General features: G+C 34.0%; 5 protein-coding genes across 7 annotated transcripts; all 5 read left to right on the top strand.

Annotated features, from left to right (window-relative positions):
* The first annotated feature begins 35,962 nt into the window (after positions 1 to 35,962).
* LOC114186484 lies at positions 35,963 to 39,903 on the top strand. Of its 2 annotated transcripts, none has more exons than XM_028074444.1 (4): positions 35,963 to 36,190; positions 38,017 to 38,238; positions 38,332 to 38,448; positions 39,587 to 39,903. In XM_028074444.1, the coding sequence occupies exons 2-4, from the start codon at positions 38,038 to 38,040 to the stop codon at positions 39,635 to 39,637; spliced, it is 369 nt and encodes a 122-aa protein (XP_027930245.1). In that variant the 5' UTR covers positions 35,963 to 36,190; positions 38,017 to 38,037; the 3' UTR covers positions 39,638 to 39,903. The 2 variants fall into 2 exon arrangements, with proteins under 2 accessions (XP_027930245.1, XP_027930246.1); XM_028074445.1 differs by lacking the exon at positions 35,963 to 36,190 and adding an exon at positions 37,610 to 37,900.
* On the top strand, positions 36,197 to 37,856 carry LOC114186468 (pentatricopeptide repeat-containing protein At3g04130, mitochondrial). Its single transcript, XM_028074443.1, has one exon. The coding sequence runs from the start codon at positions 36,303 to 36,305 to the stop codon at positions 37,788 to 37,790; it is 1,488 nt and encodes a 495-aa protein (XP_027930244.1). The 5' UTR covers positions 36,197 to 36,302; the 3' UTR covers positions 37,791 to 37,856.
* Positions 39,904 to 45,036: 5,133 nt separating the features above from the next.
* LOC114162887 lies at positions 45,037 to 47,305 on the top strand. The gene is made up of 2 exons (XM_028046881.1): positions 45,037 to 46,908; positions 47,145 to 47,305. Exons 1-2 carry the CDS (start codon positions 45,927 to 45,929, stop codon positions 47,180 to 47,182), a joined length of 1,020 nt encoding a protein of 339 aa, XP_027902682.1. The 5' UTR covers positions 45,037 to 45,926; the 3' UTR covers positions 47,183 to 47,305.
* An 8,517-nt stretch (positions 47,306 to 55,822) lies between these two features.
* On the top strand, positions 55,823 to 60,276 carry LOC114194586 (triacylglycerol lipase 2). Of its 2 annotated transcripts, none has more exons than XM_028085035.1 (9): positions 55,823 to 56,198; positions 56,289 to 56,405; positions 58,594 to 58,734; positions 58,810 to 58,920; positions 58,995 to 59,138; positions 59,213 to 59,253; positions 59,338 to 59,417; positions 59,509 to 59,604; positions 59,681 to 60,017. In XM_028085035.1, exons 1-9 carry the CDS (start codon positions 56,019 to 56,021, stop codon positions 59,731 to 59,733), a joined length of 963 nt encoding a protein of 320 aa, XP_027940836.1. In that variant the 5' UTR covers positions 55,823 to 56,018; the 3' UTR covers positions 59,734 to 60,017. The 2 variants fall into 2 exon arrangements, with proteins under 2 accessions (XP_027940836.1, XP_027940758.1); XM_028084957.1 differs by having other exon boundaries at positions 55,840 to 56,198; positions 59,703 to 60,276.
* A 2,986-nt stretch (positions 60,277 to 63,262) lies between these two features.
* Positions 63,263 to 64,044, top strand: LOC114194808 (mavicyanin). The gene is made up of 2 exons (XM_028085220.1): positions 63,263 to 63,479; positions 63,572 to 64,044. The coding sequence occupies exons 1-2, from the start codon at positions 63,317 to 63,319 to the stop codon at positions 63,898 to 63,900; spliced, it is 492 nt and encodes a 163-aa protein (XP_027941021.1). The 5' UTR covers positions 63,263 to 63,316; the 3' UTR covers positions 63,901 to 64,044.
* The last annotated feature ends 8,045 nt before the right edge of the window (positions 64,045 to 72,089 follow it).

Here is a 72,089-nt window from a genome sequence, read left to right as displayed (position 1 = left end):
GACTAACCATTCATATAGACCAAATTTTGTTTTGAAAGCAGTTTTCCACTCATCACCTTTTTAATACGAATTTGGTGATAATCACTTTTGAGGTCTATTTTTGAAAAGATTTGAGCTCCATGTAATTCATCCAACATATCATCTAGTCTTAGGATTGGATGCCTATATTTTATGGTGATGGTGTTGATAGCCCGACAATCACAACATATGTGCCACTTTCCATCTTTCTTGGGCACCAACAAAACAGGCACAACACAAGAACTTAGACTTTTTGGAACCCATGTAACATCCCGGTAGGATATTATTAAAATAAAATAAATTATAACAAAATAAACAGGCAGGATGAAATACCTCATTTATTAAATAGTCCATTTCCCTAAACGTGGGAAATTTCAAAACTTTAAAACATTAAGAATCCAAATATTCTAAAACTATACAAACTGTAATCAAATTCCATGTAAAATTAAACGAAAAATAGTTATAAAAATCCCCTCGTGCATTGAGCCCACTCTCCGCCACTAAGCGTCTCTTGGCTCACCTGTACCATCATCTGCTCCCGGATAATAAATTACCCGATCATCGCCACACACAAACAGATAGGGTGAGCTATGCACATAAATATAATCAAATATGAAATTAAATCCCCAACCCATTCATAAATAATCATTTGTTTAATTTATAAAAACACCCACATTCCCACACTCATAATCCCTATGAGTTCATGCATGTGTTCTAACTCTGGGATTTCATGTGCTTCCACGATCCTCCTCGCTCGTGGTTCAGCCTACAAGCCTATCCCGCTTGTAGTCCTGCTTCACGGACTCCCTCGTCCATCATCCGAACTCCTCGCTCGGATCCGAACTGTATACACGCCTTTCCTACTATGAACTCCCTCGCTCATATCATTCTCAAGTTGAGCATGAAATGAACTCCCATGTTCACTCATCCCAACAAGAGTACCTCCGGTGAGCTCAATAGTTCATGTTCCGCATGCGGTCCACCCATCACGAACTCCTTGTTCGTGACTCAATCCAAGCATATGCCAAATCCTATGGACTTAGTCTTTCAAGCCCAAACACCACAAAACACGTATATACTTCCCATAACTAGGGAAACACCAAGCAAAACAGCTCAAACAGTGCACACACAAGCATGGATTCACCACATTCTCGCCTAAGCCAAAGGTTTACGCCCAAGCTAGTCCATCAGCCTCGCTTAAGCCAACTCACCTCGCCTGAGCAAGCGTGAAACAATGGTTATACCACTTCATCTCGCTTAGGCAAGCTCTTCTCGCCTGAACGAGACCTTAAGTCGCTCAACACCCAAAGCTCCTCGCTTAGACGAGGATTCAACAAGAACAAAACACTAAGTCTCGTCACGACCTCGCTTAGGCGAGTCATTCTCGCCTAAGCGAGCATGCCTGTCGCTCAACACCCCAAAACCTCTCGCCTGGGTGAGAAGTCGTGCTCAAAACGTCCAGGTTTCCTTGCGACCTCGCTTGGGAGAGTGTCTCTCGCCTGAGCGAGAGACCAACTCGCTCAACCCTGCCCCTGGTCGCCTAGGCGAGAAACGCGAACCAGAACCAAAAACGAGACTCTGCAACTCTCACTTAGGCGGAATTGACTCGCTTGGACGAGACTTGTAGGGTTTCGAGTCTATTCACGTACACAATTCGCCCAACCTTGCCTAATTCGCACAACAATTTATATCATTCAATTGAGAGACAATGCACAATCGTATAACATAACTTGGGCACAATTTGGTTCCCGAAAATCCAAGTTGAACCACAAACCATATGTACAGTGTAGAAAAACACTCACATTCATACAAATAATTGAGAATTCTGTTAAAGCAATTGTCACAACACCCAAACCCCTAATCTCCATCATACATAGCCCGAATTTCATGGCATAAACCCATCAAAATCATATACATGTAACAACAGTACGAAAAATAGGATTTCAATTCTCCTAACCTGGAATTCTTGATTAAAAATTAAGGAAGGATAAAGTTCCTTTGTTCACCCAGCCTTGCCTTAAACTTCCTCCAAACTCAGCCTCTTGTGCATCCAAATCACCATTCACCCTCTCTAATTTCGTTATGCTCTCAACAGTAGAATCACTAAACTGCAGAAACCCTTCCTCTATCCTAGAATTGGCCTTTTATAAGTGTCCTAATTATGAGTTAATGCTAAAACGAAGAATAGGCTTTATGGTGGGTTTAATTCCTATTCAAGGATAATTATTCAATGGTTTTTCAGCCCCTTTTGACTATCCCTTCTGCTAGGTTTTTCTTTGCCTCTTCACATTCAAACCACAACCAATATTTAGCAAAAAGAAGTCAGATTTGGGTTCACCAAGGTTTGAACCCATACCATTCCAAATACAAAGCCAAAGCACAACCAACCAACCAATTTACATTTTGTGATACATTCCCATCAGTATAGGGTTACATTACCACTTCCATGCTCATACATATTATTAAAATTAATAATAAAACAACAACACATAATTGGCATACATGGGAGTCAAACCCAAGTCCTTTCACAAAATTAAGTACTCTTAACCACTTGAGCTAGTACTTTTTCACGCCACATCAAACAATATTTAATGCCATAAAGGCTCTTCCTACCCACATTTATTAATTAATTATTTATTTATTTAATTAATTACTTTTTCACGGGTCTTACAACCCATCTCTTGTCTAGCAACTCATTCACTTGAGTTTCTATCTCCTTGGTCTCAATTGGGTTTGTCCTATAGGCGGGTGTATTAGGAAGACTTGCCCCTGAGACAAAATTAATTTGGTGCTCAATCCCTCTAAAACATGGGAGACCAGGGGGGCCATCCTTTGGAAAAATATCTTTAAATTCATGAAGGAGAGCACGAATGGAAGGAGGTATATCCTTAAGCAAAGAGTTGCATTCTATGTTGTTTTATGTTTAACTCTTGGTAAGAAAGTTTTCTTTCTAGCATGGTGACCTATCAATATTTCAACATCCAACATGTTCATGTAGAACCCACAACATAGTAATCTTGTCCCATTACATAACCCATATTTAAGGTCTATGTTTCGTAACAACATTAATGGGGATCCTTTTTTAACCTTTAAGTTTTGTGGTGGCAAACCTCCTAGAGAAATAGTGTGCAAGTACTCTTGTTTGTATAAATGATATGTGTCTCCTTCAATTTCATCAAATGACAACAAATTATGTTCTTCTCTTAGAAATAGATCGATAATTATGTCATTAAGTTTTTCTACATTTTCATTTTTGAGAGTTAGTATGGCTCATTCAGCCATATAAGGTGCATCTTATGTATGAAATTGTAACTGAGGAAAGGTTTGGTGTATGAGGTATTGTATTGAGGTTTCTCCTTCCCATAATATTTCTAGTTCTCTGGCTATTTTTACCATGTCATCAACATGTGTTGGTTCAAACCATTTCTGATGCGCATGAGATATTCAACAAAACTGTGATTTTGTAATGATCTCATGTTTAGTTGTAAATGTAATATCTTTGTGTTACTCCATAAATGAGAGTTAATAATACAGGCATAAAACATTTGTGCTTTTGTACCTTTTTGAACAACTGACAGTACTTGACGAAAATCTCCTCCTAATATGATCACTTTCCCCACAAATGGAGCATAAGAATCTAGAATTTCCTTTAATGACCGATCTTGTGCCTCCAAAGTATATCAGTTAATCATGGGTGCTTCATCCCAAATAATTGCCTTTGCTTTTTTTATTAGCTTTGCAAGATTTGATTGTTTACTTATAAAACAAAAGGAACCGGCCTCGACATTGATAGGTATTTTAAATCGAGAATGTGCAGTTCTACTGCTTGGTAATAATGTTGTTGCTATACCAGAGGAGGTTGTAGGTAAAATAATTTGACCCTTACTCCTACAATGTTCAATTAATGTACAGTAAACGAATGTTTTACTGGTTCCTCCTGGTTCATCCACAAAAAATGCCTGACTTTGATTATGGTTGGTTACATCTAAAATGGTATTGAAGGCAATGAGTTGGTCATGATTGAATCTATGTACATTGTCAACATCTTCATTAGGTATTTGTTTTGATAATTCTCCTTGTATAATTTTTTGTACTGAAGTAGTTTCCAATGCATCAAAAGTTAAACTTGGCAAATCAAAATCCTTGGTTGTTTTACCATGCTGAATTAAAATGTCATTTAAATCCCTCAATAACATAGGAATAAAGTTTTCACTGACAATAATGTAGGTCGAAGTATAATCTTCAAGTATAAAGGTATGAAACTGATTCCAAAGGCTTCTAACATCACTTGGTTCACAAAAAAGTAATATGGTCACAAATAGTCTTTGTAAAGCATATGGCATTTGTAAATGCTTCAACTAAGCATTCATGAATACTATTGTCACTTTCTAAAAATCCCTATTTCTTAGGTGCCCTTTTAAATGTGTGCCAACATGCTCATTTGGTGATAATAGATATTTCCAACTGGTTGGTCCTCTTATATGAGAAAGCAAAATACGCAAGAAGAATTTATCTACTTTAGAAGGAGATACAATATAAATTTGACCAATAACTTTCTTGTTTGACCTTCTTAGGTACCATTCCTTTTGTCTGTTATTCCAACAATAATGTTGTGGAATTTCTCTATACAAAAATGTTCTAGATTGTGGATCTATTTCATTGAGGGCAAAAAATTGTGTGAACATGGTTTTGGAGTTGTTATCATCATTCAACATGTCATTGATGTTTTAATGCTATATAAAATCGCACTTGATGTCGATTTGGTAAATGAATTTGTAATCTTTCAACACATGGATTCGTTCAAAAGATTTTAAAACTGAAGATTTTCCATAAAGCCTTTGGAGCACAAATCCATCTAGTATCAAGATATTGCTGGACTTCATCTATATTAGATCTTTTATGAATCTCCATTATTACTCGATCTGGTCCTTTGTAAAAATACTTATACAAACATTTAATTCTTTTGATGCTACTGTAGACCTCAACATTTATATGATAGTCATATTTTAAGAGTAACCAAGGGTTATAAGGGACCACCCATTTATTGGTTCATTAAAATGTCTTATGTATTGATGATATGAATCATTACTTTGTCGTGTTTCTTCCAAGAAATCTTTGAGAAATCTCTTTTGGCATTGATTGCGCTTCATACATGGTGATGAAGGATTGGGAGTTCCGCAAGGACCATGTATCATGTGTTTCAACACAACTTCATGCAATTGTGGTTCTTCTTCCTTATTTGGTATTTTTGCCCTGACAATGCTATCATAATCTTGTGGATCACGTAACTTATCATTATTATCTAAGATCAATAGTATATGTACATGCGGTAACCCACGTTTTTGAAATTCAGTAACATACATATAACTAATAACTTTTCTGAGGACTCCTTTATTAACAACATCTTCCTTCAATTACTCAAATTTTGGTCGAAATATTCTTATGAGCAAGTCAGGGCGATCTTGTAGTTCAGAAGAAATTTCACTCCAAGATGTATTGCATGTCATTGTAAGGAAAATATCAGGTTTTTCATTGTGAGCAACAATTGCCATACCATCTTGCTATCGTTGTGTCAAGTCTCACCGACTACCAGTAAATGACGATGGTAATATTTGTTGGTATCGCGCAACGAAAAGTTTGAGCGTGCGGACAAAAAACCAAGAGGGGGGTGAATTGGTTTTAAGTAATAAAATTAATACTTTAAAATTTTTCCAAAATTTATCAATTAAATCAATAATTAATTTCTTCAAACACAATAATGGATGAAATAAAGAGATAGAGAAGAAGATTGAACAAAAGTATTTATACTGGTTCGGATCAAAAGACCCTACGTCCAGTTGTTAATCTCTCAAAAATGAGATTAACTAAATCATTAACAAGTAACAGATTTACAATCAGATATTAAGAGTGTAAGGAAAGAAAACACCTCTCTTGAATCACACAAGAGATGAACACTTTTCTCTGAATCACACAGAGAATCTTGACCTTAGCTTTCCTAGCAACAACAGCAGCACTCAATCTCCTAGAACACCTCTTAGGAAAAGTTATCGCTCTACCCACACTAGGTTTTTCAAAGCTTCTATTAGCTTCTATTGAGAACACTCAAAGAACTCTCTTACAATCACAACACTAGCACTCTAGCTTCTCAAAAAGGTAAGTGAGAAGTAACTCTGAGGTTCCTTAAATAGAGGTCCCGAAAATTAGGTCAAAAAGTTGAACAGTTGCGCCCAACTGACCAAGATAATCGATTATCACTAGTGATAATCGATTATTCCAGTGTGGTTTATGAAAAACAAATTTTTGAGTAGATAATCGATTATCAGAGGTGATAATCGATTATTCCAGTGCTTTCTTGAAAAAATTGGTTCAACTCAAGATAATCGATTATTCTAAGTGATAATCGATTATTCTAAGTGATAATCGATTATCACTTTGATTTTTCGAGAAATACCAGAATTTTCTTGTACCATACTGATTATAATTAATCTAATTACATTTTACAAGATAGCTTTAAACACAACAACACATGGTCTTCATATTGACTTCCAGATGGCTTTCATGGCTTTTTTTTATCATCATCAAAATCCTGCTTCAGCCTTTAGACTTGTATTGCTTTTGCCAACAATCTCCCCCTTTTTGATGATGATCAAAACAATATGTTTAAAGTATCTGCAATCAAAATATCTTACAAGTAGATTTTTTAGTAGCACTGTTTGGTTTAAACGTTTAAACTTTTTCTCCCCCTGTTTTGATCATAAAAAAAAATTTAATAGAGAAGCTCCCCCTCAATGAGACAATGGTAAAGAATAGCAATAAAAAGAGACGTTTATTGAGAAATAATAGAACTGGAAAATATATTACAAAAAAAATAACTTTGATGTAGACTTTTAAAAGTCTTGACTCATGTCATCATCTTCATCATACTTATCAAATTTATGTTCTAAGTTAGAAATCCTAGAATCTAATCCTCTAATTAAGCCAGTGACTTCTTCAGGTCTGTGAGTGGAGAGAAGAAAGAATTCTTCAAGTCTCTGGTTGAGCCACCAACACCACTGGATGATCCAATATTTGTGTCAACAGGAGGAATAGGAGCAGTGAGAGGATTTTCTTCTTCTTCATTGTCCGAGGGAGGCATATCGTCCTTGTGGATGTAGGTATTACCAAAAGGAATAAATTTCATCTGCTTCAACGAGTTTTTCGCAATTTTGTTTGCCGCAGTGGTCTTATGAGACTGCTCATCAGAGATATTCACCCCTTTATATTCACAAATACGACAGATGAGCAAGGAATACGGGAGAGGATATTGAGGCAATCTCTTGGCTTTGAGCATGGTGTCAAGAATGATGATTGGCCAATAGATAGGAATGTGGTTGAGCATGGCATAGATGATCATAAGATCTGTTTCACTGCATTGTGCGTGGTTTGTACCACGTGGACATAGAATCCAAACAATGAGATAGTGAAGTAGACGCTCATCGATTTTGAGAGGTCCGGCTAGCAATTTGCGGCCTATTTCTTGATCTGGGCGTCGTATAAAGGATCTATATGTAAAAATTCTGTTGAACCCTTCAATGTCAGCCTGAGGATTGGAGATGTGCCATCATGAATGGGAAATTGTGCAACATTTTCCCAAATATCATCATCTAGAATAATGTCGACACCTTTATCCTTTGTGAACCCAACTCCATCTCTGAATTTGTAATTGAAGTAGAAGGCTCGTACCAAATCGGGGTAGTAGGTGCCTTGCATCTCTGTGAAGAATTTCACACCTTGTTCAACCAGAAAATTTTGAATTGTGAAATGGCGATTTACAAACCATTGAGACTGGATGAATTTTGGAGTGATGAGGGGTTTGTCTTTCCACAATATGATGAATTCAGATCTTCTTTCTTCATCCGAAATCCATCCTTCAATGGAAGCTATTCTAGGTGCAGTTGAGGGTTGAGAGGCACGAGATGCAGTCCTTTTGCGTGTAGGAATCTTTCTACGAGAGGGTTCAGCCATGGTTGAGGTAAAGGAGAGGGAAGCTTTTGAGAGTTTTTGAGAAAATGAGAAAATAAGAGGTCTTTGAGTGTTGATGGAGAGAAAATAGTGTTCTGGTGACAAAAATGGCTAATATTTATAGAGAAGAGTCTCCAACGGCCATATACACGCGATTTAATGCAAATATAGTCGTTGCAACGGCTAGTTTTTGAATTTAGTTGGTCCAACGACGTGTAATAATCGATTATCCTAAGATGATAATCGATTATTGGTTCATGAACTGGGCAAAATATGAATCCTGACAAGCTGATAATCGATTATCCTAAGTGATAATCGATTATCCAGGGAGTTTTTCATTTTTGGCTCAAAATGAAGGATAATCGATTATTGCCCCAAATAATCGATTATTACAGAACGCTTTTGAATTTTAAGGCTGAGAATTTTAAGGATAATCGATTATGTCCCCAAATAATCGATTATTCCATAATGTTTTGGGATTTTTTAAGAGTGTCTGATAATCGATTATTGACACTTATAATCGATTATTGACGCTATTTTTCGAATTTTTAAGGAATTTGAGTTTTTGGCAATTTAAGAGATCTCTAATATGCCTAAGTCTCTTCTTAGTTCATAAAATTTATCTTTAGCTAAAGGTTTGGTAAAGATATCAGCTAATTGATGCTTTGTGTCTACGTATTCTATCTCACAATTCCCTTTATTAATGTGATCTCTTAGGAAATGATGCCTTATTTCAATGTGCTTTGTCCTAGAGTGCATTATGGGATTTTTGGTTAAATTAATAGCACTGGTATTATCACATTTCAGAGGTATGTGATTTAGAAAGATATTATAGTCTTCTAGTTGTTGTTTCATCCAAAGAATTTGAGCACAACAGTTTCCAGCTGCTATGTATTCAGCCTCTGTAGTTGACAAAGCCACACAAGCTTGTTTCTTCGAGTGCCAAGAGACTAATGAACTACCTAAGAGGTGACAAGTACCACTGATACTTTTTCTATCTATTTTACAACCACCATAATCAGCATCTGAATAGCCTATCAAATTAGGAGATTCTCCTGAAGGATACCAAAGTCCAAAACATGCAGTTCCTTTTAAGTATTTTAAAATTCTTTTTACTGCAGTAAGATGTGATTCTTTTGGATTGGCTTGAAAACGAGCACACACACATACAGATTGCATAATATTAGGCCTACTTGCAGTAAGATACAACAAAAAACCTATCATGCCTCTAAACATAGTTTGATTTACCTCTATTCTTGATTCATCTTTGTCTAAGTAGCAGGAGGTTCCCATAGAAGTACTTGCTTCCTTAGCAGTATCCATTCCAAATTTCTTAAGTACTTCTTTACAGTACTTAGATTGAGAAATGAAAGTTCCATTTTCCATTTGCTTAATTTGAAGACCCAAAAAGAATGTCAATTCTCCCATCATTGACATTTCAAATTCTCCCTGCATTATGCTTGCAAAGCCTTGACATAGTGAACTATCAGTAGACCCAAATATTATGTCATCTACATAAATCTGAACTAGCAAAATATGCTCATTTACTCTTTTAATAAATAGAGTTAAATCAATTTTACCTCTTTCAAAATCATTTTCTAGCAAAAATGTACTTAATCGTTCATACCAAGATCTAGGTGCTTGTTTTAATCCATACAATGCTTTCTTTAATTTATAAATGTGATTAGGAAACTTATAGTCTTCAAATCCAGGTGGTTGTTCAACATACACATTTTCTTTTATAAATCCATTTAGGAAAGCACTTTTGACATCCATTTGATATAGTTTAAATTTCATGAGAGAAGCATAAGCAAGAAGTAAACGTATAGCTTCTAACCTGGCAACTGGAGCATAAGTCTCATCATAGTCTATACCTTCTTCTTGCCTGTACCCCTTTACTACAAGTTTGGCTTTGTTTTTAGTGATGTTTCCATCTTCATCCAGCTTGTTTCTGAACACCCATTTTGTTCCTATGACTTGGTGTGAATCTTCCTTAGGAATGAGTTCCCAAACTTCATTCCTTTCAAATTGATTAAGCTCTTCTTGCATTGCTATACACCATTGATCATCTTGAAGAGCATCTTCTACATGTTTGGGTTCTATCTGTGAAACAAAGGCAACAGTCATATAGAAATTTGACTTATTTCTAGTAACTACTCCCTTTGATATATCTCCAATGACATTTTCCAGAGACAATCCTCTAGGTGATTTCCAGCTTTTTTAAAGATCTTCAGGTTCAGTCAATAGGGTTCTCATTTAGGTACATCTCATCAATAGCTTCTTTAAAATATTCTTCATCACCTGCATTTGTTTTACTTGACTCAAGAGGGTTCTCCTCAAGGTCCACAATTTCATCAAAAACAACATGCACAGATACTTCCATATTCAAGGTTCTTCTATTAAAAATTCTATAGGCTTTACTAGTTAATGAATATCCTAAGAAAATAGCTTCATCAGCTTTAGAATCAAATTTACCCAAATTTTCTTTTCCGTTATTTAGAACAAAGCATTTGCATCCAAATATTTTTAAATGTGCTACATTAGGCTTTCTTCCTTAAACAATTCATAGGGGGTAATTTTTAAAATTGGTCTAATGAGCATTCTATTTAATACATAAGAAGCTGTGCTCACAGCATCAGCCCAAAAATATTTAGGCACATCATATTCGTTCAACATTGTGCGAGTTAATTCTTCTAAAGATCTATTTTTCCTTTCTACAACTCCATTTTGTTGAGGAGTTCTAAGTGCAGAAAAATTATGCATAATTATGTTTTCTTCACAAAAGTTTTCAAACAATTCATTTTGAAATTCTCCACCATCATCACTTCTTAAAACTTTAATTTTCAAATCTTTTTCATTTTGAACTGCTTTTGCAAACTTCTTAAAAGCTTTAAATGCCTCACTTTTTAGTGTGAAAAAGAAAGTCCATGTATATCTTGAGTAATCATCAACAATAACAAGAGCATAATAATTTCCTCCAAAACTTTTTGTCCTTGAAGGACCAAACAAATCCATATGCAGAAGTTCTAAAGGTTTTGATGTAGAAATCACATTTTTTGAATGAAATGAAGATTTTACTTGTTTTCCTTTTTGACATGCATTACATAGTTTATCTTTTTCAAACTTTATTTTTGGCAATCCAATTACTAATTCTTTAGAAATCAGTTTGTTTAATTGTTGCATGTTAATATGAGCAGCTCGTTTATGCCATAACCAGGGATTTTCTTCTTTAACAACCAAACAAGTTATATCACTAGATGATGCAGTATCAAGATCAATCAAGTAAATATTATTGTGTCTCATACCTTTTAAGGCTATTTCTTTGGAGTCCTTTTGATGAATAGTGCAGTAATCACTCTCAAATATTACTTTGAGTCCTTTATCACATAATTGGCTTATACTGAGAAGATTGTGTTTTAGTTCTTCCACATACAGTACATCCTTGATCTCCAAAGTACTTCCTCAACCTACATCACCTATTCCAAGTATTTTTCCTTTGTTGTTATCCCCATAAGTGACAAATCCTTGTTCCTTCTTTTTAAAGTTCTTAAACTTTTTTTTATCTCCAGTCATGTGTCTTGAACAACCACTATCAAGATACCACATTGATCTTCTGGATTTAGAAGTCATCTGCAAAATAAGGAAACAATTCATTTAGGTCCCCAACAACTTGTTTGGGTCCTTGGGGTTAGAATAAAAATATCTACTTATGAACAAGAACCCAATGATACTTCTTATTAGGAACACTAAAATGTTTGATATTGCATTTGTTTGAAGTATGACCCTTTTTCATGCAATAAAAACATGTAGCAGTACATGCATATGTATTCATAGAATGATATGTTCCTTTTTCTACCCAAACTCTATGAGTTCTTTTAGTTTTATTTTTAAAACTATAATTATGAGCATGCTTGGTCTTATTTGAGTTTTTCTTGATTTTAAACTTTTCACAATTTTTATTTTCTAAGGCATTTTCAAGATGTTTTTTCCAAAATACATATATCAAACATATAACTTTTACATGAAGCACATTCAACAGTTTCTTTTTCTTTATTTTCTAAAGTTGAAATTTTACTTTTCAAAAATGCTTCTTCTTCAAGAGATTTTTCAAATTTACTTTGTAAATCTTTAAAATCAAATTTTAATTTTTTATGAGTAGTATCCAATTTACTAGATTTAATGAGTAATTGTTGAAAGGCATCATACAAATCATCATAGTCATTTTCATGGCAAGTAGAATTTACTTCACTGTCAGAATCATCATGATTAGCCATCAAACACAGATTTGCTTCTTCATTCTCAGAATCGCTAGAATTTGATGAGCTTGAGGCATTGTCTTCCCATGCTATGTATGCCTTTTTTTTAAAGAATTTTCTGCCTTTCTTTTCTTCACTTTTCTTTGAATTTGGACAGTTAGCTTTGACGTGTCCAAATTCTCCACATCCGTAGCATTTGAAATTTGAGGATGATCCTTAATTATCCTTCTTGTTGCTCTTGAATTGATTTTTACCTTTGGCCTTCATGAATTTTATAAATTTCTTAATCATAAGACTAAGATTTTCATCGTCATCCGAATCTTCTTCTTCCTTTTGCTTTTTGCCTTTAACCACTTCAGTTTTAAAGGCTATGTTCTTCTTTCTTCCAATATCTTCTTCTTCATTTAGTCTTCCCAATTCAAGCTCATGTTCTCTCAGCTTTCCAAATAGAGTCGCCATCGTCATTGTCGCAAGATTTTGTGACTCCGTGATGGCTGTCACCTTCGGCTGCCAAGTCCTGTTCAAGGATTTAAGAACTTTTATATTTAATTCATCAGTGTCAAAAGTTTTACCTAGACCTGTGAGATGATTGACGATATGTGTGAATCGTTTCTGCACATCGTATATAGTTTCTCCTTGTTGCATCTGAAACATTTCGTATTCTTGGATCAAGGAGTTCTTGCATGCTCTTTTCACATCGTCTGTTCCTTCATGGGTTACACGCAATATTTCCCACATTTCTTGTGCACTGGTGCAGACTGAGATCTTGTAAAACTCATCTAGAGTTAAAGCAGATGAAATTATATTTCTAGCTTTTACATCATACTGAGCACGTCTATTTTCGTCTGCTGTCCATTGCGAGAATGGCTTTGATTCCTACACATCATTTACAACATTAACAGGAACAAATGGACCATTTACAACAGCATCCCAAATACCTCTATCAACAGATTCCAGAAAAATTTGCATCCTAACTTTCCAGAAGGGATAATTTTCACCAGTAAATAGAGGAGGTTTGTTGATAGACGCACCCTCAGCAAAGGTTTGATTTTGTCCAACCATTTTCGAAAAATTTGAATAACTATCAAAGCAAGCTCTAATACCAATTGTTGGTATCGCGCAGCGGAATGTTTGAGCGTGTGGACAAAAAACCAAGAGGGGGGTGAATTGGTTTTAAGTAATAAAATTAATACTTTAAAATTTTTCCAAAATTTATCAATTAAATCAATAATTAATTTCTTCAAACACAATAATGGATGAAATAAAGAGATAGAGAAGAAGATTGAACACAAGTATTTATACTGGTTCGGATCAAAAGACCCTACGTCCAGTTGTTAATCTCTCAAAAACGAGATTAACTAAATCACTAACAAGTAACAGATTTATAATCATATATTAAAAGTGTAAGGAAAGATAACACCTCTCTTGAATCACACAAGAGATGAACACTTTTCTCTGAATCACACAGAGAATCTTGACCTTAGCTTTCCTAGCAACAGCAACAACACTCAATCTCCTAGAACACCTCTCAGGAAAAGTTATCGCTCTACCCACACTAGGTTTTTCAAAGCTTCTATTGAGAACACTCGGAGAACTCTCTTACAATCACAACACTAGCACTCTAGCTTCTCAAAAAGGTAAGTGAGAAGTAACTCTGAGGTTCCTTATATAGAGGTCCCAAAAATTAGGTCAAAAAGCTGAACAGTCGTGCCCAACTGACCAAGATAATCGATTATCAGTGATAATCGATTATTCCAGTGTGGTTTATGAAAAACAAATTTTTGAGCAGATAATCGATTATGAGAGATGATAATCGATTATTCCAGTGCTTTCTTGAAAAAATTGGTTCAGCTCAGGATAATCGATTATTCTAAGTGATAATCGATTATCACTTTGATTTTTCGAGAAATACCAGAATTTTCTTGTACCATACTGATTATAACTATCTAATTACATTTTACAAGATAGATTTAAACACAACAACACATGGTCTTCATATTGACTTCCAGATGGCTTTCATGGCTTTTTTTTTATCATCATCAAAATCTTGCTTCAGCATTTAGACTTGTATTGTTTTTGCCAACAATATTGTCCTCTTTCAAACATTATCTTCAAAGACATGAAATAGTGAATGTTAATATATTTAGATGTAATAAATGTTGTTTTAAATATATTTACCTGTGTGAGTTTGTCCTTCATGCAAAGCATCTTGCAAACCTTGATAAACTTCAGCACGAATGTTGTTTTGATGATTATGAATCCATCGTAACCTCCCGGCCTCAGTCTTAACGTATTTATTTACAACATATTATTGTAAAAGTCGTCTCGCTTGTAATATTATAGATTGATCATTTGGACGAATCTACATTAAATAATCACATGTTTCTTAAAATATGTTAGTCTTCTTCATAAGTAAATTGATGAAACATAGGTAGTTATGATAGAAGTTACCTAAAGCATTAAATTGTAATATTCTCGACATGAGATACTTTGGCCATTATGATTTTTTTTGTTGATGACTAACCATATGTTCCAAAAAGAAATAATAAAGGATATTGTAAAAGGTCATAATATCCTACAATTTCTTGTATGTTTATTAAATTTCCATCATGACCTATAACTTTATTATCTCGACCACGTGTCATTGATTCTGTGTCTGCAGTACCAATAATAGTTGCTGATAGAGCCTTTTTTGTCACCTAAAAGACTCAGTCAAAACCAATTTCCCCTTAAATATGTAGTATAGGGAGAACCTTGGGAATCAATCCATTGACATGGCTAAAGTCAAATGCAATATTGGTGCTTGAATTGTGGTGGGGAAACTTATTCAAAGACAACACTTAACAACATAAAACTCAATCAACAAATGCAAGAAATGTTATGAACTATGCATGAATGGATGACATGCAATGCACAAAATGGTAGGGAATGATGAATTAGCTAATCCTAAATGCGCAAAAAAATTTTTAATGATCAAAACTAAGCTAATGCAATGGTTAAATTGGTCCAAATTCATCAAACTCGAAATCTACCCAAAATCAAGACATGTTCATGAGCAAAGTGCATGGTAACCTCAGATTGGGATCTTTTGATGATGAAATTGAAAATGTAATGATACAAAATGATTATAATTGATTTCAATTGCATTTGGAAACTGGAATCACTCGATTTGGTGCATTACACGTGAAGTTCCCAATTTCAAGAACCCTAATTCCCAAATTTGAGCAGAAACGCGATTTCGATCGATTCGACCAACTCGTGCAATGAAAATACAATTAAAAGTGTAGAAAGCTTTGTCATGATGCTATGAATGAAACCCTCAAACCAATTTGCACCAACAATCATTGAAATCATGCAATTATACGATTATGCAGAAACGCGAAAATGGGAAATGAAGCAAACCACCAAACCGACGTGAGATTCCATTTCTCACCATTCCCATTGCCAGGAAGGAATTTACTGTGTCAATGAATATACACAAAACTCTGCCACCATAAGCACCTCAATTTGACGTTCTTTAGTGATCATCATGAATAATTAACAAAGGGATAGGAAAAAACAGGTTTTGAAACACCAAAAACAATAAAGAAATTTATTTTGAATCATCAAAAGCGAGTAATTCTTTAGATATGCGCATAGAAAATTACAAACCGGAGAATTGGGCACTAACATAGTACTACCATGCCTCTTTGTAATCATAAATGAAAAGGAACAATGAAGAGTACCCTTTTTTCTTTTGTCCAATATAGATAATCTTTCATTTGATAAATAGCAACAACAAAGTCGGTGTCAAAGCAAAGACAATAACCAATGCAAAGCAACTTCACGAAAGGAAGGATGTTGTTGCAAAGAAAAGAAATTGTACAATACTGGTTACATGTTAAATTATTTTAAAAATAATAAATAGCTTATTATATTAGAAAGGGTAAAATAAGAATTTAAAAAGTGGACAAAAAAGAGGGTATCCTCTTTAATTTCCATAAAAAATTGAATTAAGATTAATAATAAATATATAATTAATTTTAAAAAATATTTGTTAAATGTAAAATTAGAAAAATAAAATATGTACACAAAATAAGTTTTTAAAATAATGGTTAAAGACAAAAGAAGTTTTTAGAATAATAGTTAAAAATAAATTATTATTAAAATAATTAATTTTTAAAATAATAATTAAGGAAAAAATTTGAATAACGAAATGTGGACACAAAAGAGGGTATCTTCTTTATATATTGTTATAGACTAGCGAAAACACAGACATTGTCACTCTTGTGTGTTCGCATTTTTAATTTTCATAGAAATTTGAGTTATAATCAATAAAAAATATATAATTGATTTTTAAAATAAGGGTTAAATATGTTTTTGGTCCCTCAAGTTTAAGTGAAATTTGGAATTAGTCCATCATCAAAACTTTTGACCAATTTAGTCCTTCATCTTTCAAAATGCGTGAATTTAGTCCTTTTAACCACATTTATCTGACGTTTCAAGCACATTTCATGATAGTATTTAAATTATTTACATTGTTTGACACATTTTTGCTTCAATGTTAACTTAAATATTATCATAAAATGCGCTTGAAACATCAGATAAATTTAACAAAATTTAGTTAAAAGGACTAAATTCATGCATTTTGAAATATGAATGACTAAATTGGTATAAAGTTTTGATGAAGGACTAATTCCAAAATTCACTGAAACTTGAAGGATCAAAAACATATTTAACCCTTAAAATAATTGTTAAATGTAAAATTAGAAAACCAAAATATGTACACAAAAAAAGTTTTGAAATAACCGTTAAGATAAAAGAGGTTAAAGATAAATTATTTATGAAATAATTAATTTTTAAAATAATAACTAAGGGTAAAACTGGAATAAAAAAATATAAAAACAAAAAAATATCTCTTTATATATCATTATAGATTATTATTATTATTATTATTATTATTATTATTATTATTATTATTATTATTATTATTATTATTATAATTACGATTACTATTATTATGATTATTATTTTTTCTTTTTTGTGTTGACTTAACATCATCATCATTATTATTATCATCATTACTCATAATATTCATATTATTATTATTATTTCTTTTTTTTACTTAACAACATCATCATCATTAATAATAATAATAATAATAATAATAATAATAATAATAATAATAATAATAATAATAATAATAATAATAATAATAATAATAATAATAATAATAGTAATAAGTAATTCCTATACATGAATTTGCGAACAACACAAGAGAGAAGTTAAAACATTTTATTTAATATAATTTTTAATTAAAATCTATAATTCAAAATTTTAATCATATAATTGGACATTACAATAAACTATTCTGTCAATTTTATAATTTAGCATAAATAAATTAATATTCAAATATTATTTTTTGGTCTTAATATTTATTGTCTAAAAAAACAATAATATGTTTAATTTCATATATCAATATATTTTAATAGTTTTGTATGTGTTTGTCAATATTTATATGTGTTTCTATTTACAGATTCTAACATTAATTTGATGTTGTTTTTATGTTTTATGGAATCATATTTCAATTATTTGCATATTTTCTACATAATCATATTATTATTTCAATTAATATTAGCATTAGTATTGATAATATTGTTATTAGTAGTAGTAATGTTGGTGTAATTATCCTTAACATTAGAATTGACATTATTATTATTATTATTATTATTATTATTATTATTATTATTATTATTATTATTATTATTATTATTATTATTATTATTATTAACAAATAATTATGATACCATATATTTACCACAACACTAACAAAAGACAAACTAAAATTTTTTATTTAATATAATATTTAACTAAAATATCTAATTTGAAATTTAATAATTATTTTTTTATTATGTCAATTTTATAATTTAGTACAAAGAAATTCTATACAAATGTTAATTTTTAATCTTAATATTTGTCATTTTAAAAACGTAATAATATCTTTGATTTCATATACTAATATCTTTTAGTAAATCTCTGTCTTAATTTGCATATACTTTTATTTATAAATTTTAACATCCACTCTAATTTCACGTTATTTTTTTTGGATAGAATCATTCATATTTTATGATATAAACTTACATTTTATTTTACATGCATTTTACTTTTATTTTCTATGAATTCATATTTTAGTTACTTACATTTTTTTTCGTTGTTAATTTACCTTCCCATCTTATTTTGATGTGCACTACATAAAGAAACATATGTTACTATTACTATTATATATAAGACATAAATATTATTATGTATAAATAAATTATTTATACAAATATATTAATAATTAAATTAAATTATTTAAGGGAAAAAAACAAAAAAAATGACATGCACGGGTCTCAAACTAGTAAGAAAATGTATTCATCATGAATTTGGGAATGAAGATTATGAGCCAAAACCAAAACAGAAAACTCTACTTATCTGTTCAACCCTAGATCCCTTTCTTGCAACTATGATGACCAAGCACTCTCGTTGAAAATCTGCCAAATTGATGCGTGCATACGAACCATTGTTATCTCTTGAATCTGTTAGTAATTTGGGATATATATATATATATATATATATATATATATATATATATATATATATATATATATATATATATATATATATATATATATAATTAAATGTGTTAGGGTCATTATATTATTAGTCAAAGTATTAAAATAATCTAATTAATTAAATATATGGCTAAAAGCATATACATGCCATGATATATTAAATGTGTACATGCCATCAATACTCTAATTTGATGAAGGCGTCAAATTAAGAATATTGAAATTAAGTAAGTAACTGTCAGAAGTTACATAAATGTTATGGTCTCCATCTGTGATCAAGTTACATATTATTTTTACTCCTTTCTCTCTCTCCTCATCAAGAGAAAAAATCTAGAAGAAAACTTTAGGTGTTCTACAGTTGGAAAATCATGTACCATATTTTTCCTCTACCTCTACTATTTCCAATCATAAGGTAAGCTTTCTCATTCAATTCTTTGAAATATTAAGAAGTGCTTAATTTATTATGAATGTGTTGCTCTTTAATGTTTTCGTAAACCAACAATTGGTCTCAAAGTGATGAAAGCGATGTTTGTTTATGTTTAAGGCCATTAATCGCATGAATCCAAATTATGGAGAATTCCCAGTATGTCTTTAATCTCTTTGGTGGGTTTCAAAGAGCATGAACTTTTGTATACAATTGATGTTTTTGGAACGATTTTTAAGAGCATCCGGAAAGTAAAACAATTGTATGTTTTTCGTGTTGCCAATTCAGTTCTAAATCGATGTATTCTATTTTAAATTTACGAACCCTAATTTGGGATAAATCCCCAATTTCGAAACTGCAAAATCCTAATAATTGCAATCAAGCTTTCTTTTTTTTCATTCTTGCTTTCTTGGTTCCGGTGCTTGTTGGTTATCCAATGATCAAGTAATGCTTCTTCTTCCCTAGGCTTGAGACGATGGAGCACACAACCCAGGCACGGTTTCGTCTTCAGAATCAAGCTGCTAGTTCGAGGGGTGAACGGTGGTGGTTTGCATTTTTATTTGTGTTGGCTGCTGCCGTGAGTGATGGTGGCTCATGTTTCTGATCTGGTTGTTGCCCATCGCGGAAAAGGCTCATTCTAGATCAATTTGGGTTATGGATTTGGTGCACTTGTTGTGCTTGGCTAGTTATGGTCGTGGTTGATTCTAGTTCTGGTCACGTATGCAGGAGTCTCTTAGCTATGAAAACTTTCGTAAAGGAGAAGAAGAAAACTAGAAAGCCTAATCTAATTGAACTTTAGGTTCAAATATAATAATTAAATCAACATATTTGAACATAAGGATTTATCTTTTGAAATATAAAAATAAATATATTTGGTTTTGTAATAAATAAATATTCAAATTTTGATTTTGTTTAACATTTTCTTTATGAGCAAATTGAATCAAGATATCGTTAAAGTGACCTCTCTTGAGGAGATAGTTCGTGAGAAATGTTAAATGTTTGTGTTTATGTATATCCATGCGATTATTAGTCGGCCCAAAGGAAGATTAATATTTGGTCGGATTATATACACATTTGTAATGGTAAACATGTGATAATTATAAAATTTTGCTTTGTTGATGATAAATCAATCCAAAGATGGGTTTGTTGTTGGACATGTTTTGTTATCAATGTTTGATCATTACAACAAGATACCCCTAGCAATTAATATTATTATCCATAGACTTGATATTAATGGGCATTAGGTGTCTTGAGATGGGCTACACCATTATTTGAATTTATTTATTTATTTATTTATTTTTAGGTTGTGAGCTTATTCGTATTTCTCTTACTCTAGATACAACTATAATTGCTTTTATATCCGCCCATCAAAATTTGGTTTCGATTCTTAATGGAACAAGTTTTAAGAACTCGAGTGAGAACATGTGAATTGTTCTTGGCTGCAATCTTGACCTTACAGTAAGGATTTAGAAATTCACTTCTTCTGCAAACTCTAGTATCTCTGAAGAGATAAAAGGATATAAGAAGTGAGATCGCTCAAATCGTGTGAGCCTTTCTTTGGTTTGCTTTCAGATCAATTTAGCTTTAGAACCAAGAAATAGTTAGTGATTAGACTTTGGTGTAACAACTAACATCAGTGTTTCAATGAAGGGTTATATAAGACCCGAGGAAAATTAAATAAATAAATATTTATTTAATAAATGTGAGGGTGGGAATTCATGAGATAATTAATGCAGAGAGAGATGACAATGAATAGTACTAGCTTTGGTTGAGAGTATTTAGTTATATGAGAGGACTTGGATTTAAGTCTCTGTATGCCATTTGTGTGGTAATTTAAGTGTTTTATTGTTTTGCATGTATGCTTGATCATATAATAGGAGGATAAAATCATAGAAAAGTATGAATTACTAAGAAACATCTAGTGACTTGATGGTTGAGCATACACTTAGTAATTGGGAGGTTGTGTGTTTGAACTTTGTCTAGAGTGAAATCATAGTATTTTTTTTTTGTCTTGGGGACGATTTTAGGACGAGATTTAATTAGACTTTAAGGACGAGATTAAGTAGCAAATTTTAATTAATTTAATTTTATTATAATTAAAATCAGTTTAAGGTTAAAAAGGGGAAGAGAACCAACATGGTGGTGTGCTACAAAATTTGAGAACCCTAAAGAATTGATCGAGGTGAGTGTGAGACGGCCGAGAGAAGGGACAAGTTGGTGCAAAGAGGAACTTCCAGTGGGAATTCCAGGTTAGGGGAAGGTGAATTTGTTTCTTTTCTCCTTTGTGGTTTGATAAATGATTCTTGTTATTCGCGAACACATCCAAAATGCTTGAATGTCTTTTGTTTTCTATCCATTGGTATTTTGTCTTAGCATTGTAGAGAAATTTTAGATTCTTTATATTTTATCATGTTGAAGTTATTATATTATTGATTCGTTTTAGTTAAAGATATATTGAAAAAATATGGGTTGTGTTATTATTATAACCGTATTCACAATTTTAATAATTTCTATTTTACATTTTGAATATTAAAATTAAGAGTTTATTGGGAATAAGTTAGTGTTATAGAGTCTAGAGGTTATGATGTTGTAAAATAGATTAGGAAATAGTTTGCGTTAGAAGAATTTTATTGATTGTTATATATGCAGTGGGTTGTCTATATAAAAAAAAATGGAATGAATATTTTTGGATGTTTTAAATTGTGAATTAATGTGTAATTGGATATTTTAAGGCAAATTTGGTTACGGGACAGTAGATTCCTTATAAGGTATATTAAATGTTTTTTTTTTTTGTATAAATTTTTTATAATTGATAAAGTTGGATGTATGTGGAATAAAGAAACAAAAAAGTTTATTAGAAGAATGAAGATTCTATTGTTTTATTTGTTCAATAAATAATTTCGTAGGATAGTCTTTAGTTTTTCTTTTCTTTTCTTTGCTTTTGGATGTTGTTTATGAAAAAACAATACTGTGATGTGATTATAGAAGGTCCAATAGAATTAGTTTTCTTTGTTGTATAATGTTTTATTTTATATGATTTTAATATATATATATATATATATATATATATATATATATATATATATATATATATATATATATATATGTGTGTGTGTGTGTGTGCGCGCGCGCTACAAGTTAGTGGGGTGATGATTATACAAAGCATATTTTGTAGAAATATTATATTATAATTGTATGAGGATTTTTGGTTTATGAAGATGATAATTTTGGATTGGATGAGAACTTGTTTGGTTAATTTGGTTATCGACACTATTTTGGAACCTTAAACTAGTAGTGCTACACTATTGGTGTGGCGAATGGCGGTGCAAGTGCATCCGCTAGGCGATAGGCCACAAAGAGAACTCTGGGACAAAACTCGAAAGTTGGTGCTGACAACATAAGGGATCCCGCACGGTGGTTTTTCGTGAAATTGGGCCTGGACTAGAATCTAGTGGGATGGCGCCTGGTAGTGCCAGGTGTTTCGCCAAGCAATCTGGAACCAAATTTCGCCTAGCGACGCGTGTGAAGCGCCAAACGGTTTCGGGTGCATAGTTGGATTGCATGAAGGATTCTACACAACTTTGGATGGAGGTCTTGAGGCGATGATTTGCTAGGGGCCCAATCACGAGTGGAGTTTGTATTGGGGTAACACGTGGTCACTTGAGGTTGTAGCTTGGTGGTTATAGAAGTCCAGTGAAGTGTGCGATATCATGGCTTGTATGGATGGGTTCCGAAAGATTTCCCTCCTCGATGTTAGTCAATGAGTTTGGTAGTCTTGGGACAAATACGGACTGGAGTTCATATTAAGGAACTCCACTTGGTGTTGCAGATTGTAGTCCGTAAAAAGATCATTCCCACGTGTGGACTACCAATGGTGGCCTGTAGTCGAAGGGATGAGTAGACACTCGTGACAGCACATATCAACTAATGTAATCATCAAAGGATGTAGAATCAAGAGGCGTCCAGAGGAAGATGTGAATGTTTGGGGTTTGAGGTTTGGGTGTATAAGAAGTGTTAGGGGTTTTAAATTATTATTATAATGTACATTATAATGCATTTTTATTCTTTTAAGCTCACCTTATCTATGTGTGTTTAGCAATGATCATGTAACTCGTTACATGAGAGTAGATGATGTTGCAGGAGGTGCCGATGAGACTTAGCATAGGAGCATGGCAGCTTGGGAATTTTTAATTCTACAGTTCTTTTTACTATTTTTGTAATCTAGATTTATTTTGGATTTGGAGATGTAAAGTTTGAGTTTAATTTATGTTTTCAACATTTTGGCTCTTACAATAAAGTTAAATTTTTCTTGTGTTTTGGGAAATTGTGTTGAATAAATGTGATTGTTATGTTTTTTGTTATTAATTTTATTTAAATAAGTAATATCCGGCCAAGATGTTACAGATTACATAAGCTACCAAAAGTAAATTGATTCTGAAAGATGGATCTATGTTGGAGACGACAAATCGGTGGAGGTGAAAGCTATAGGGGGCATTTTAGATTATTATTGTGGACCGTTTTTTATTTAGATTTTAAAGACACTTTTGTTGTGTCGTTATTTAGACGAAATTTGGTTTCAGTTTCTTGTCTGGACAAATGATGTTATTTGTGTTCGTTTGGAAACAATGAATTTAGGTTGTCTTTAAATTCAAATATAATTGGAACTGGTTCACTTTTGGATAATATATATATATATATATATATATATATATATATATATATATATATATATGTGTGTGTGTGTGTGTGTGTGTGTGTGTGTGTGTGTGTTTGTTTTCTTTAATAAAATTGTACAAGCTGACTTGTACTTTATAAAATTAAAGAAAATAAATTTTGACATATGGCCAGATTGAGCCAGAACTCACAAGACTTTTCATCTCCTCCCCAAACTAACTCCATCAAGGACAATTTTTGAAATAAGTATGAGGGAGACAAACTATAGATAGAATATTTTTTTCTTTCTTTTTTGTTTTTGTTTTCATTTAAAAAAAATTGTGATTTCTTTTTGAGAAAATTGTGAAAGTAGTAACTTTTTACTAAGTGAAATTTTAAACAATATGTCTCATAAGAAATCCACCAAAAATATTTCCATGTTTTCAATAAAAGATATTGACATTGGATTTTTAGGATTTCATTTGGTAATTGGGATGATCATAATTCTGGAAAAATAAAAGTTATGTTGATATGAGTGGATTGTTTCTATGATTTGCTAATTGAGTTGATTTGAGAATTTCTTGATTAAATCTTATGTGGAAGAGTTTTGACCTTATGAGTCTTGAGCCTTAATGTAAAGGATGGACTACCATGTGTCATTCCTATTTTTCTTGAGTGACTTGCTCATGTTTTGTTTATACTCAAATGTTTAGCTTGATTCTTTTGTTTTGCATTTTAGGTAAATATGCATGATTTGATATGACTGAGACATTTCTTGTTTATAGGTACTTGGCCAAATAAGCCAACCTTAACATTGATCCATTGGTAGCCCCTTTGAGCTTTAAACCTATTTTTCTTGTTTTTAAACCCATTGTAAATCCTTATAAAGAAAAAGATCATGTTTTTCCTTACCTTAGGAAGAAAGAAATGAGCTAGTGGATTATGTTAAGATTGGTTGAGGAATAAAGTGTGTAACTCACCCACAAATTAATAAAAATGGCAAAAGGAAAATTTGTTGATGAAACAGTGTTGAAATGAAAAAAATAATTGCTTTCTAAAAAAAAAGAGCAACAAAGCAATAAACAAAAAAGAGTTGGTTTTGAAATTATGCTCCATTATTCTTTCTATATTTTAATTTTAAAAACCCTCAAAATTCCTAAATTTTTCCTACCTTTGCCTTGGCCCCATTATAACCGGTAAAAAGTCCTCATGATCTTTGAATGCATGTTTTCTGAAAGTTTGTGAATATTAGAGTCTTGTTAAGTATTATGAGTGTTTACTTGCATGAGTATTTTGAGTGAAAACACAAGCCAAAACACTTGAGCGAATTTTGGTGAGAAAATACACATATAACTTGAGTGCTTTCTTTCATAATTGATTGTCTTGTGAATTCAAAAGATTAACTTATGTGTGAAAAATAAAATATTTTCGTTTGTTTATGCTTGGTAACTTGATTTCTAGAATATTGATTTGTCTCAAGTAAGGTTCATTCCTTTTATCTAGTGTTGATGTGAAATAAAATACCTCAGAACAAAGTTTTCAAATTACTCAATTTTGCCCAAGAGTGCAAAAGGATAAGTGTGTGGGTATGATGAGTCTGTATTTTTGCCCTTATTTAATGTTTAATTCTGGGTATTTAATTGAATTTGTGTGCTTAAAGAGCAATTTAATTGATAATTCTGATAATTAGGCTGTTTGAGCTTGTGTGATAAAAATGTCTTAAAAAGTGATTTTTAGTTGCATAAATTATTTTTGGATATTTTAACGTTTGTTGATATAGCTCAAGTTAAGATTAAGCTTATTTAAGGTAGAAAAATAAATTAATTGAAGTTACAAACCACCTTTAAATAAGGCTAAAATCAGCAAGTTCTAGAAAAATCACTTTTGCACCCTATACATTACTTATACATTCCCCTATTTCCAAATGGGCTACAAAAAACCTACTTCTACACTCTTGACTTTGTCTATTTTCACTCCTCTTTCCACTCATAAACTAAGAGGCACTTAAATCATGCCATGTGGCAATCCTCCACTTATTAAACTGACCAATAAGAGAATGACACGTGTCATGATCCAGCAACTAAAAATTCAGCCAACCAAATGGTGTCACGTCATCATCTTCATCTCTCCTATGAGAAACCCTAATTTCTCCTCTTCCACCATGGTAGTCGCCGCGTTCATGAAAACTATCGTCAGCAATCTCGCCTGTGGCGATATCATCTACACAACAGCGCCTCCACGAATCTACATTTCGAATCTATATAGCCAACCAGTCAGTGATGTCGTAGATCTCCTCGCGAAATCTCCATGGAAGCCACTACAACGTTCGCGCACCACGAGTCCCTGCAGAAAACATGATCCATTGATGACGCAACAACCATGGCAGCAACTTCGTGAAACAAGAATACACCAGCAGCCAGTGCAGCAACGTTCACGCACCCAAAATCGTGAGACCTTCATTGCATCAGCAACATCATAACAACCTCAGTGTTCCACGCAGCAAAACCAAGTCGCAACAACGACGAAGAACACGAGTGCCAATTTACACCACCGGCACAATGCAGCAACAACTGTTGAGGTTTTCATTCATCTATGTCTTTTATCTTTGAATCACATAAAAAGTAATGATTTTAAATCTATAAGCATGTTGATCATATGAGTCCAAGGGTTTTTAAATTTAATTGAGACTTTACTTTGGTTTTATTTAGAAACTTTCATGTGATTAAAAGAGTTTTTACCAATAATTGAGACTTTACTTTGGTTAAAAGTATTTACTCTGACGAAAATTAATCGAAACTTTACTTTGATTAATTAAACTTTTATTTGGTGAGGAGATAAAAGAATAGACATGATTAGGCATAGTAAAATTTGATTGAGACTGTACTTTGGTTGAAGTTACTGTGGATAATCTAAAAGTTCTCACTTTTAATTGAGATTGTACTTTGGTTAAAAGTGAGAACGCCAACAAATTAATTGAGATTTTACATTGATTAATTTGCAAATCTACAACAATAATTAATTGAGCAATAATCTTTAGATAACCGATGATGAATCTATTTTGAAAAAAGTAGTGGAATCAATCTATTTTCTTTACTATTGTTTTTATCCCTTTTTTATCTTTTCTATTTCTTTCTTGTTTATCTTAATCCTCCTATATTTTTATTATTTTATTTGAATATATTTTTTGTATAGTTTTTATAAGAACTAATTTGTTAGAAATCAATTCCGTGTTTGTTGGACGATGACTTAGGATTATTTTATCCTTTCTATTTTTCTTGATTACTATCTTAGCAATGCTAAAGTTGTTATAGTTTAGTAGTATTAATTTGATCGTGTCAACGACATCGTTATCGATGATCATCTTAGATTATGAGCCTGATTGATGAAAATAAAATTGTGCAAATAAATGTTGTTTAGTACCTTCTGATTTTTCCAAATGTCATGATTATGAAAAGGAGACTATTAAAGATAAAAGAAGTTTAAGTAATCGAGTATTTTTAAATTATTTAAGTTATTTTTATTACTTGGAAACCGTGCGGCTTATAGAATATTAATATGTTTGTTGTAAGTAATTAATTATTTTTAAATTATTTAAGTTATAAATTTCAAATGTTTTTACTCAGACATCAATTAGGAAAATAGAATATGTGTGGGGTTTGAAGATTAATAACATTTATTTCACTGTCCATTTCACCAAAATTTCACTTCCAGAACCTTCTTTTCTATAAATATCCCCTTACTTTTCCTTTACATTTGGTTTCAAATCCAAACTCTCTCAATACCTAAGCCCAAATTCTCTTGATTGGCATGGAGTTCTCTGATAGGAAAATGTTTGAAAAAATCCATAAACATTGTCTTCTGATATGATAAATTCTACATGTGAAAATAGTAGAAGTTTTGTTTGTTGTGTTTGATGTATCTCCAAACTTTTCTTTTAGTGTGTCAAAGGAAGATTCTGAAGTTTTTACCTGTTATAGGCTAGGGGCAAGGCTTTAAAAGAACTCTTTGATGACAGTTTTGACTGCAACATAAAGGCTTTTAGAGTTTTTGTTATTCTTTTTTATTATCACATAAGCACTCCCTTCTTAAGTTTAGGAACTTTAACAACTAATGCTAAAAAAAGTATTTCGAACAATCTCTTAATGAGTCACCATTTCTCTTGCAACAAATTGTGTTATGAAAATCTTAGAAAAGTCATCACACCTTGTCCAAGCCTCCATTGATGAGCATCTTGGTTCAAAGCATTTGTAATGTTGGAAGCCCGCGAACAAACATTTTTGGAACCACATAATGAATTACCCTATTTGAAAAGAATTCAAAATCATATTGTTAAGGTATAAACTCAAATTTTATCCTTCTTTATTTGGTTACTTATGTTCTTAATGCTAGTTGTAGTTCTTTCTTTTTGTTTAGTTGGCCTTGCATTGATAAAGATATTATATATCTCTTGCTTTTATTTATATTGATAGAGATATCATATATTTGATTCTCTTTTATTGTTACCAAATATTCTTTTTTATTTTATTTTTTACTTTTCCCTCTATATGATGGGACATTGTACTCTATATATTGAACAAAGGTTCTAATAAATCAGTGAGCAAGCAAACTCTCTTGAGTTGGTTTTTACCCTAATTTTTCTTGTGCGTTTTTTGTACGCATCCTTTCTTCTTTCTCTCATGGCTTATACACTTCTAACATGGTATCAGATTTAAATCGCCTTCCGCATTTTTTGTCCTTTGTTGTTGATTTCCTGCCATGGCCAATACCCATGGTAAAAATTTTCGTGGTGGTTTCTCTAGCAATCGTGGACGAGGCCGCTTTCCTCGGTCTGGTGGCCGCAATCCTAGATATTGTGACCATTGTCACCGAACCAATCATACATCTGATTCTTGTTGGATTAAGCATGGTGTGCCTCAAGGCTCTAACCTACACACTAAAGTCCAATCTCCTCCTTCGAAGCCCTCTACTCATGCTAGTATGGTTGGTATCGTCTCCTCTACTGCCGATCTTCGTGTTGGGAAGGATGACAAAGCTGAAGCTCAATTTGGTTTCTCTAGAAAGTAATATGAAGCTCTTCTCGCCTGGATCCAGCAGTCTCCCAATGATTCTTCTTCCATAACTAGTGTTGTCATCAATGTACTACCAAACCACATGTTTTGTTTTTCCCTTTTCTTCTTGGATTTTAGATAGTGGTGCTACTGACCATATTTGCCTTTTAAATCTTTATTTCAAAATCTCAAACCTATTTCTCCTATTTCTATACAATTACCCAACCAAAACTCTGTCATTGCTAAATTCTCGGGTACCATTGTGTTGGGAAATATTATCCTTCATAACACTCTTTTTATCCCTGAATTCTCTGTTCAACTCATCTCTATTCCAAAATTGCTTAATTCTACTAATTGTCTTATGGTTTTCTCCCAAGATACTTGTCTTATTGTGCAGACAGATACCTTCCAGACAATTAGAGCAGCTAGGAAACATCAAGGCCTATTTTATCTCTTAGATAGTTCTCAAGACAGACGTAACTTGAGTATATCTAACACAAATATTTCTTTACCACATTTTACTCTCATTAATAATGTTAGTCCTTGTAACTTGTGGCATATGAAACTTGGTCATCCATCTGATAAAATCTTACAGCTTTTTGTTTCTGATCATCCTGATATTTTTTCTCCTTCTATTATTGCTTGTGATGTTTGTGCTTTTGTGAAACAAAAATGTCTGAAATATTCTTCTAGCACGAGTATATCTCTTCAATTTTTTAAACTTATCCATGTTGATATTTGGGATCCGATTTCCGTCTCTTCCATTGATGGATACAAGTATTTTTTGACTATAGTTGATGATTATAGTAAATTTACTTGGATTCTTTTTCTTAAAAATAAAACAGAAGTCAGATCTGTTCTTCAAGACTTTATTATTTTGACAGAAAATCAGTTTTCTTGCAAGCTTAAGAAAATACGTTCCGATAATGGCAAAGAGTTTCTTCTTAATGATTTTTATAATAGCAAGGGTATTTTTCATGAAACTTCTTGTAACAAAACGGGATTGTTGAGAGGAAGCATCAACATCTTCTTAATGTGTGTCGTGCTCTTCTTTTTCAAGCAAAAATACCCAACATTTTTTGGTCCTATTCCCTTAAATTGGATGTTCATCTAATTAATAGGTTACCCACTCCTTTTCTCAGTAATCAATCTCCTTATGAATTGGTCTATTCTACTAAACCCGATTTTTCTAATCTAAAAGTTTTGTGTTGTCTGGCTTACGCTAGTTCTGCCAATAATGGAAGAACTAAATTGGATTCTCGAAGCTTAAAATGTGTTTTCCTTGGTTATAATTCTGGAACAACGGGATATGTTTTGTATGATCTTCACTCCAAGTCTATTTTTGTGACTAGAAATGTTATCTTTCATGAAAATATTTTTCCTTACTCATTCTCTTTGCCTTCTGATAACTCTATTGCTTCAATTGATGATTCTCATAATTGTGATATTAGCATGTATGATTTTCCAGCTTTACCTATTTCACATGTCATTGACCTTACTACGGACCTTGTTACTAGTATTGTTTATGATAATGCTGAAGTTACTGATCTTGATTTTAGAACATCTCATAGAGTGAAAAACAGGCCTCGATACTTAGATCAATATTATTATGGTGCTGCTTCCACTTCATGCTCTACTTTTTCCACACCTTATCCAATGCATTCTTTTTGTTTCTTATGATAATTGTTCTTTTGACATCAAGCCTATTGGTTGTCGCTGGGTTTACAAACTCAAACATAAACCAGATGGCACAGTCGATAGGTTTAAAGCACGATTGGTGGCTAAGGGTTTTACTCAAACTGAGGGGATTGATTATTTTGAAACTTTCTCTCCTGTTGGTAAACTTACTACTGTCCGCATCCTTTTAGCCTTGGCCTCTGCTAGTGATTGGTTTATTCATCAATTGGATGTTGACAATGCTTTCCTCCATGGAGACTTACATGAAGAGATCTATATGAAGCCTCCACCTGGTCTTTCACTTCCCCAGCCAAATCTTGTTTGTAAGCATAACAAGTCTCTATATGGTTTGAAACAAGCCAGTCGTAATTGGAATCAAAAATTAACTTCAGAGCTACTTCTTCTTGGTTACACATAAAGCTTTGCTGATCACTCTCTCTTTGTGAAGAAATTTGCCTCTGATATTACTGCTTTATTGGCTTATGTCGATGATGTGGTTCTCACTGGCAATAGCATTGCTGAAATTAATGTTGTAAAAGCTCATCTTCATTCAAGATTTCATATCAAAGATCTTGGCCCTATCAAGTATTTTTTGGGTCTTGAAGTTTCTCGTTCTCTTGATGGATTAGTTTTAAATCAAAGAAAATATTTTTTGGACCTCATTTCAGAGACAAGGATGCTTGGATGTAAACCTGCACCAACACCATCTGATCCTTCTATCAAGCTTCATGCCGACGAGGGAGCTCTTCTACCAGATCCTTCTTCCTTTCGGCGTCTTATTAGATGATTACTTTACTTGACTAATACCAGGCCTGATATTAGTTTTGTTGTCCAACAACTCATCCAATTTGTTTCTTCTTCGCGTGAACCACATATGCAACAAGCTTTACGGATCATTCGGTACTTGAAAAATGTTCCTAGATATGGCCTTTTGTATAAATCCAATACCTCTTTTAAAATTCAGGCGTTTTCTAATTCTGATTGGGCAACATGTGCCACTACCCGACGCTTTGTTTCTGGATATTGTGTTTTCTTAGGCACCTCTTTGGTTGCTTGGAAGTCTAAGAAACAAACCACTGTTTCACGGTCTTCTTCTGAGGCTGAGTATCGTGCCTTGGCATCCCTGGCATGTGAACTACAATGGATTCAATACCTTTTTCAAGATTTGCATTTTTCTGTTCCCACTCCCTACATTGCCTTTTGTGACAACAATTCTGCTATTCACATTGCTAAGAATCCCACTTTTCATGAGAGAACCAAGCACATAGAACTTGATTGCCACATTATTCGATAAAAGCTTGTTGATGGTCTTATTCACCTTCTCCATGTTCCTTCTAGAAGTCAACTTGTTGATATGTTTACTAAGTCCTTACATCCTTCTACTTTCTTGTTTGCTACTTCCAAGTTGGACCTTTACAATCTTCATGCCCACCTTGAGAAGGGTGATAAAGATATTATATATCTCCTGCTTTTATTTATATTGATAGAGATATCATATATTTGATTCTCTTTTATTATTATCAAATATTCTTTTTTATTTTATTTTTTACTTTTCCCTCTATATGATGGGACATTGTACTCTATATATTGAACAAAGGTTCTAATAAATCAGTGAGCAAGCAAACTCTCTTGAGTTGGTGTTTACCCAAACTTTTCTTGTGCATTTTTTGTACACATGCTTTCTTCTTTCTCTCATGGCTTATACACTTCTAACATGCATCACTAATAAGCCTTCCATACGTGTGCTTCCTCCTTCTTTCTTACATTCTTGTATGAATCTAGTTTTCCTCTTTCAATGAATTTTTTGGTGTAAAAATTATTTTACTTGCTAGAAAGTAGGGACAAAAAATATTATAACTAGAATCTTTATAGAAAATTCTCCAACTCTAATCAAAGTATTTGTTCCTGCAGAAGAACAAATAAGATGAGTTAGGCACAAACGTCACCTTACCATGTAGTCCGCTATCTCCTCAGTTGGCCTCTTCCCGGTTGATACATGTCAGCTTGAACCCAGGAGGGATTACCTACAGAAAAGTCTCCGAAGCTCAAGTAAGTCAAAGCTCTCAGAAGGTCAAATCAGTGATTAATGAATGCATACCTTTAATTACTGGGGTCCACGTGTATTTATAGAGTATTAATGATGTTTGATTACCTCATGGGTCGGGCCTTGACCTGGGCTCTAGCTTGGGCCATGAGTGGGCCTGGGCTCTAACCCAGGCCCTTAAGACCTATTGAATGCGGGGGCTCTATTTTCACTAAGTTTATTGGAGTTGTCGGCCTGGCCTTTAATCTTATCGGGTCTACTGGAGTAGCCGGCCTGGACCGGCTACCTATCTGAGGTTACATGAGGTGTAGGTTATTCTTCTAGAGGTATAGGTTAAAACCGGTACAAGTTAGGCTGACTCGGCCAAAGCTGAATACTTAGCTGTCTTGATATATAAATTGTTTATTTATTTGGTCGAGTTTGGTTAGGTGGTACAATATTTGAGTTCAATTTCCCTCCTCTCTTATGTTTGTGACCATTTATGAATTTATGTTTGTGAACTATTTATGAATTTAGAAATGTAGTCATTTGTTGACTTATTTTGATCAAGGACTTCCATAATGTTAGTGCCACTTATTCCCCACGCAAATCTATTTTCCTAAATTTGTGCATCTTTATTCTAACATGCTTAATAATTATCGAATTCTATGATCCTTGCACAGAAAAACATAAAGTCCACTCATATTCGGAATTTTCATGAACTATATCCATGGTCGAGAGGGGGAGAATATATAAGGTCAATTAATAGATTACTATAATTTTTTCTTTTAAACAATTTGTTTTTATGTTGACTTTTTATTGTATATGAATTAGAACATCCAAATATTCTTATTATATATTTATTACTTCCTGATAAGAAAAAAAATCTATTCCCATGCAATTGTTCATCTCGGATAGAATTATTCACAAGTCAATTAGTTATAGAATATAGAATTATTCACAAGTCAATTAGTTATAGAATAATTTCAATAATATGTAATAATTAAACAATTCAATTTTTCTCTACAATTTTTTTATATTAAAATTTTAATTTTAATTTAAATATTCTTACTTAAATTTTAATGAATATGATATTCTAAAGAAAATAAAGAAAAAATCTTTGTTAATATCCAGAAGAAATAAATGTTATTTTATTAAAAATATGTGTGTTATAAAATTGAAGAAGATGAATCCCATTTTATTAAAAATATAAAAAGTATTTATATTTATTTAAAAGTTAAAAAAGTGTGTAAATGTGATTTAACGAGGTGTAAGTGAATTTTGTCGAAGACTAATTGCAATGATGTTTTACCGTTACAACATAGCTCTACGATGATGTGTTTGTGAGGATTTTATTAGGTCCAATAAAATCTCTCTCCTTAGAATTAGAATTCGCCGTTCTACTTTTACGATACAGATACGAAAATACAATATAATTAAAAAAATATAGGATACAGATACGACGTATATCTACTAAAATATATTAATTTTATAATCACATAAATTAATATAATAAAAATTAAATTATTTAAATATAAAAAATAAAACATGTCAGAAATTAAAATTAATTATAATATATTATATGTTTTTAAAATAATATTAATTTTTTTATTATTTAATATTATGTTATATTTTTAATTTTAATATGGTTATTGCGAAAAATAATTTAAAATTTAATTTTGTTTCTTTAAGTAAAAGTTTAATTTATATTTCATAACTTCTATATCTAATAATACGTTAATTTATCATTTGAAAAAACATATTCAATTATAAAATTTGTGATTTTATGTTCAACATTTTAAGAGTAAAATAAATGAAAATATAAGAGTGGTGTCAATTAAAAACAAAACATAATAATAATTACATATTTATCCATTAAATTGTATATAAATTTAAATTTAAGTTAAAACAGAGTTGAATTAAATTTTAGGTTCGAGCGGGGTTTTCCGTAATATAGTTTGTGCTGTGGGCTTTTCCAAATGTAAAACTTATAAAAAAAATCCGAATTTAATAAAATATTAAATTATTAATATAATTTTGAAAGTATTTTCATTAAGGTATAATTAGTCATATAGTACCTACTTTGGGATTAGGGTATCAAATAAGTACCAAATTTAAAAAAAGTGTCAATTGCATCTCAACTTTTGAAAAAAGTGCTTCAATTAGGTCCCTTTCAGACAGAGTTGACTAACGTTGTTAGTCAACGTGCCACGTGTCAGTATGTGGTTTTTTTTATTTTTTTTTTAATTTTTTGAAAAAAAAAAATAAAAATGTCACGTGTCAAGTCCCTGTGTGTGACACGTGGCATTGTCAGTGCCACGTGTCATTATCACTATCAGATGCCATTGTGTTGATTTCGATTTAGTCCTCATATATGTTTTTTTGTTTCAATTTAGTACCTAAATATGTTATCTGAGTCAATTTTGTCCCAATTTTTTTTAATAATTAAAATCTATTTTTTTATAAAATTAAAAGTAATCAAGTATAAAAGTTTAACAAAAATTAAGTATATGATATTTATATTAAAATTTAGTGGTAAAAGTCATTTTATTAAGTCATTTTTAATAATAATAAAAATTAGTATAAGATTCAAACCAATAGAAATTTTGGTTTAAAATTAGTAAGAGACAATATTGTTCTATTTTAAAAAAATTAACAAAACATGAGTACTTAATAAAAAAGTAATTAATAAAGTAATATTTTAAAAAGTCTTTTTAATAAAAAATATTAGCATAAAATTTATATAAATAATAAATTTGGTCTGAAATTGAGAGGAACAATATAAATATTAGTACTTAATTTTGTAAAAATATTTATACTTAATTATTTTTAATCTTATAAAAAATGGATTACAAAAATATTTTAATTATTAAAAAAAATTGGGACAAAATTGAATCAGATACACATACTTAGATACTAAATTGAAACAAAAAGACATATATGGAGATTAAATCGAAATCAACACAATGACATCTGATAGTGATACTCACGTGACATTACAATACCACGTGACAGTGACAATGCCACGTGTCACACATAGAACTTGGCACATGACATTTTTATTTTTACTTTTTCAAAAAAAAAGAATTAAAAACATTTAAATTTTTTAAAAAAAAAATTAGAAAAAAAACCAAAAACACGTTGACTAACACTCTGTCTAAAAGAACCTAATTGAAACATTTTTTCAAAAAATTAAAATGCAACTGATATTTTTTTTTTAAACCAGATACCTGTTCAGTACTCTTACCCCTAAGTGTATACTGCTAATTATACCTTTCATTAAAAACTCTATTTTTCCTTCTACCCTACTCTTTCGGTAACCCTGCTTCTCTTTCCAAAGCCTCGAGCAGCTCCGTCGTCGAAAACTGGGCTTAGAGATGCGGCCGTGTCTTCTCACCGCGTCCGATAACTGAACATTGTCTGTCTTCCGACGAGTGTCCGCGTCTGCAGCGCACCGGAAGCGGGGAAGCGCGGCCTCCGAACCGTGTCGGACTTCCTAGGTCTCGATTTCAGTTACTCAAACACTCAATTTTTTTTTTTTGCAATTGATTATACTGTGAAGCTTAATTCAGTTCCTGATTGTTTGTTTCGAAATTTCTGAAACTCATCCGGATGCATTCAATACTATATCGTGCTATTATTGTTGGTGATTCCCGTTACATATGTTATCAATCTAGGCCTTTGTGTTCTTCTCTAGGAACTAGACATTTTTCCCATGAAAAACAATGCGGAGAAGAGCTTTCCAGGTACCTGGACATTCTCACTGTGAAACTTGGCAAAGGAAGCAGTGAGGAAGAAACCCTTCACACCCTCTTGAATGATGAAACTTGTGATGCCATACCCCTCTCCCAAAACCTTGTTCACCTGTTGCTCCAGCGATACAAGGATGATTGGCAATCTGCACTGGCTGTATTTAGATGGGCTGGTTCACAGTCCAGCTTTAGACATTCGCCGGAGTCATACGATATGATGGTCGATATATTGGGTAGAATGAAGGTTATGAAAAAGTTGAGGGATTTGTTAGATGAAATGCGCAAGAGTGGTCTGGTCACTATGAATACTGTGGCTAAGGTAATGAGACGGTTTGTTGGGGCAGGTCAGTGGGTAGATGCAGTTAAGATATTTGATGATTTGCAAGCTCTTGGGTTGGAGAAGAACACAGAATCCATGAACTTGTTGCTTGATACCCTCTGCAAAGAGAGATTTGTGCAGCAAGCTCGTGAAATTTTCTTGGAGCTGAAGCAGCACATTGCTCCTAATGCTCACACCTTCAACATATTCATTCATGGATGGTGCAAAATCTGCCGTGTTGATGAGGCACATTGGACGATTGAAGAGATGAAAGGATATGGTTGTCGCCCTTGTGTTATAAGTTATTCCACAATCATTCAGTGTTACTGTCAAGAAGGGAATTTCATCAAGGTGTATGAGCTTCTTGATGAAATGAAGGCTCAAGGGTGCCCGGCTAATGTGATAACTTATACTACTATCATGAGTGCACTAGCAAAGGCTGGAAAGTTTGAGGAAGCTTTGAAAGTACCTGAAAGAATGAGGTCTTCTGGATGTAGGGCTGATACACTTTTCTTCAATTCTTTCTTATATACATTGGGGAGAGCAGGTAGATTAGATGATGCTGCCTATGTATTTAACGTGGAAATGCCCAAGGCTGGTGTTTCTCCAAATACATCGACCTATAATTCATTGATTTCTATGTTTTGTTATCATGCCCAAGAAAAGAGAGCTTTTGAAATACTGAAGGAGATGGAAAATTCAAACTATTGTAGGCCTGATGCTCAGACTTACCACCCATTGATCAAGTCTTGCTTTAGAACTGGAAAAATAGATAGTGTGTTGAATGATATATTAAATGACATGATTAATAAATATCATCTCAGTCTTGATCTTTCAACCTATACACTGCTAATTCACGGGCTTTGTAGAGGAGATCGATGCAATTGGGCGTTCTCTCTGTTTGAGGAGATGATTGATCAAGATATAATTCCTAGATTCAAAACTTGCCGATTGCTGTTGGATGAAGTGAAGCAGAAAAATATGTTTCAAACTGCTGAGAAAATTGAGGATCTTATGAAAAAATTGTAAATGCATGAGCTTCTTATGTGTGCGTACACTTCTTTGTTACACATGATGTTAACCATTTGATACAAAACCAGGACAAGTAAAGAAGAGAGTGCATGGAAAGTTTTTAAATAGTATGTCAATGGCTTCAGTGCTCAGACATTTCTTATCTGCCTATCCTTTTGATTAATATAATTTTTGAGATCCTTGTTAATATTTGCTAATAAAATAATAATTGTTGTTTCCTTAGAACAACTGACTTGTCATCACGATGAGGATCTACGACGAGTTGAGAGAGATTACGAAGATTCAAAAGTTTCGAAGATTGGTGTCATATACTGGGTTTTACTGCTTCGCCACACTCATAAGTTACGCTTATGTCAGCAATACGACAAGAGCTGGTTACTCTAGAGCCGATCAATTCTATGCATCGTACCCGGCTGGTACCGAGCTTTTAACGGACACTACCAAGGTATTTTCTTTTGTATAATGTAATCAATTTCATAAAATTAGAGCATATTATTTTGACCTAAAGTGTGATTTTGGTGTTTGAAATTTGTTTCAGTTGTACAAAGCTGCACTTGGAAACTGTTTTAAGGCTGAAGAGTGGGGTCCTTTTGAGTTCTGCATCATGGCCAAACACTTTGATCGTCAAGGGAAGTCGCCATATGCTTATCATGCGGTATGATACATACATGCATACATATGATGCCAAAGGGCGTGCTATTAATTGCTTTAACTTTTGCATTAATGTTACTGCAAAGAAAAAAGATTCTTAGTGCATTGGGGATTTGTTTTTTTAACGAAATGTTGGGAGAAAATATTGCATAGGATTATTCGCCCCCCATTTGAGTGAGTGGTGGGCAGTGGAGTGATTGTGAATTGTGAGAGTGACATATAGTGGTCTTCTCTTGATTGACAGGGAGGTCTCTGATAATGTTGGGGATTTGCTTTTTTAGGCATTGGGGATTTGCTTTTTAACGAAATGTTGGGAGAAAATATTGCATAGGATTATTCGCCCCCCATTTGAGTGAGTGGTGGGCAGTGGAGTGATTGTGAATTGTGAGAGTGACATATAGTGGTCTTCTCTTGATTGACAGGGAGGTCTCTGATAGGAAAATGTTTGAAAAATTCCATAAAAACTGTCTTCTGATATGATAATTTCTACATGTGAAAATAGTAGAAGTTTTGTTTGCTGTATCTCCAAACTTTTCTTTTAGTTGTCAAAGGAAGATCCTGAAGTTTTTACCTGTTATAGGCTAGGGGCAAGGCTTTAAAAAAACTCTTTGATGACAGTTTTGACCGCAACATAAAGGCTTTTGGAGTTTTTGTGACCGCTGTTTCAATTGCATTTTGCAATTTCCCGCAATATCAAGAAGTGCAATAAAACTAGGACTGCCTTTAAAATCTTGGTTACGGTCAAATCTAGTTTCTAGAAACGGAGGATGATAAACACTGTTTCCTTGTATTTCTCATGACCTGAAATCAGTTTAAAACTGTTGTATAATGCCCAGGATGATGACTTTCTCTGTCAAACGGAGGAATTTTTCTCTATGTTCTTTGTATAATCAAGCAATTACAGATATGGCAGAACTGATACAAATATTTTTAATAATTGGTCTTGCTGGAAGCTATGGCTAATTAATTTATCAAACATCAACAGAATATTGTTATTTTATTTTTTGGATAAAATCTTATCACATAAAATTTCAACCATGCTTCTGTGTTTTTTGAATTTTGTCATATTATTCCATTTCTTTTGGATCTCTACATTGTTTATGGAATTAACAAAAGAATATGATGTGTTTGGCTTCTTACAGCAATACATGGCACACCTCCTTTCTCATGGACAACTTGATGGAAGTGGTTGATCAGAGTGATTTACATGATGAAGCATGATAGAGTAGAAACTTTTGCAATATATGAAGACGTGTAAAGTCAAATGAGAAAGCTTGAGATTTGAGTACTTATTGAGATTTGAACTCCCTGTGCATTCTACAGCCTTACTCTTAGGAATAAGGAAAAAAATGTGTAGCATTGTCTCTTTCGTGTTGGGTAACAACAAGTACTCTGCTTTCTTCCTGTTCTTTGATATTCAAACCCAGTCAATCTCAAGTGCTTCTGATCGTGTTGTTTACATTGCTAATTGTCTAATGCTATCCTAATCAAGACTATATTAATAAATGTTGGCATTTAAATAACAAATAGTTTAATTATATTTTTAATTCCTGAAATTTGGAGTAATTCAGGTTTTGGGAACATAGAAAACCTATTTTTAGTACCTCAAAATTGTAAAATTACAGTTTTAGTTACTAAATACTGAATTTGAAGAACTAAAAACAGTTTTGAACAGTAAAGTTTAAACCCTAAACACTAAGAATCTCATTTTTGCCCCTCAGGATTCGATGTTTAGGAATTAATATCTATTTCAACGTTTGATATATCAAATCTTTAATGTGAAATGTGTTAAAGATCTCACAACAACTAAAAATATAGTTTGATATGTCAAATCTTTGATGTGAAATGTGTTAAAGATCTCACAACAACTAAAAATATAACTGAAGTATAGTATATAAGTAAATGTTAATGGTAACTTACAAGCCCCTTTATGAGATTGAATGAAACTTTAGATTTATTTTCAAAGAATTAATATTCTTTATCAATGAGACTGAGATAGCATTAGTACATAGCTTTATATCCCATTTGATTTTGAAGTCTAATTTTTCTTTTTAGAAGATTTTGTAATGTGAATGTACTTAATTTATTAGTTGTAATTGTTATGCTTTCCACTTCAACAAGTGTGTTTTGATGTCCACATTATTCTTTTCACTCGTTATCCTTGCATTGTTCTTCAGTTTCTTTTCCTCAAATAGTAAAAGGATCTAAACAAAATCGAATCAAATTATTTGTGTCAAACTATAGTTTGAATGCATTATCATCATTCTAGCTGAGGTGTGGTTGAGCATTGTCTTATGATAAGTTGTGTAAGCCACATAAGAGACAATAGGGTCAGATGATATGTCGAGACTAATAGAACTAGCAAAAACACAATAGAAAAAATCTAAGATAGGAAAAGAGTAAGTGTGAAGGTGTGTTTTCGGAGGAGAGGAGAGAGGTATTTATAGAATAATCAACCATATAGATAGGACATGCATCATGATCCATACTATGAGCAGCTATCTCAGTTTTATAGCCAGCCAGAGCATCCTTTGCAGCCATATAAGTCACCCTTCCAGCAGCAACCTCAACCATATTTTGAACCATACTGTGAGTAGCCATTCATGCATATGCAACAGCAGCTGCCAGAGTCATATTGGAATCAATATGCTACACCAGAGCAGCAAAGTTTTCAGCCACTGCCACAGATAGATGAACCTTTTTTTTACCATGCTGTTGCCTGAAACCTGAAAAACCTGTAAAACACCCAACCTTGGGATGGTGAGGAGGCTTTGAAAGTGCTTTGGGAAAATCTCTGGAGTTCAAGTGTGGGTGAACACACCAAACGTGTCTTGACCAGAGGAATAAGCTGAAAAGTGTGAAAAGTTAAGCTGAAAACAAAGGCAACTGAGAAAAGTAAAAAGATGAAGAAATGTGGTCTATGTTAGACCTGAAAAGGAAGGAAAAACTGACAAGCAAGAGAGTAGGAAGCAAAAGTAGAAAGAGGGTCAGGTGTATGAACTCACACTTGAGTATTCAATATTCTTCCCCATTGTTGCCTCACCCTTTTCTGGTTTTAGCCCTGCACCCTTTTCTTTATCCTACCCGCACCTTTACCCCCAATACAAGCCATAAAAAGATCTTGTGATCATGAGTGCATTCTTCTAACTTGGCGATTGATTTTAGAGGCTTTTCAAGCCTATGGCAATTTTGGTGTTCATAATGTGCTGAAGGACAAACACTTGACTCACAAACACATAAGAGCATGAGAGCAAACAGAATCCAGTAAGGTCTATTCTGATTCTTGAATTTGGTTTGACTGATTTCTAGCGTATCTATCTTATTTCATCTATCTCTAACTTGGTTGAAGTTTTAAATTGTGTTCTTGGAAGATTCGCTGGATGCTCACCCATTTCAGCCTTGTGGTAAAATTTCTGATTCTGTCCAGCCTTGTAAATTGATGTTTTGATGTTTTCTTCCTTGTAGTTTGCCCAGGAGTGCAAAGTTTAAGTGTGAGAGCGTGTTAAATTCCTATTTTGTCTAGTTTTTAGTAGTTAGTAACACTCCTTTTGGGCATTGTTTTGTGTTAAATGCCTTCTTTTAGTTCAGATTTAGTTTCTGGTAGGAAAAATATGTGTTTTTTTGTAAAAACTTGTTAATAAAGTGTTTTTAAAGGTGTTTTTGGTCTAATTAGTATTTTTGGTTTTATGATAGCTTTCGTAGAAGTAGAATTCGGTTGTAGGAGCTAGCTTTAGTAAGGATTTCAGTTCTAGATTCTTAGTGCAGTAGTGTTTGAGTTTGATGTTGCTAACTTGCATTCCTATCAACTTTTCAGTATCGGAGAGGTGACATATTCCTGGTGCAGCTGAGATAGTGCAAACCACCATTTTAATTTCGGAACTTTCTCTGTCTTGTGTACTCTTTCTGAAATATTCAATGAAATACAATGTTTCCTTTTCGATTCTGGTTTACAGCTTTCAATTCGGTTGTATAAGCTTTGATTGCATTTGCATTTTAAGTTTTCTTGCCCTTAAATTCTGCTTACTTTCCATTTCATGTTTTTTGCCTTTAAATTCTGAATCTGTTTAAATTCCTATATTGCTTTCCACGTTGCAATTCAGTTCTTGTTTCTTGATTCAGTGGATTGAACATTGGTGGAATTTGCATAGTTTAATGTTTCCTCTTAGGAATCAAGTGACCCCAAAGTGGACACAAAGTTACGAGATGTCTTCTTGAGGGCAAAAGAATCCCAATTTAATCATTGAATCATATTCAGCTTTGCAAATTTAGGCACGTTTTCAATTGATCTTTTTACTTTGCTGATTTATGATTATGCACCCATTTACATTTCATGTCTCTTTGCTTTAAGTCCTGTAGTAGTTAGTTGGTTAATCTATGAACTCCACTAGTGGTTTCTCGTAGGCTTTTATGTTCCTAGTATTTAGTAGCTTTAATCATTTTAGTTTCTTTCCATTCTGGAGCATATAAAATCTGTTTGGCAGTTTGCATTAATGCATCATGGTAAGGAATCTTATTTCAAGCATCCTTAGTGTATTTGCATCTGCATTAGTAGTCATTCTGCACATTTAGCATTTCATTTCCCATTGTATTACGCATTTGCATTGCATATGAAATAATTTTGTTTGGGTTGGGCTGCTGTGAATTTGATAGGACTATGAAGGTGTATATTAGAAGGAAGTTAGTTAAAAATTAGGTAGTTAGTTAGGTGGTTGGGGGAGTGAGCCGATCGTGAGTGAAGGCCTTTATATGGCTGACCCTGGGTTGTTCAGGGGAGTCTTTTTAGCTGTATTGTTGTTTGTTTGGAGATAGGATAGAGTCTATCTTGTGTAGGAGGGAGCTGAGTTCTAGGAAGGCTGTACATGATACATTGTTGTTTGGAGTTGAATACACGAGGTTTACTCAATTCTTTGGCTTACAAACAGATCTCGTTTGTGTTTTACACGTTCCAGCAGGTTTCTTTTAACAAGAAACCTAACAGAATTGAATACCAAATCTGCATTTGCATTCCATTTTTTTATCTTGGTACAGATTTAAATTCAGGTATGATGCTGCGTTATAATGCTCTGATGTACTGATGTTATGTGCTGATTTAAAGTGATCTTTGATTCTAAATGCATGTGGCTTGGTCTTAGAGTATGGGATGACTTTGATCACGAATCCAATTTGATCCATGTTTTAGTTTTACAGTGACCCACTCTGCCTCTTAGGTTTCATGCCATACTGGTCTGAATTCACGTGAATAATTCTGGAGCAGCATTCACTTTTCCTTTCCATTTCTTTACTGGGACGTGGTTTTCAGCTGTGCGTGTGCATCTTCATTTCTGCAATTGCTCAATCTAGTTTCATATTATAATAGTGCTGTCACAGTTAAGTTCTGCTGCCATGATCCAAAATTATGCAGGTCTTAATTGTAAATAAAAATGCTGTTACGTGGATTTTGAGTGCTACCAAGTTTGATTTTACTAGTCATATTAATACTTCAGCTCTATTGTAATTCATGCGGTGCATATCCATTTTGGCATTCTACGTGCATCTGAATTCTTTCATCACCATCTCCAATTCATCCAATAGGTGCATAGGTAGTTTAATTCACACTTGCATTACACTGCACTTATATTCTTTGGTTTCCAGGTTCACCATGTTGCATCTATTCATTCATCTTTATTTTAGCCCTCTTTAGAGTATCTTTGCATCCACAATTACACTGCAACAAATTCTGCCTTTGAATTTCTGCATTGAATCCTTTTGGTGTGTATCTAACTGGGTCTGAACTGCTGTATCATCTTTGCATAGCCAGTGAATATAAGTTCTGCATGATTGGTTCTATTTCTCTGCTGCATCAATTCAATACACATAGGTTCTGCATATTGGTTTAGTCTTGCTGCTGCGTCAGTTAGAGCATGATTCATTTTTTTATGATTATTCCTAGATTGAGCATAGCATGTGTTAGAAGTGGGATTTAAGCCTAATCCAACCCCACAAAATCGGCTTATAAGGTGAGGATTGCACCCATTTATATATTGTGAATTGGTCTTATCTTTAGTTGATGTGCGACTTTCGACACACTTCCTTATACCGAGGTATATTCATCTCGTGCGTGGGACTAGAAATTAGTCGGTGGTCTGTTAGTGGTCCGATCACAGATGGAACAAAATGTCCAAGAAATTTTGCTAGGATAGGCTCTAACCTGAATCTGATACTATGTTAAAGGTATGTTTTAAACCTAATTTAATCTCACAAAATCGGCTTGGAAGGTGAGGATTACACTCACTCATATATTATGAATTGATCTTATTTCTTGTCGATGTGGGATGTGAAACCCCATAAAAAAAATTAAAACTACCTTTCTCACTCTCAAAAACCATCAGAGAACACAACTCTCATTCTCCCTCTCTGCTTCCAAGCTCTTCCCTCCTGTTTTTACCAGTTACTCAATTCCCTCACCAGTTCTCTATATTCTTTGTGATCAGATTCTGGAGGATCAGACTCAGCTGGACCCCCTGGTGCTTCAACCCTTAGCTCCTACCCTCCTCGGTAGGTTCCAATTTTTCGTCTTGGTTCAATTTCCGCTAGAGTTCATCTGCTCATCCCTGAATTCGGAGTTAATTATAAGATTCCATCTTTTCTATGTCTTGCTATTGAATCTCTAGGTTAATTTGGGACCTCTGCTTCCTTGGTGCCTGTTAGAATTATTACCTATACCTATTGTATCATTAACCCTATGTGTAGGGGGTTGAGTGTGGGAAACTACCTACTGCCATATCTACTGTTGCATGTAATCATGCCTAGTATCTTAGAGTAGTCTTTTCATATGTACGTGCTTGCTTCATTATAAATAGGAGAGGAAGAGAGTGGTACTGGAGTCCACTACTCATATTTTAAAGTCTCAGTCTCAAGTTGGTATCAGAGCGGGTCGATCCCGCTCTGGTTTCCGTCTGGTCTGTCCATTGGCACTTGTTGCCATCGTCCGCGGCTGTCCGCCGCTATTCGTCACTGTTAATCACCGTCTGCAGCTGTTCACTGCCATAAAACACTATCCAAAGCTACCCACGTCACTGTTCACAAAACCGTCGCTGTCTGCCACTGTTCCGCCGCAGTCCGCCACTGTTCGCCGCCGGCCGCCGTCTCCGGCCACCTCAGTTTTCGCCGGCGACCACTGGATCTGGAGCGCCTCTCCGAGCGACAGCCAACCCCACCGGTGCCGGAACCAGCCTCCCGTCGACGCGCCGCCACGCGCCGCTTCTCTCTCCGCTGCGAACAGGCGCGTGCAGCCCACGCGCCGCCTTCTGCTGCTCGGAACCTCACGGCGCCACCTCCGTAGCTCTCGCCGGAGTCTTCTGCTGCTGTTCCAACCCTCAAAACTCCGATTCAGTGATGTCCAGACGTCACCCTTGCGGACATCTCCCTCGGTCGTTTAAAAATCTCCACTGTTTTTTGCGTTTCTGTGTTTCTGCTCTCTGTTTTTTGTTCCCTTGATCAGAAATGGCCTCTAGAAGTGTTATTTCATTCTCTGGAAGTCCTTCCATTACTTCCGAGAAGCTAGATGGACAAAATTACCTCTCTTGGTCCGCTGCTGTCGAGATGTGGTTCCTTGGTCAAGGACATCATGACCACCTTGAGAAAGACGGAAGCCATGTGCCTCGAGAAAAAGCCGAACAGTGGAAGCAAGCAGATTTTCAATTGTGTGCCTTGTTGTGGCAATCCGTGGAGCCGAGACTATTAATGTCTCTTAGGGCATTCAAAACATGTCACTCGTTTTGGAAGAGGACTCAGAATATCTATGCCAACGATATCCAACGCCTATATGATTCGGCGGACAAGTTGGCATCTCTGAAAATGACCAATCATGACATGATCTCCTTCATGAATGAAGCACAATCAGCCGTGGAAGACCTGCGGATGTTTCTCGAAGTCGACGCTTCAGATGAAATGAAGAAGAAGCTGGACAAATACTATATGGTGATGATTCTTCGCGCCATTCATCCAGACTTCAATCACATTAGAGATCAACTGTTGACCTCTCATGAGGTCCCTTCCATGGACACCCTGATCCAGCGTATGATTCGTGTCCCGAAAGTCCCAACACTTGAAATTCAAGAATCTCATGCTCGAGTAGATTCATCTGTTATGGCCGCTACTCGAGGAAGAGGAGGACGTGGACCTAGAGGAGGTGGACGTGGAGGCCGTGGACGTCCTCAATGCACGTATTGCAAGAGGATGGGTCACACTCAAGAAAACTGTTACTCCTTACATGGATTTCCTGCCAAAACAGCCAATGTCTCCCAGGCAGAGACTACTGACTCCAAGTTCACTGAGGACGAGTATCAAGAGTACCTACGCCTCAAATCCAACAGCTTGGCACAGTCATCTCAAGCTCCAAGTACATCAACTGTTTGTATCTCCCAATCCATGGAAGGTCACAATTCATGGGTAATTGACTCTGGTGCTTCTGATCACATTTCTGGTAATACCTCCTTGTTCTCAACCATTTCATTCCAAGAAAAATCTCACTTTATAACCCTCACAAATGGTTCTAAAACATCCTCGAAGGGAGTCGGTCAAGCCATCTTATCTCCATCCTTAAATCTAAAATCTGTCCTTTTTGTCCCTAATTGTCCTTTCAATTTAATTTCCTTAAGTCAGTTAACCAAAACATTGAATTGCTCTGTAACCTTCGATGACAAATCTTTTGTTATACAGGAGCGTGGCTCGGGGAGACGGATTGGAGAAGGATATGAAGCGGGCGGATTATACCATTTTGGATCTCGTCCACGTGTGTCATGTGTTGCAGCCCCCAATCCTAAAATGTTACATGATCGGCTTGGTCACCCTCACCTGTCCAAGTTAAAGAAAATGTTTCCTGAACTTAGTCGTCTCCAGACTTTAGAATGTGAGTCATGTCAACTAGGAAAACATGTTAGATCTACCTTTCCTAAAAGATCTCAATCAAAGTGTACTTCTAGTTTTTCTGTCATCCATTCCGATATCTGGGGACCTAGTCGTGTCTCATCTTTTGGCTTTAGGTATTTTGTTACTTTCATTGATGAATATTCGAGATGTACTTGGGTTTATCTTATGAAAGATCGTTCTGAATTATTATCCCTCTTCACATCCTTTTTGAATGAAATTAAGAATCAATTTGGTCAAGTAATTAAAATCTTAAGAAGTGACAATGCCAAAGAGTATTTTTCGTCTGCTCTTTCTAATGTTTTGAGTTCCCATGGTATCCTGCACCAGTCTACTTGTCCTCATACGCCACAACAAAATGGTATAGCAGAAAGGAAAAATCGACACTTAGTTGAAACTGCTCGTACCCTTTTGCTTAGTGCCAACGTTCCTGTCCATCACTGGGGAGATGCCATCTTAACTGCAGGTTTTCTTATTAATCGGATGCCATCTTCCTCTCTCAATCATAAGGTCCCTTTCTCCATTCTGTTTCCAGACAATCCTCTCTTTCACACTTCTCCTAGAGTTTTTGGTTGTGTATGTTTTGTTCATGACATGTCTCCCGGGTTAGACAAGCTTTCTGCTCGCTCTCTCAAATGTGTTTTCTTGGGCTATTCACGACTTCAAAAAGGGTATCGATGTTACTCTCCTGAAACCAAGAAATATTACATGTCTGCCAATGTTACATTTTTTGAACAGACCCCTTACTTCTCTCCATCTGTTCAAGATGTCCATGTCATCCAGCAGGTCCTTCCTATTCCCGTGGTTGAGTACAATATTTCCAATGTGCCTGTCCCTCCAAGTCTCGACCAAAGTCCTCCTGAGCCATCATCTCCACCTATTGACTCTCTCCAACACAGGACGCCGACGAATAGTCCAGTTGTTCAAGAACATGGTGAATCCCCTACTTCAGATTCTTCTCCCTCGTCTCTTGATCCCACGACTCCTGGTGAAGGTGATTTAGGTTGGCCCATTGCTCTCAGAAAAGGTACTCGTTCCTCTCGAAATCCACATCCCATTTATAATTTTCTTAGCTATCACCGATTATCGCCTTCCTATTGTTCACTTTTATCCTCAGTGTCTTCTGTTGTTATTCCCAAAAATGTGAATGAAGCACTTGATCATCCTGGATGGCGACAAGCCATGATTGCAGAGATGCAGGCTCTTGAAAGCAATCATACTTGGGAGCTCGTGCCCCTCCCTTTGGGTAAGAAGGCTGTTGGTTGTCGATGGGTGTATGCAATTAAAGTTGGCCCTGATGGTCAGGTTGATCGACTCAAAGCCCGATTGGTTGCAAAAGGGTACACTCAGGTTTATGGCCTTGACTATTATGACACCTTCTCTCCCGTGGCCAAGATGACTACTATTCGCCTCTTCTTTGCAATGGCAGCCATTCGTCACTGGCCTCTTCATCAGTTGGATATCAAAAATGCCTTTCTTCATGGTGATCTTGAGGAGGAAGTTTACATGGAGCAACCTCCTGGGTTTGTTGCTCAGGGGGAGTCTGGTATGGTATGCAAATTGCATCGATCTTTATATGGCCTCAAACAATCACCACGAGCTTGGTTTGGAAAATTCAGCTCCATTGTTCAAAAATTTGGGTTAAGACGCAGTGAGGCAGATCACTCAGTCTTTTACAAACATACCTCTCCTGGGAAATGTGTCTACCTAATAGTATATGTTGATGATATTGTTATTACAGGAAATGATACTACTGGAATATCTCAACTGAAGGAGCACTTGTGTAAACATTTTCAAACCAAGGATCTCGGAAGCCTCAAATACTTCTTGGGCATTGAAGTAGCTCAGTCAAAAGATGGAGTTGTAATCTCTCAAAGGAAATATGCTCTTGATATATTACAAGAAACAGGTATGACTGACTGCAGACCAGTAGAGAGTCCTATGGACCCGAATCAGAAGTTAACAACAGTAGAAGGCGAATTATTCTCCGATCCAGAGAGATATAGGAGGCTCGTTGGAAAGTTAATTTATCTCACTATTACGAGGCCTGATCTATCTTTCGCAGTTGGAATTGTTAGCCAGTTTATGCAGACTCCATGTCTTGGACATTGGAATGCCATCATCCGTATTTTAAGGTACCTCAAGAAGGCTCCAGGACAAGGTTTGCTATATGAAGATAAAGGAAATGTTCAAATCTCTGGGTACTGTGATGCTGATTGGGCAGGCTCTCCTATTGACAGACGCTCTACTACGGGATATTGTGTCCTCCTTGGAGGAAATGTTATCTCTTGGAAAAGTAAGAAGCAAAATGTAGTGGCTCGATCCACCGCTGAAGCTGAATATCGGGCAATGGCGTCTCTCACGTGTGAACTCATATGGGTAAAGCAATTTCTTCGAGAGCTTAACTTCTGTGAAATTCAGACCATGAAGATGTATTGTGACAACCAGGCTGCTCTCCACATTGCATCAAATCCAGTGTTTCATGAGAGAACTAAACACATAGAAATTGACTGCCACTTTGTTCGAGAAAAATTGATGACCAAGGAAATTTGTACTGAGTTCGTTGGGTCAAATGACCAACTTGCAGATGTGTTGACCAAGTCATTAAGGGGACCTCGGGTTGAGTTCATTTGTTCCAAGCTTGGTTCATACAATTTGTATGCTCCAGCTTGAGGGGGAGTGTTAGAATTATTACCTATACCTATTGTATCATTAACCCTATGTGTAGGGGGTTGAGTGTGGGAAACTACCTACTGCCATATCTACTGTTGCATGTAATCATGCCTAGTATCTTAGAGTAGTCTTTTCATATCTTTTCATATGTACGTGCTTGCTTCATTATAAATAGGAGAGGAAGAGAGTGGTACTGGAGTCCACTACTCATATTTTAAAGTCTCAGTCTCAAGTGTGCCCATTTCAACCCCACCAAGCTCAAATCTTAACAAAAGAGGTAAGGGAAGCTAACTATTATCTAAACTTTCGAGTAATTAGGGGCTTGGTATGTTTGGAGGGGATGATTCTTAGCTTAATTTCATGTTTGAACTGCTGATGATGTGTAATTGGATGGTGGCTTGAATTTCGTAGCTTTGCATGTGAAGAACAATGCTGAAAACTTGATAATTTCGCCTAGGCCTCGCCTAAGCGAAAGCATCAGGAGGTTGTCTCTGAGTGTTGCGCGAGGTCTCGCCTAGGCGAGCTGGGGTCGCCTGAGCGAGACATCTTCTCGTCTAGGCGAACCAGCCTGGCCTGAGCGAGAACTCGCTCTGGCATTCGAGTAACCACTGTAAAGGGTCTCGCCCAGGCGAGGGTAGTTCGCCTGAGCGAGACTACTTCCTAGCCTAGGCGAGATTCGCTAGCTTAGGCGAGTTTCACTACAGGATTATATTTCCTTCTCTGTTTTAAATGAATAATAGTTTTATGGATTGAGACAAAGATGATGTTTGCTTACAGTATGATGGATGATAATGATAGGTAGTATATGCATATAATTGTATGATGAAAGTTGGTGAAATGAGAATTTGTGAAGGGATGAGGTGAACTAGGATTTCATGGGAATTCCTAGGAAAAGTACTTAGTGTGTGTAAGCATTTAAGGACTCGTTTTTGGTTGGCATCCTGACGCTCCAATAATCCATTAAGACTCATGTAGAGCGTAGTGGGTTATGTCGTGAGGAGTAGCAGGAGGTCCTAGTCTGTGGACCCGATCAGTCATAGACGCGGAGGGGACTTACCTTGGGAGTGGTTGGGTGATAACCCCTTGAGCCTAAATTCTGCAGAGTTTAGGAACCTTCACAGGTGCAAGCTACCAAGAGATCCAATTTGCTTATACAATTCGGATATTGAGTTAGAGTCGGGTACTTGTGTGTCTTTTACTAGCGACTTGGTTTAATTTACAATGCGTAAAAAGTTTGTTTGTTTACTAAGTATGTATATATTTATGTGACTTCACCGCTCTTTATGTGAGTTGTTAGCTTACCCTTCTTGCTTGGCATGTTTCTTTGAATATCTTCTTTTGCGATGACCACCTACTACTTGGTGTGAGCAGAGAAGAATACAGGTGATGGTATGACTCCCCCGGACCGGACCTGAGCAGTGACTCTTAGTGTTCCTTTGTTTATGGACTCATGTTTTTTTAGAATAGAGCATTTTGGAATGTATGAGCCGTACTTTTCCTTAAGTCTGCTTCTGATAGTAGTACAAGGATTGAAAATAGGTTATTTTTGGGATGACTGTATTAAACCGTTGTATATCCTTCTGTCGATCTGTTTTGCTATATCATAATATGATATTTTGTTTAATAGCTGAAAATACTATTAAATGAGATGTTACATGGGACTTCCAACAACATGTGATTCTTGTTTTGATATGAAGAGCATTACATCTGCACCCGAAAACAAGCTGCATTGCCTTGCCACTGTCATGCATTGACCAAGCTGTCATTGGTTCCACGTGTGTTTCCCTGTGCATTGCAATCACATAATTAAAAATTTTCACATATTTATCACTGCTGCAGTTTGTCGTCAAATTGCTGCAACCATTATCTAAGTTATTGCTGCCATGTGGGCTTACTAGGTAGAAATTCAGTTTTACACATGTGTTGACCGTGACCGTTTGACTTGCTCTTGTTCTTATACATCATTCTGCACTTGCTTCCAGTCCTGCATTCGTTTTAGGAACTCATCTTGTTCTAGGCATCTACATCTAGCTGATTAATCCATTTTAGTAATAGGTTTAATTATGATCTTAGTTTTTATTTTCGTTCCAAAATCTCAATTTGGTATTTTTTTTAAGAAGTCTCAATTAGGTCTCTAATATTGTTAAAATGTATCACATATGTCCTTTATTTTAAGTTGTGGTAAATATTGTTAATTAAACGGTGACGTGACATGGTTGGGAAGTGTTGAAAATAGTGACAAGGACAATAAAAAAATTATTAGTGATATGGTAGACAAATAAAAATTTGATTTAATATTAAAAAATAAATTTTGAAGTTAAGGTTTATGAACATAAATTAAATTCCCATTCTGTTTACTTGTCCAATTTCAATATAATTGTTAGGAAAAGCATCGAGTATACAAATTGTCCAATTTCAATATAATTGTTAGGAAAAGCATCGAGTATACAAATTGTGGATTTAATTTATGTTCATAAACCCTAATTTCAAAAATTATTTTTTAATATTAAATCAAATTTTTATTTGTCTGCCATGTCACTAATAACTTCAATATTTATAGTCCAACTATATCACGTCACTATTCAATTAATAACGATTATAATTTAACAAAAAGGTATCTGTAATATATTTTAACAAAATTAGGAACCTAATTGAGATTTCTAAAGAAGAGGGACCAAGTTGAAGTTTTGGAACAAAAATAAGAGTTTTGGAACAAAAATAGGGACCGATAGCATTATTAAACCTTAGTAATATAATTTCCTTTAGTTGCTTGAATTCAAGCATTTCATTTGATAGTTAATCTCTTCTAGATGATAGAAACAAGGTTCATTTTCTTTTCTTTCACTTCTTAAATTTTATTTTTTCCTTTATTTTTTTTATTTTAATTTTAGTGAGATTTTAATTTTAGTGAGATTAAATTATGCAAATTAGACTTAACATGCACCATTTTTTTTGATTTGATACTAAGGATTTCCGGAGAATTTTGGTTTTATTTATTTTAAGTGTGACTAAAATTTCAGAGTTAACATTCAGCCTTGTATTTTTTTTAGTTTTTAGCTTAATTTAGCATAAATAGGTGCATTAGAATAGAAAAAAAGAGAATGAGAGAGACATACGGATATATGAAGACAGATTTAGAATAGTTTTTGTAGACTGAGTTACGCAATCTTCTTTTCTCTGCAAAGTTATGACAAGAGTTATGTTTCTTGGCATGCAAAGTAATGACAAGAGATGGAAACTGATGCGTGCAGATAACCCTTCAGCAATTCAAGTTTGCTTTCCATTTTCTAATCTTTTCTTCAATCTTTAACCATTTATTTTAATTACCACCAAATTTAAAAAATTATTTAAATACCAACTAATTATTAAAATTTTTTAAAATATCTTTATTAATTATCTTTTATAGTCTAATTTGATTGATGTTACTTTTTGTTAAAGTTCTTAAAAAAACAAATCATTACATTTGCAAAACTTTTTCTTAATTTATGTTGAACGAGATTATCTAAATTATGAAATAGTGAATTGGATCAAACTCAAATAAGATAACATCGAGTCAAGTTCATCTAAGGTTGGGTCCATCCTTCTCCTCTTTCATTGAAAGGTACTATTTACGTATGATTATCGTGTGATAGATTTTAATTACACAATCTTATCAGTTATGTCATTCTTACTTAGACAATCACATCGTCTATTAAGATAGCATATGTAGAAACATTAGAAACATTCGTGTTTACTTTGAAGAATAAGAAATTTTGAAGAATAAGAAATTTAATAAGATTAAAATCACTTTTTGATGTGTAATTTTACTTTGCATCATTTGTCAACAATTGTTCTTCTGTCTTGTTTGTTGATTTGGACATTTATATCTACACAAAAGATTTCTTTTATATATAATAATTTTCTATGAGTCTCCCAAGTTTACCTTATTATCAACTCACTTAAAATATTGGAATGTGGACTTTATGTCTTTGACACAATTAATTGACTCTACAACAAGAGTGATGTTCTTCTTGATAATGCATATTTTTCCAATTTCTTATTTGGAAGGTTAACTTTAAGAAAAAAGAAAAGAAACAAGAGTTTGAGTAATATTTATATAAGATGCAATTGTTGTAGTCTGGAAGTGCAAAACTTTGAAGAAAAAATGAAAGTTAGAAAGAAAACTTTACCAAAACAAATTAAAAGTATTAAAAAAATATAATAGAAAACTTTTAAAAGTTTAAGAACGACATTAACGTGAGTTTAAAAGTATAAGAAAAATATTGAATAATGTGGTATCATAAGTTTTTAATGAAATTTGAATGTTTATTAATGAATATATAAAAAATAAAAGAGATATTAATTCAATCTCTAAATTATCTGATTTTATTTGTAAATTTTATATGCACAATTTTACACCTGTGTGATAACACCCTCACAATATACTACTCTGATGCAGTAGAGACGAGGTCACACTGAGAAGTTAAATGTCTGCAACTGCCAAGTAAACCCTTTACACATGGAAGGAACATCTAAGTAAATGCAATCCAATTTTTTTTTTCCATAAATGAATAAAATCCTGAGTGATGTCACTGTCAAATAAAATATGCATTACTAGCATTCATAGAAAGTTGAGGACCCTTAACTGTAATATCCTCTCCATACCCTCTACACCATAATCAGGTTCAACATCACTAGCTTCTGCAGTAGGCTCTTCTTCAGTATTTGTTAAGTCTTTGTTTCGAATAAAAAACACTTACTTAAAAAGTAGTACCCTTTTACTCTAATTATATTTATCTTTTATAATTATGCATACACGTAACAGTGATATTAGTTCAAATTTTAAAACAAACAATTTTTTAAATGCGGTGATCGATCCTGATATTATATTAATGAAATATGTTAAAACAAACAAAAACTCAGGTCGGAATAAATATTTATTTTGATAAAATTGAAGAGTTTATATAGGTGGCTAAATCCATATGGAATGAAAGATAGCGTAGAAGCTAAAGAGAATTTGATGAAAATTACGCGTTTTATGCTGTGGATGCTGAACTTGCTGTCAAGTTCTCTTTGTTTCTTTCGTTATTAAGGAATGAAAAACAAAGGATTTACTTTTTACTTTTTGATGCCTTTACAAAGCAAATTCAGTGAAAAAGCAATCACTCTCCATATTAATTGAAGGCTTTAATTAAATGCCCTTTTTACCCCTTCAATCACTGGAACATTTGACCACAATAACTATTGCCATGAAGGAGATTTTAGTGGAAACACTTTTTAAAGGAAACACTTTTTCTTTCTTTTCAGATGAAGCACCAAAACAAAGTTTCTTCTGTTCACACCTAAATCCACAGAGCCTCATACCACTCAAACCATCACGTCCTTTTCAGTACTCACTGACCACTTTCTTCTTTTTTTTTTTTTTCTCAATCTTATTCATCCAACTTATGGCACTAGAAAATAGATAAAATAAAACCACACACCCAACCCATGACGTGAAAAACATCCCAAACACAACTTGGGTCCCACAACCCTTTTTTGGCATATTTCTATCCCTACAAGTTTCTGCATCCAAGGCAGAGAGAGTGGGGTACCCTTCAAATTTCACACTGCCAAAGTCATTTGTATCAGAAATCAGTGCATCAGTTTGTTGAATTGATTGAAACCCATACCCGAGCAAAGATTAGTGGATCCCCACACTTAAATAGCTTTTACATTGTTTAGTTATTCTTTTTCAATATGATTTTTATATACTTTTATGTGAATGTGTTTCAATGTAATTTTCTATCAATTTTCCCCTCACATAACTCTTGTAGTCCGAGCCTTAATTAATTATTATTTTAACCTGTCTTCAAGCAGATAAAGTGAGGAATCAAACAAAAACCGTTTTCCCATCCTCTGGTGTTCTCTTTTTCTTCAGTTTCATACAATTACTTTCCCCTTCTTTCTCGTCCCACACCCTATATAAACACACACACATATCAACACCTTTAATAGATACACCATCTCACAAACATGGCTCTTCAAGGTTCAATCAGTTTCACTGCTTTGACCCTTTTCTTGGTCCTCACAACCCTCCCACATGAACCACATGCTTCAAGCCGTGGCTCCTTTGGCAGAAACATCCACCCTCCGGTGTCTGGTCTATGTTCCTCTTCTGTCATTGTGCATGGATACGAATGCCAAGAACACCAGGTAAATTGTTTGCAATGGTGTTCGGAGATATTAATTACATTAACATATGATCAAAATAATGAGACATTTTTGTGTTGACATGTTTTTAAGGTTACCACAAATGATGGATTTATTCTGAGTTTGCAAAGGATCCCAGAAGGTCGTGGTAAAAGCAGCGGTGGCAGAACTAGGAAACAACCAGTAATCATACAACACGGAGTTCTAGTGGTGAGTGGAAAACTCTCTATTAATTGCTTTCACACAACATTCATAACATAATTTCACTTTTCAATGGACAAAAGTGTTTGAAAAAACTCACACTAATACCAATTCACCTTTTTAAACTGTTCAGTGGAAAGAAAACGTTTTCGACATCATGATTATGTGTATATCATGAAGTTGAATTATGTAATCTCCTACATTATACCTTTGAAGCAATGCGTTATAAGTTTTTTTACGTGTTTTGTAATAGTATTTTGGATAAAAAGTTTCCAACAATGCCGAGGTAGCTTCCAGCATTGAAATCTGAAAGGTTATATAATAGATACATCTGTTTAATGATACCATGTTCGTTTCATTTTGCTTACTTTTTTCAGTTATATTTTCGATATGTTTTCTTTTTATTTTTTTATTTTTTCTTTCTTCTCTTTCCCCTAAATGTTAGGTAGGCAAATGCAGAACTCTTTAGCTTGAATTAGAAGTGAAAGAAATATATGTTTTCTATTTTCTTTTTAATATATATCTGTTTTATAGTTATTTTTTTCTACTCACGCAATATTTTATTCTCTTTTCTATTCCTCTTTATCCACACCATTCATTTCATACCGTTTGTCATTCTTCAGACAAACGTTACCACAAATATTGACAGGTTTTTATGATAAGGTGGCAAAAGTTCCGCGTCTGTCACAACATTAAGAGTTGATTTTTTATGCTATTTTAGATAAAGGTGAAAAAAATTACGTGATGCTCATATGTATCGTTGCTTAACGCATTATTACAATTAGTGACGTTACAAATAAGCAATCGAAAGGTGCTTGAGAAACAATCATCACAATAAATGATTTATAAAAATGTTTTTTTTTTCAAAATCGATCTCTTCTAAATAAAAAATGAATGAATCATCTTTATAAATGTTAAATTCTATATAAAAGAAACAGAATTTTACTTTACTCTTTAGCTAAAGCATGTTTCATTTGCTTAAAGGAGGGTCAATAAGCGTTGACCATTGTTAACGAGTGTGATCCAGCTGTTAAATTCCGCGTTATATGAATTTGATTTTCTTCAGATATCTTTCAATGTAATGCTTCCTAGGATATTTATGTTCCATTATGACTTCCACAACAAATTTTCCTGTTTAATTTTTTTTTTTCTTTTAGGTTACCTTTTTGGTATATATCCCACCATCAACGGGGCTTGAAATTAACAACAAAGTGTATTATGATAGCATCAGTGTCCTCTCTAATTTTTTCTTCTTTTTTTGTAATTGCGAGAAACCCAATCCTTAAAATGATCCTTTTCATATTATGAAATATATGCATAAAAGAAAACACAAAGTCCAAGTGTCGGCCATTACATCATAATTGCACTGACGAGCCTTTTTTTTGTTTTTCAATCTAACACTCGCAACACATGACACTCATGATATGTGTCAATAATTTATTCTTCTAACTTCAAAGATGAAAAAAATGTATCAAACAAGCATGCTTGTAAAATTCAAAAAGCCGCTATATGCACATTCTCAATCCTCAAGCAATGATAGAAACCCCACTCATAGTGTCATGCGTACACATTTAGGTTTTCATGTATCTGTGTCACATCGATTTTGGTTTTTTCCCAACCAAGATAGCATTGGCGCATGACACCCTACTAAATGAAACTGCTCTTTAAGATTTAGAAGATGTTTTTTTCTTGAGATTATAATTGACTTTAATTTTTTACTACACTCGTGCTTAATTTCTATCATAGTCATTGATCAACTGTTACAAGAATCTGATTCAACTTATATAAATCTCAGAAGCATGTATTTTAAAAAAGTATACTAACCACGAGAAAAAAGATGCTTCATGATCCTTCCATATCTTTAAAAATAAAGTTAATAAAAGCTAATTAATAAAAGTGGGTGCTTGAAAAAATGCCCTGGAAGTTTAAAAAGGGAAATTATAGGTATAAAATGGAGAACTGCAGAAAAAGTTATGAAAGCAAAGTAGAAAAAATGAAAATGTCTACCAAATCTCATATAGTCTCTTTATTTAGTTATATTTATTATTTATTGATTAAGACACTAGAATGATTAAAGTTTGTTATTAATGTAGTTTTTACTGATAAAATATCTGGTAGTGAAAAATGAAGACTATTGTTGTAACAGTAGTATGTGTTTTTTGAGTACTTAGCTTAAATGGGTGCATGATGGATGCAGGATGGTATGACATGGCTTCTGAATTGTCCAGAGCAAGATCTACCTCTAATTTTAGCTGATAACGGGTTTGACGTGTGGATTGCGAACAGCAGAGGAACCAGATTTAGCCGCCGACACATCTCATTGGACCCCTCTAGTCCGGTTGGTCTTTTTTGAAGGTTATGTTGTGTTTTTGCTCTAATTTGCTAAATTAAGTCTTCTATGTCAATGTGACAGGCCTTTTGGAATTGGTCTTGGGATGAACTTGTCTCCTATGATCTACCAGCAATCTTTAGCTATGTATTCAGCCAAACGGGGCAGAAGATCAATTACGTTGGCCATTCCTTGGTACTTTTATTACATAACTTTAATTAGGAGTTATGAGTTAAATATGAAGAGAATAATTTAGTTGTGTTTGGCAGGGAACTTTGATAGCTTTAGCATCCTTTTCCGAAGGGACATTGGTTAACCAGCTGAAATCAGCAGCCTTGTTGAGCCCTATAGCATATTTAAGCCACATGAACACAGCACTTGGTGTTATTGCTGCTAAGTCCTTTGTTGGTGAGGTATGTGGCACCTCTTGTTACTATGAAATCATGTTCATATGATTCTGGGAAATGATTTTTGTTTTGCCAAACAGGTCACTACCCTCTTCGGTCTGGCAGAATTTAATCCAAAAGGGTACGTAAGAACATAGAACTCACAAATTAATCAAGTTTGTCTCCTTATTATACTTTTAAACCATAACCATGATTCCTTGTGTAGGTTACCTGTTGATGCCTTCCTCAAGTCTCTCTGCGCTTACCCTGGGATAGACTGCTATGACTTGATGACTGCACTAACAGGTCTAAGTCCTTACCCAAACTCCATCACTATTGTTAATGCTGTCAAAGTTTTCTGACTGTATCTGTGATCCAAATGTGATGACCTATTTAGGTAAAAATTGCTGCCTCAATTCTTCAACTGTTGATCTATTCTTGATGAATGAACCTCAGTCAACATCAACAAAGAACATGGTGCACCTGGCTCAGAGTAGGATTTTCTGATCTAGCAACATAACTGCTTTCTGGTGTTGTGAATTCAATTAGTTTTATGGTAATCAAAGAAGCTTGTATTACAATGTTTTGCAGCTGTAAGACGTGGGGTGTTGACAAAATTTAATTATGTGAGACCAGACTATAATATTATGCATTATGGAGAAATATTCCCTCCTATCTACAACCTTTCCAATATCCCTCATGACCTCCCTCTCTTCATTAGCTATGGTGGAAGAGATGCACTTTCAGATGCTCGTGATGTTGAGAATTTACTTGATAAACTCAAGTTCCATGATGAGGACAAGCTCAGTGTTCAGTTCATCGAGGACTATGCTCATGCCGACTATGTAATGGGGTTCAATGCCAAGGACTTAGTATACAATACTGTTGTTTCATTTTTCAATCATCAAGGTTAACACTAAGAATCAAGTTTCATGAAACTTGTTCATTCATGTACTAGTGATTACTGAGATCAATCTAAGTTATCCTGTGAAGATTAAGTAATGGCCAATTACAAAAGTAATGAAGTATCCCTAGTGATTTGCTTTGGTGTTGCAATGGCTGTGTATCTCTTATGTTGTATTGTGTTGTAATGCAGAAGAAATTGGCTATTGGCCTGAACTATCTAAAAGATGGAAGGTTCTGAATATATACATATTCATTGAAAGATCATATCACTAAAAGTATTTCAGATGAAACATATACACTTACCCTGTTTGAAGTGTCAAATATCAGTTTATCATTATGAACTATATATATTCATATTTACTAAGATTTTCTCTGGGTCACTTATTTGATTAGATGCCTTCAACATAAGGACCCTTCAAGTGTTCAATTGCTTTATTTTTTTCCTTGTATCACTTTTTAGATGCATGCGAACCCGGCCAAACGGGTCCGGGTCCGGTCTGAGTGGCCCGTCAAAAGCGGCTGACCTGTGAAACAGAAATGAGCCAATAATTACAATTCATTTCGGGCTTATCCGTCTATTTTTTTTTCAAATTTTTTTTAATGTTTTTAAATTTTTAAAATTTTTAAATTTATTTATGTATACATATAAATTATTATTAAAGACATATTTAATCAAATAAAATATTTTTTTTTATTTTTAATTAATTAGTCAATGTTCTTAATTAGATAAATTAAAATAATTATTAAATTTACATATTAAATTATTCAATTATAATTAATAATTGAAATTTAATTTGTTGGTGTTAATAATTTAAATTACAATACTATTATTGTAACATCCTATTTAATAGTTTTTCACGCTATCAAATAAAACATTATATTATGATTAAGCACAATAGATAGTAGGAAGAACAGTCATATAAAATATACAGCTGGTACAGTCATCCAAAACATATCCTATGAATTCCTGATGTAGAACATAGGTACTCAAACATAAACTAAACATCTCAAAACTCCATGGTATCTAACCCACGAGAACTACCACAGAACCGCTAAACGACCAATAAGCTCACACCAATAGCAGGTGATCATAGCAAGGAGAAAGCATAAGGAAAAACAAACATAAACGAGAAGGGTGAGCTAATTAAAATCAAGAGGAATCATACAATTCATATCAAAATCATCAATCACAAACATATCACAATTATATATATAATTCTAGACTCGATATCCAGATTGTGTAAGCGACATTGGAGCTCTTGGTGGCTTGCACCTGTGAAGGTTCCCAAACTCTGCAGAGTTTGGACACAAGGGGTTATCACCCAACCACTCACAGGGTAAGTCCCCTTCGCGTCTAAGACTTAATCGAGTCCAAAGACTAGGACCTCCTGCTACTCCTCATGACATAATCCATTCTATTCTACATGAGCGTGAATGATTATTGGAGTTTCAGGATACCATCCAATACGGATTCCTCATGTCCTTACACACTAACAAGTTTTCATGAATTTCCCTTGAAATTCCATTCCAAACACAACTTCTCATAATTCATATTCATCAACTTTTCAATACTCACTACATTTATAAAAAAAAAACATTCCAAACATACAGGAGATTAACTGCACCAAATTAATATAATTCATATCACTTCACTCCTTAGAACAGGGCTCCAAGCAATCAACTACAGTGGCCCTCGCTCAAGCTAGAAAATCTAGCCTAGGCGAGAGGTTGTCTCGCTTAGACGAGTCAATCTCGCCTAGGCGAGGCTCTAACAGTGGCAAAAATTAAAAACCTGGCGAACTCTCGCTCAGGCTAGGCTGGTTCGCTTAGACGAGGGTAGCTCTCGCTTAAGCGACCCCAACTCGCCTAGGCGAGACTTCGCGCAGGAACAGGGGTGGCTTTCTTGGTGTTTTCGCTCAGACGAGAGCCACTCGTCCAGGCGAAAATACCAGATTGCGAGTCTGTTCCCACATGCAAGAGTCCAGGTTTATCACAAGATCATCATACACGAAAATCATGCAATTCAATCATTAATTAAATGCTTAAACATGCAGTTCAGACTCATCAAAACAGCTTTTAAACGATTTTGAGTAAGAATTAGCTAGCTCCCCTTACCTTTGAAATTTTGACAAGCAAAGACTCTTCAACCAAGAGAACACCTCAATCTCCCAACCTAAGGCACTGAATTACAATTGCCAATGGTGAGAACAAATCCTACCACAACCCAGAATGATGGAATTACCTAAAATTCTAAAATCAGAAGACAAGGGAGGAGTACAGGTTGACTTACGCATAGGGAAGGAAGGCTCAGCTTGGGGAAGTGATTCTGATCTAGCTTCAATCCCAAATTCTGCAACAATGAGAAGGATTTTAGACCTACTGCAGTGAATTTTGGGTGATTTCTGGTAGAGAGAAGGTAAAGAAAGAAAAAGGGAAGGAGAGAGTATTAGGGGAGAGTGGACTGTTTTCAGTGAAGTGGGTGGCAGGGGTTCTCACAATTATATATTTATACATTTAAAAAATATAATATAAAAAATTAATCTTTTTAATTATTTTTATTTTATTTTTATTTTTTAAAATAGGTCAATGGATCAAGACGGACTAGACGAGACGGATCAGAACGAACTGACAGATTGAAATCTTCAATCCAATCCGTTCCTTTTAACATAGACCGATGGACTCATCTGTCAAGCCTAATCTGTCTTGCCACCTCTAATGTGACTCCAAACTTGTCTTGTTGGGGTCAAAAGTTACATACCGCAAAGAACACGAGAGGGGATGAAAAAGATGCCAGTGAGTTTACTACGCTCTATATTTAACAAAAGAAATCAGGTGAGTAATTTATTTACCAGATCTTCCAATTTACTCATCACTAATTTGTAAAAGCACCTGCTCCTGTTGTGCCATTATCTGTCATATAAACTAAGATTTAAGCTTCCACACTAGCCTTGGGATGATTCATGCTAACTTCGTTTGAACGCAAAGCTTTCACAACTTCTACCCACCAGAGTTTACTTGGCGGCTAATGCAAACACTTGAAACGAGGAAACTACACAAAAGTGCTTTGCTTGTTTCTCCACAGAGACCCCAATTAGAAGGAACCATTCTTTATATCTTCTAACATGTTATTGTACAATAACTTACGTATGACATTATTCTAATAACGTAATAATATCATGTGTTACAGTTGTTAGTGGTGGGGTATAGATTTTCACCGATTGTTGGTATAAATAGTCATGGATCTCAACAACGCTAAAACATAACAAAGATAATAACAGGGACCCAAAAGGGAAAGAGAGATGGGGCACAAGAACACAATTTTCTTGGCACTGATTATTGTTTTGATCACAAATGAGGGCATGGCAGAACAGCATGCAGTTGGTGGAAGCCAAGGTTGGGATGCATCCACAGACTTCAAGTCTTGGGTTTCAGGCCAAACATTTAATGTTGGCGATCAACTTGGTATGTTTCTTACACATTTCTTAAATGATTGGAATATTTGGCCGCTCCAAATTTGTTTAATTTGATTGATAAGTTTATTCTTGTTTTTGCAGTTTTCAAGTACTCTTCTGGGCTGCATAGCGTGGTTGAACTAGGCAGTGAGAGTGAGTACAAGAATTGTGATGTTGGGAATGCAGTGAACTCAATGAGCAGTGGCAATGATGTTGTGAAACTGAACAAGCCTGGTACACGTTACTTTGCATGTGGTACTTTAGGTCATTGTGGTCAAGGTATGAAGGTGAAGATCACAACAGTGTCTGGAACATCATCATCTTCTTCTTCTTCTTCTTCTTCACCTACTTCATCTTCAGCCTCACACTGCTTCACCTCTCTTCTGCTCATTGTTGCATCGTTCATTGCCTCTCTACTTACACAGTTTTGATTCACGATATAAGTTGAGCTTGTTCAAGTTTTTCTAGCATGGTCATTTTCAAATAATAGTTAAATAACATTGGTCATGGACATTTCTTTTAATCAATTTCGAATTGTTATACAGAGAATATCAATAGTGGTGTACTTTTTGAGATTTTTTGGCTCATGTAAAGAATAAATAAGGGCTCATATGCACAAAAGTCTTAATTTTTATATAGAAACATATATCACAACATTAAAAACAAATTAATTTCATTTAAAATGGTCAACTTTTACAAAATAAAAATTCGATCAATTTTTCTCATATTAATATTATTGTCGTCTTATTAATCATCTATAAACCAATGAACACCAAATTATTATAAAAATTAAATTACTTCTTTGAGTATTATAAAATGCTAAATTAATAGTAATATTAATGTTAGTATTTTTTTTAAATAGTATCTTTCTTAATAGAAAATGTTGTCAAAGCGTTCAACATTTCTTGTGTAGTAATTTGTATCAGTTTGAACTGTGAAAAATTTTTTGCCACTATTGCTATGATTATAGTCTCCATTAAGGATAAGCAATTAAGTTTAGATAACAATCTCACTTTGACAAATTAAAATTTTTAAATAATTGATGAGGGAAAATTGATAAGATTTAAACTTATTTAAAAAATGTTCAAATGAGATTCACAACTACATGAATGCAACGTCCACTTCCTTTGCTTCACACTTTGAAAGTGTAAGGAGTGTTTTAGTATATAAACCTTTTGGTTGATATGTAATCTTGAGAATTTGAGACCCTAACTTTTGTAATACTTACAATTCACAACATATATTACATCTGAAAGCTTCACTCAATACTTTAAAAATAAAGAACAATAAAATATTTTCAATTTATTTTATTCTAGTGTCATAAACATAATCAATTTAGAATTGTTATACATAAGAGTGATGTACTTTTTTTAGTTATATTACAATTTTACTTTCATAGAAATGTAGAATTATATCACAAGAATGTGTGAGATGTACTCTTTCATATATAATTGTTCTTGAGATTGTTGGTGCAAGATGTCTCCAGAAGGAGTGAGTCTTATCAATTATATGGGTTGTCTTTCACATAGTTTGGTCACTCTTAACTTTTACTTGTTTGGTGAATGTGACTTGTCTGGTCACTTGGTTTGACTTTCACATATCTAGTCTTCTTGACTCGTTTAATCAACAAATTTAACTTGTCTTCTCTAGTGAAACTCTTCACTTTGTCTCATCTAGTTGACTTTTGGCTTAACTCGTCTACTTCTAGAGTCTTATTAATTGTGGGTTGTCTTTCACATAGTTTGGTATGTCTTAACTTTTACTCATCTGGTCAATGTGACTCGTCTGTCACTTTGTTTGACTTCCACATAGTCTATTCTTATCTTGACTTGTTTGATCAACAAATTTGACTCATCTAATTAGGTAAAACTTTTCACTTTGTCTCATCCAATCTTTGTATGAGTGTATTCTATTTATTTCTTTGACTAAGTTGAGACTTAAATACTTGAATCATTCTACCTTATGTTTTCATTTCATTATAGATTTTGTTATCATTAAAACCTACTTTATTAATGTATCATCAAATGGAGTTTGTAACATTTGATTCTAACCTAGATTTTATGGTTTGTGTAAACATAAATAAGGGCTCATGTGCATAAAATTCTTAGTTTTAATATAGAAACATATATCATAACAATAAAAACAAAATTAATTTAATTTAATATGGTAATTTTTTTACAATAAAAGATATCAATTTTTATGTGATATTAATATTATTAGATGATATAAGCGAAGAATTGTGAAAATTTCAAAACACAAATCAACTCTCATTTCTTGTGTTATTTTCTATTTATCACACAATGTTCCTTAGTTAAGTTGGGGAACTTTAACAACAACGTTATAAAAAATATTTTGAACAATCTCTTCACGATTTGTCATTTGTCTTACGACAAATTATGTTGTAAACACCTTAAAAGTGTCATCACATGAATATATGACCTAATTTGGCAGACTATTGAACCAATCTATTATGACTCTAGCCGAAGTTCATGTAAACATTTGGAATCACGCCTTGTCCAAGCCTCTATTGATCAACATCTAGGTTCAGAAAGTCTTTAAGTAACATTTGTAATCCTTGAAGTCCTGGTGGAGCTCTTGGGCAGAATGGATGAAAGCTCCATGAAGTAGACGTGATCCATGGAAGGGAGTGGAAGCAAGTGTTTAAGGCTCTTGCTAATTGGTTCAGACTAAGGTGTTTGAAGGTTTAGCTTAAGAGAAAGCTAGGGGAAGGTGGCTAGAGGAGAATATTCAACCCTCTAGCAAAGGAGACTCTCAAATGCAATAGGGTGGAGTACTCTTAACACTATGCTTCTATTGCAAAATTCAAGAGTAAAAGTGTATAAATGGTTTACTTTTGGCTTTTATATGTGAGCGTAAAAGCTAGACTAATTCTTGGTCCTTAGATCAAGCTTGGATGAGAAGCTTTAATCATCACCCTTGGATGGTGGCTTGGAGAAGGAGGCATCTTCCTAGCCTTTGGATGAAGACTTGGAAAAGAAGACATTCTCTTAGCCCTTGGATGAAGGAGGCACATGGGTGGAGTGTGGACTTGGCTCCATGGGATGCATGATCCATGAGGAAGTCATGGCCTAAGGAAGACTCTTAGTGGGCCGAGCCCATTTGTACATGTAACACCTATTTTTATGTCTTACACCATTATTGAAAGCAAAGCCCAAACATTGGCCCAATTTAAAATATATTCTATTAGGCTTTGATGCACTTCTTCAAGTCTTGTTGATTTCTTTGGCCCATGAAAATAATGTGAAAAGCCCATTAGATTTGTGTCCATCTATTGGGAGGCCCATTTGAATTTCTTCATCATACTTCTTGTTATTGGGCCTTTTAGTGGGCTTGGGCTTGGGCTTGAAGGTGCAATTGGGTTTGGTGGGGTCACATCAAGTCCATTGATCATATATTCTCATATGGATCAAGTTTTCCTATTTCAATGAATTTTTTGGTGTAAAAACTATTTTACGGGCTACCTAGTGGGAAAAAATGTTATAACTGACTCTTTATAGAAAAGTCTTGATGTGATCCCAACAAGGCTCATAGCTTGGGCCATTAGCTAGGCCCATTTCTTTTATTTTCTTTATTTTTAATTAAATAAATGTTGTTCTAATTGGGTTTGTTTTATTAAATGCAGCCCATTTTCCAAACCATTTTCCCTGTTGCCATTCAAGCAAAACAACTTCATCATTCATATTTGTGTGCAATTTGATGCATATGTTGAGTGCACTTTTCTGCCTTGTCTCCTTGTTGCTTTGTAGTTTTTGTGTTGGTCAATTACTGTGTTCATATCAATTCACATTACTATTGTTGGTTATTGGCCAAATTTTTGCCTAGCAGTTTCTGTTAGCTGATTTGTGTGAACTCTGCTGCCTATTATTGATTCTTAATACGCTAATCTGTTCATGTCCTATTTTTTGTTCTTGCTCTATCCTTTCTCAATTTTTTTAGTTGAATCATTTGATTTCCACATGATTGTACCATTTCTTTTGCTTGCTGATTTGAAGTGAAATAAAAATTCTTTGAGTTGTGAATTGTAGCAAGACTATTTCAACATATAAAGTGTGAATTGTATGGCCTTGTGATATGATAAAAACATAAAGAGAAATCTGGAAAAGAAAAATTTGAAGGCCTGTTGAGTAAAAAAAATGTTAGTGCATTTCACAACTCCATCAAACACTTTTGATGACTTATTCACTTGCTAACTAAGCTTGCGTGTGAGCATCTGATGAGTGCATATTTTTGCCCTCATTCAGTGTTTAATTCTGGGTATTTAATTGAATTTATGTGCTTAAAGAGTGATTTAATATATAATTGTGATAATTAGGCTGTTTGATCTTGTGTGATAAAAATATCTTAAAAAGTGATTTTTAGCTGCATAAATTATTTTTGGATATTTTAACATTTGTTGATGCAGTTGAAATTAAGATTAAGCTCATTCAAGGTGGGAAAATAAATTGATTGAAGTTACAAACCACCTTTAAATAAGGCTGAAATTAGCAAGTTCTGGAGAAATCACTTCTGCACCCCCAATTTTTACTTATATACTCCCTTCTTTCTAAATGGGTCTCACCAAAAACCTATTTTGCACCCCCTAATATGTCTATTTACACCCCCTCCTACCACTTAAACCTAACTCACTCAGATCATGCCATGTGGCAATCTCCACCTTTCAAATCAGGCAAACCATATGCTGACACGTGACATTATCCTTACAAACACATCTACACCAATTAGAGAGTGACACCTCATCATCTTCTTCCCATCTCACAAACCTGAAACCCTAACCCAAATCTACCACCCACGATAGCCACCACTGAAGCTTCCATCAGGACCATCACTACCACGCCTCTTCATCAACACATCCACCATTCACGCACCAGAAACCATCATCTTCACAAAACCAGTGCAGATCTCCTCGTAAACACCATCTTCATTCATGAACTTAACTGTAGCGCGCCTCCACACGAGCTACTACAGCAGCGTGCCTTTTGTTTGAGCTTCCCTACACCTGCACCACGCCACCGCGAGCCGAAACAACACCTGAATCGCGAGCCACCGTTTGTGCGCAACACCTCCATCTTCTCTCCACGCACTTACAACACACAAGCATGGCAGCACCACCTGCATAGCGAGCCACCGCAACAGCGCGCCTGAAATTGCGTCATCACGAGGCCAGTTTGAACCTCCAATGCAGTGCACCAATAGATCGGCAGCCACACAGAACCATCACCCGCGGTAACAACAAACATGGAAGCGGAAACCCTAATTTGGGAGAGAGAAGGAGCTGCCACGTGTTAGTCTGTTATTGCACAGTCAACGAGTCAACTCTTGTTAATCATTCAAAGACTGGTCAAACATTGTAGATTCTAGTCAAATGGTCAAATAAGAAGGTTTGAATTGGAAATATTGATATTTTTGGATGTCTATACAAATTTGGACTACATGATTAAAAATGGCTTATTGAGAAAATTAATGCAAATATTATTTGGTGATAATTTATCAGATATATTAAAATAATTTATTTATTTAATTATATCATAAATTATTAACCAACTATATTTGTCAAATAATTTATATCTCTCCAAATATTTTTGAATATTTATCTTTATCTTTATTTTTAAAAATATTTGAGAGGTTTTAGCAACCAAAAAGCCTAGTCCAAGTCCTATATAAACAGACCAAGGGAGAAGTAGAAGGAACAAGTTCGGGACTTCGGAGTTTTGGAACCCTTAGGGGGGGCTAATTTCGTTTCCTTTCTCTCTCTCCATTCTTCTATCTTTATTTTATTTTGTATTTCATGGAGTGCTAAACTTCTTCGGTTGATTCCAATGTAATTTCATTATGGATTCTGAGGTTAGAATGAAATATAATTTATTTGTTCTTTTTATTATTGTTGAGGTTTTAATTCATCTATGTCTTTTATCTTTGAATCACGTAAAAAGTAATGATTTTAAATCTATATGCATGTTGATCATATGAGTCCAAGGGTTTTTAAATTTAATTGAGACTTTACTTTGATTTTATTTAGAAACTTTTATGTGATTAAATGAGTTTTTACCAATAATTGAGACTTTACTTTGGTTAAAGGTATTTACTCTAACAAAAATTAATCGAGACTTTACTTTGATTAATTAAGCCTTTTATTTGGTGAGGAGATAAAAGAATAGACATGATTATGCATAGTAAAATTTGATTGAGACTGTACTTTGGTTGAATTTACTGTGGATAATCTAAAAGTTCTCGCTTTTAATTGAGACTATACTTTGGTTAAAAGTGAGAACGCCAACAAATTAATTGAGACTTCACATTGATTAATTTGCAAATCTACAACAATAATTAATTGAGCAATAATCTTTAGATAATCGATAATGAATCTATTTTGAAAAAGCAATGGAATCAATCTATTTTCTTTACTATTATTTTTATCTCTTTTTATCTTTTCTATTTTTTCTTGTTTATCTTAATCCTCCCATATTTTTATTATTTTATTTGACTAACCGTTTTTTAGAGATTTTATAAGAACTAACTTGTTAAAAATCAATTCCGTGTTCATTGGGAGACGACTTAGGGTTAACTTTACCCTTTCTATCCTTAACTACTATTTTAGCATTACTGAAGTTGCTATAGTTTAGTAGTATTAATTTGATCGCGTCAACGACAATGTTATCAAATTTGGCGCAGTTGTCGGGGAACACGGTTAGAATTTTTATGATTTTAGTTCTTATTTTTATTTTTATTCTTTTGATTTTATTTTTTATTTTTATTTTTATTTTTTGTTTATCAGCATCATTAAGTTTTCTTTCTTTTAGTTTCATTTCAGCTGCAATCATTTTGTCATGTATGATTCAACTTGTTTCTGAGTCTTGTTTGATTTTGGTTTTGTTTATCATATTCTAAACACCTTCCTTATGTTCATTTTGTGTGCGTTCTTTATTTGTTAGCTTGTTTTCTTGCTTGTCTTTATTGATTACTCTTTGAGTTTGTTTGTTTAATCCATCATTTGATGTAGTCCAGTTTTAAATTTGTTCTTTTCTTGAGTTTCTGACTTTTTTACTCTCAAGTGGCTGACTTCTCATTTGCTTTTGTTCCTTTTTGGAAACTGGCAACTCACTGTGTTTGGCAGCCTTGTAGGTGATAACCTTTATTAAAGGTGCAACTGTGGTGAGGAAAACAATTGAGTGGCTACCCGAGAGGAATTGTGGAGTGAGCTGGGACTTCAAAGAAGACAAAACACTAGAGAGAATACCATTTTGGGGGCTGGACCGAGAGGGAGAATAGCAAAGAAAACTATAGCCCGAGGCCTTTTTCTTTTATTGTGTTGTTGCTGTTTTGATGTCACGACATTTTGAGTTGTATATTTTTTTCCAGTTTGCTGTTTTGCTTCATTTGGCTTAGGTGGGAAAATGCTTTAGAGTAATCTCATCCTCAGTATTGAATTGTAATAGTTTTAACGGGTGTAGTGTGAAGCATCAAGGGGTTCCAAAGGCCACTTGCATCTTCCCTTAGGAGTTAATTTTTGTCTAGTTTATGTTTTTAGTCTTTATGTTTTCAGATTTTATGCTTTCTATCTTTATGTTTTAAATGTCCAGGTTCTTTGTGTGATTTGTCTGTTTGCCTTTCTGTTTTAGGTCACCGTGATATCTAGGTGCCATGCCTTTAACACCTAGTTGACCTTCTTTTTGTCTTTAGGTTTTAATTAGTCCACACACTTTGAAAAATTGTTTTTCACAATTAAGCTATTTTTCTTAGAATTTTCATTGAGAAATTTTGTGAAAGTTGTTTAAAGATCTCTGGCTAGGAAAGGCTTGGTTTCTAAGCCTGCCAAGAGACTCACCTCCCTTTCTTGGGAGTATTTCTAAATCACTTTCACTTCATTTTCTCTTTAGGAATTCTTCAAGTATCTTGTGAAAAATTGTTTTGATAAAAAGTGTTTCAAAAACTTTTGAAAATGAGTTTTCCTTCTTACAGTAGTGTGCATATAGGTAGGCATAATAGTAATGTGTTGCATCATACCATCCATAGTGAGATTCCATTCATTGGGGAAGATATAGGACCAATATCATTTAGAAATTAGATGTGGGATATAGAGAAATTGGTGCAACCATTGTTTTGTAAATATAGTCAATTTGACACTCTTAGGCATGTTACTTCTAGGTTTATAGGACGTGCATCTAAGTGGTGGCAAATGAGACAGTCTAGAGTGTAAAAGGGGAGAGAATCATGCATTAACGCATTTTATGAATTGAAAGCATGCATGTGGAAACATTTCATTCCCCTTTCATTTAGGATATCTCGAGAGCAACAGTCTAGGATAGAAAACTTCATTAATGTAGGTGATGCATTCATCCAAAATCTTACTAAGTTTTCTAGACAAGAAAAATATTTTAAGAACAATCTGGACTTGTTCTTGAGTAAGCAAAGAGAGAGAGAGAAAAACAAAAAGAGAGCAAGAGAAAAGCTTGAGAAGCTTCATGCTGAGGAAAAGAAAAGAGAACAAGAGGAATGTGAGAAAAATGAAAAGAAGAAAAGAGATGAAGAAGAAAAGGTAAAAGAGGAGAATCTTAGAAAAGCCAAAGAAGAGCAAAAGTGGTAGAGTTAAAGAGCAATTCAA

Source organism: Vigna unguiculata, chromosome 1, assembly GCF_004118075.2.
Source record: "Vigna unguiculata cultivar IT97K-499-35 chromosome 1, ASM411807v1, whole genome shotgun sequence".
Lineage (NCBI taxonomy): Eukaryota > Viridiplantae > Streptophyta > Magnoliopsida > Fabales > Fabaceae > Vigna > Vigna unguiculata.
The sequence above is the reverse complement of the archived record's forward strand: the minus strand, read 5'-3'. Positions and strand labels throughout refer to the sequence as shown.

What these genes read in the sequence shown, in the direction of transcription:
- LOC114186468 (XM_028074443.1), top strand. Translation starts at nt 36,303, where the DNA reads ATGCATTCAATACTATATCGTGCTATTATTGTTGGTGATTCCCGTTAC.
- LOC114186484 (XM_028074444.1), top strand. Translation starts at nt 38,038, where the DNA reads ATGAGGATCTACGACGAGTTGAGAGAGATTACGAAGATTCAAAAGTTT. An exon ending in TTTTAACGGACACTACCAAG is followed by an intron (nt 38,239 to 38,331) that starts GTATTTTCTTTT and finishes AATTTGTTTCAG; the next exon opens with TTGTACAAAGCTGCACTTGG. An exon ending in CGCCATATGCTTATCATGCG is followed by an intron (nt 38,449 to 39,586) that starts GTATGATACATA and finishes GGCTTCTTACAG; the next exon opens with CAATACATGGCACACCTCCT.
- LOC114162887 (XM_028046881.1), top strand. Translation starts at nt 45,927, where the DNA reads ATGGCCTCTAGAAGTGTTATTTCATTCTCTGGAAGTCCTTCCATTACT. An exon ending in TGCTTCTGATCACATTTCTG is followed by an intron (nt 46,909 to 47,144) that starts GTAATACCTCCT and finishes TTTGTTATACAG; the next exon opens with GAGCGTGGCTCGGGGAGACG.
- LOC114194586 (XM_028084957.1), top strand. Translation starts at nt 56,019, where the DNA reads ATGGCTCTTCAAGGTTCAATCAGTTTCACTGCTTTGACCCTTTTCTTG. An exon ending in ACGAATGCCAAGAACACCAG is followed by an intron (nt 56,199 to 56,288) that starts GTAAATTGTTTG and finishes CATGTTTTTAAG; the next exon opens with GTTACCACAAATGATGGATT. An exon ending in GCAGAATTTAATCCAAAAGG is followed by an intron (nt 59,254 to 59,337) that starts GTACGTAAGAAC and finishes TTCCTTGTGTAG; the next exon opens with GTTACCTGTTGATGCCTTCC.
- LOC114194808 (XM_028085220.1), top strand. Translation starts at nt 63,317, where the DNA reads ATGGGGCACAAGAACACAATTTTCTTGGCACTGATTATTGTTTTGATC. An exon ending in TAATGTTGGCGATCAACTTG is followed by an intron (nt 63,480 to 63,571) that starts GTATGTTTCTTA and finishes TTGTTTTTGCAG; the next exon opens with TTTTCAAGTACTCTTCTGGG.